Source organism: Petaurus breviceps, unplaced genomic scaffold (assembly GCF_028583685.1).
Source record: "Petaurus breviceps papuanus isolate PSGF00001 unplaced genomic scaffold, PetGlider_PUasm1.0 400, whole genome shotgun sequence".
In the NCBI taxonomy this organism is placed as follows: Eukaryota; Metazoa; Chordata; class Mammalia; order Diprotodontia; family Petauridae; genus Petaurus; species Petaurus breviceps.
In genome coordinates, this window is record NW_027186316.1 from 322078 (window position 1) to 383608 (window position 61531).

The window sequence follows — 61531 nt, forward strand, 5'->3', positions numbered from 1 at the left end:
CTGTTCTAGAAACAGAGCCATTTTGGAACGAAGGATGCTGTCCAAAGAGGTAGCACATGGACCCTGCCACTGACAGGAATGAGATTTCCCAAATGGCCATGTCTCTTCTCACTCTCCCAGCCCAGTGGTCCTTTTGTATCCCTTTCCCATTATCTGTTGTGATGGTAGAGTTTTTTTTTAAGCAGTTGGGGTTAAGTAACTTGCTCAAGGTTACATGGCCAGGTGTTTCTGGGTGGGTGCTAAGTGTCAGAGCCCGGATTCAATCCCAGGTCATCCTGACTCTGGGGCCGGTGCTCTTACTCAGAGCCACCTGGCCGCCCCAGTGGTAGAGTTTTGACTCAGCTCTTGGTTGTTCAAGAGAATAAAGCTAAGGAAGGAAACAATGAACTTGCAATGTTCTGGATACTGTGGTAAGCCCTGGGGACACAAATAGAAGCAAAAAGAAAGTCATTCCCTGCCCTCGAGGAGCTTATATTCTAATGGGGAACACATCAAAGGAAAGGATGCTGACTAAGGTAGGAGCAGGGGGATGAAGGTACCCGCGGCAGGTCATGGTGTTGAATTCTGGAAAGTTGGGAGCAGATCAGGTAAGGGAATGAAGGCTTGTCTGCCTGGGCCCCTACACAAAATGGAGGCCCAGGTGGAGCTCACAAATGTAAAAAGTAAAAAGGTGGATGTTCCAGGGTAAGGAGGCTGCAGGGCTAAGATAGATGTGCCATGGTGGGGAGATCCCCTGTACTGGGAGAAGTGCCAGGGTTAGACTGTAGCTGAAGCACAGCATTGGAGTCCAGAAAGTCTGGAGCAGACAGCAGTCTGACCCCAAACTCATTATTGTCCACCCACCTCCTCCAAACCAATTCCTCTTTCAAAGTTCCCTATTTCTCTTTACTACAGCCCACTTTCCATGCAGTTACCAAGTGTATCCTATTAAAGTGAAAGCCTGCTTATGTCACCCCACTACCCAATAAACTCCACTGGACTCCAGTGGTCCCTAGGATCAAATAGAAATGACTCCAACCTCCCTTCTCAGCCTTATTACACATTACTCCACTCACGGACTGGATAGTTCATCCAATTTGTCCTTCTTGTTGTTTTTCACACCTACCACTCCATCTCTCATCACTGTTCTTTTGCCTTGGCTGTCCCCTTGCCTGATATGCCCTCCTTCCTCTATGGCCCTTCAGCCCAGGCACCATCTTCTACATGAGAACTTCCCTGATCTCCTTTGCCACTAGGGCTTTCTCCCCCAAATCATCTTGCCTTTGTTTTGTTAATCTTGGCAGTGTCCATGTATTTTTCAAATCAGTGAGCCCCTTGGTCATTTATGCCTCTTGTATTTACCAACCAATTCTAGTCACCTCTTCCTATTTGGTGTCTGCACAAATTCAAGGCATTATTAATGCCTGGCTTGGTCACGAATAAAAAAGCCTCACATTGTCTCCAAGATGTAGATGTGGGGGTGCTATGCTTGCCATTCCCAGCCTTTGTCATGTAGCACCCCCTTTGTAATAGCTGCAGAGCCCCCGAGGATAGTGATTATGGCTCATTTGGTTATGGAATCATAAGGTAGCCTCCTCTGCTCCTACAGAGGGTAATTAGGCATCCAGCTGACTGGCTGCAAGTACCTATTTCCTTTACCGGAGTCCCATTAAGCTACAGCTCATTTCCCAATTCAGACTAGGAGATGGCCCCACCACTCCTCCCGTGGGGGATGCTAATTAAAAAGGCAAAGGCTGATGGGAGCTTGGATTTTTATAATTATAGCTGACTTGTCCATAGGCCCAATATTGTCACAGAGCCTTCCGAAGCCACAGACTCCTAAGCCAGCCTTTTGTCCACTACCTCAGTATACCGCCCCCAACCCCAACCTTCCCAACAGAAGGCCCAGAAGGAGAATAGTCTTTGCAAAGACATGGAGCTAGAAAGCTGCCAAGTGAGGCCTGGAATCCTCCTTTTCTGACTCCGGACCAGGTGTTCCTAGCACTGCACCCAGTCCCCTGTCTTGCATGTGGACTTGTGGGTGGGGGAGGAAGGAAAATGAGAGGAGCAAGAAGGGAACCTTTTTTGAGCTGGCAGGGCCTTCTACCTTTATGAATGCTCAGGTAGCTTCCTAAGAGCTGGGAACAGCCCAGAGCTACCCCAGTGGCGGGTACTAAGCCTGCCAACCCCCATGGCTGGGGTCTGCCACCCCTGAGGTCCTGTGGCCACTGCCCCTCTTCACATTCAGCTAGCCCTGGGGACACACTCCCTTCTTGGGATCGGTGGCAAAAGGGACGAAGGAGAAGTGTGCTGGCCACATGGGCAGCTGCCACCTCTCTGGCCCTTAGCATGACATTCCCATGGTAAACTCAGCTGTGGCCCTGCCCAGGCCCTAGCCTCGTCTATCTCCGTTCTCACTGTGCCCTCTGGACTCTTCCTCTATTGGGGTATAGCACAAACATCAGGATCACTCAAAGTTAGAGACCCAGAAGCTGGAATCCCAGCTCTGCCACTTACCAGTTCTGGGGCCTTTGGGCAGTCACCTCCCCTCGCTAGGCCTCAGTCTGCTTAGCTTTGTCTCTATAAAAGAAATGTTAGTAATTGCTAGCTGGCATTTAGATAGGACCATAAGGCTTGCAAAGTGCCTCACAGGCATTATCTCTGATCCTGACAGTCACCTTCGGAGGTAAGTGCCATCCTCATCCCCATCTGTCTTGCCCGTGGTCACACAGCTGGTAAGTGTCAGAGGCTGGATTTGAACTCAGGTCTTCCTGACTCCAGGCCAGTTGATTTCCTATGTGAGTGTAGCAGCAAGCACCCCAAGCGTATCCTCAGGGTTTGCTGCCCATACAGGTTCTTGGATCTGCTTTGATAAAGGAAAGCAACTCAGAATGGGTTAACAAGCTTACTTTAACCAGTCAGACCATATATCGTTTACCTTTACCTTGTTCAGGGCAAAAAGGTCAGCACCCTGAACTTCAAAGTATACAGGCAGAATTATCAAGACAGAAACAGATCAAGTAGACAGCTTTCCAAACTGTCCAGCCATTACATCCATACCCAATCAACATCTGGGTTTTTCAAAGCCGGGGGACTCTTAACAACGGCTTCCCAGAACTCAGATCAAATCACAGAACACTTCTCAAAGTGAGTCCCAAAACAAAGCTACACATCAGGGCTTATATAGCCTTCTCCTGGCTCAGAGAATGTAACAACCTTATTGACTCACTGGTCAATCAAGAAGTATCTACTGAAAAACAAGCCTCCCTCTCCAGGCTTCAGGTGCATTTTAGCCTAGGGGCAGGGAAGATCTTCCAAATTTGTATTCCCATTACAGTGAGCCAGCTGCTCCTGCCTAGTTCAACGGGCAGAGCCACCTGTTTCAGGAGGCCCACACATGTATATGCTATGATCTACCATATCTCTAGGGCCCAGGCCTGAGAATACTCCTCACCTCCCCCAGGCCACCTAGAAATGGCCAGTGAGAGGGAAAGTGGGGAGGGGAGGCAGCAAAGAACTGAGCTCTCAATGAAGGGAGAAGAATCTCCCCCCAACAATACTATTGCTTTGGCAGGGCGATCGTCAGGAGGAAAGGACAGAGCTTATGTTATTATTGTTGTGATTAGCACTCAACTCTCAGTCTGGGGCTAGTGCCAGGATCTGTTGTGTGACCAGGCTTGGGCTTCAGTGCACACTAACACTGGGGTCCATTCCATCTAGGGCTGGATTCAGGCATGAGCCTGGAGTGGATTTGGTCTCAGTCTGGGACTTAGGGATAACTGGGGCACAGATCAGGCTTTACTTTGTGGCCCGGATTCAATGTCAATTTGTAGCCAGAATTGGGCATACTCAGGAGCTGGGTTTATGGCAGTTTTATTTATGGGTTTATTAACCCTGGTTAGGGTTAGGCTCAGTTGGTGGGTAGAGTTAAGGTTCAATGCTCTGCTCTTTCTTGATTCTAATTAGAATGCAGCCTGGGTCCAGGTTTGTGGTTCAGTTTGGCTGGGTTTGGGGGTAGGGCTCACTTGGGGCAATTGACTTGGCCTCAGTATGGGGCCTGGATCTAGACTCAGTCTGGAGTTCAGATTGGGTTGTGGTTTGTGTTCTGGGCTTGAGCATTGGGCTGTATTCATAATCAGATCTTAAACCAGTCCCTGTAGAGGCTGCAGTGGGGGGTTATGATCAGGTTTCAAGCTGGCTTAAGGGCCTGGGGCTGCTAAGTCTGGAGCCCTGGCTCAGGACTTGGGCCAAGGATGGTTGTTTGGTTTTAGTTTGTGGTCAGGTGTCACTGTGGGGTCTGAGTTAAAGCAACATTGAGGGTCAGGATTATGTGGGGCCCAGTCAGAGTTCATTCTTAGGCCTTTTTCATGCCTTGTCCTCAGAATGGGGTTAGGAGTCTGTCTGCAGCTAGGATTTTAGTTTCTGGCCATTTTTAACACTCAGTCAGAGTTGCTTTAGGGCCCATCCTAGGGCCAGAAGGCAAACACCAGGAAGGGTATACTCAGTTGGCCACAGGTCCATCTTTTCCACCCTCTCTAGGCTCCTGCTGCCTTCCTCTCACATCAGGTGCTAGTTTCATGCCCTCAGCTCACCTTGGCGTCCTTGACCTTTCCTGAGACTGAGAGCCATGAGAGTTGATGGCTGTGGGGGCCAAGATGGGGAGAAGGAGAAGGCTGCTCATCAGTGTCCTCTCCTAGCTTCATTCCCTCCAGAACTAGAGTCACCCAAAGTTTCAATTTTCATAGAAGACGTGAAGCTGAGAAAGGCCAAGCAGCTGTACTCTGCATTGTTGAAGAATGAAATCTAGGAACTGAGATCAACAAAGTCTTCTATTTTTTCATTTGTTTGGATCTGTTTAATAGTATCTTGATTTCTCATAAAGTCACTAACTTCCATTTGCTCTAATCTAATTCTGAAGGAATGATTCTCTTCAGTGAGCTTTTGAGATTCTTTTTCCATCTGGCAAATTCGGCTTGTTAAGGCATTCTTCTCCTCATTGGCTTTTTGAGCCTCTTTTGCCATTTGAGTTAGTCTATTTTTTAAGGTGTAATTTTCTTCAGTCAGGCTGTTGACTCTCATTTCATAATTTTCTTGCATCATTTTCATTTCTCTTCCCAATTTTTCCTCTTCTCTTATTTGGTTTTCAAAATCCTTCTTAAGCTCCTCTATGGCCTGTAACCAGCTCATATTTTTCTTGGAAGCTTTTGGTGCAGGAGTTCTGACTTTGCTGTCTTCTTCCTTTTCCATGCTTTGAACCTTTTTGTCCCCAAAATAAGAGTATAAAGTTGGATTTTTCTGCATGCTTTGCTTCCTTTGCGTGCTCATGTTGCCACTCAATTACTTGACTTTTGAGCTTTTTGCCACAGTAGGACTCTGCTACCAGAGAAGAGAGCTTTGTCCCAAATTGCTGGGGTTTTCTCAGCTGCCAAAGGTATTAGTTGGGTGTCCTCTCTGAAGCCTCCACATGCTCTGGCAAGCTGGTTGCACACCCCAGGACCTCCACTCTAGACCCCAAATCCAGATCCAAGCAGGTTAAAGCACCCCTCAGACTGGTTCTTGGTCCCCCTACAATCCGCAGAAGTTGAAGCTGCCATGTGCTGGCAGTGGCGCCTCAGCGGCTTCTCCCTCTAGAGGATAAAGGCCGGACTGTACTGCCAAATTACTGTATTCCAAAGTCCACACTGCACTGACCTCTCTCTTTGTCCTTAGCATCTATGTGTTGATAATTCTGGAAATGGCCACAGCTGCTGGTGATGTGAAGTCCCTCCAGCCAGGGCTGGGCAGGCCACCCTGAGGTTAAAACCTTGGGCTCAAGCGGGGCTGGGCTCAGCTCCCAGAGCGCTGTGCTGGCTGCTGCCTGCCAGCCTGCTGGGCTGTCCTCAGTGGGAGGTTAGCTTCTCTTTGTCATTTTGTGGGTTCTGTAGCTCCAAAGTTTGTTCAGAATCACCTTTTACATGAATTGGAGGAGGTGGAAGCTGGAGCCCTGCAGGAATCCTGTTTCTACTCTGCCATCTTGACTCTGCCCCCCTTAACAAAGTCTAGAATCCCAAGCCAGGCACCCAAAATCACGTAGCCTTACTGGCCAGAGAAGGAATTTCCCAAAGTCCCCTAGTACTAAGCACTAGAGACTTGGTGAGGGCAGTAAAGTCTCCATTTTCTTCATCCACCATGAGCAACAAAATCTAAGCATTCCTAACATCTGTGTGGAAACCCACCAGAGAAATCTCCAGAAGCCCTTCCAAGTCCTTGATGCCCCTGAACTCCAGCATGACTTTTGCCTGAATCTACTAGGCTGGTCTTCCCATAAGGTCCTCACTATTAGCTTGGGTCCTTGTCATGAATCACTTGACCAGGCTCCATGACCTATCTGTAGAAAGATATTTACTGACCTCTTTGGGCTAATGCAAAAGGAAGAACTTGGTAGCAGTTGGTACACATGAAAGCTTGGTACAGATCTGAGGGATGTAGCTGTGGGGAAGAAACTGCCTATTCTGGCAGTTTCCCATCTTTTACAGGAAGCCCCTCTTAATTCTAGTGCCTTCCCTCTGTTAATTATTTCCTATTCATCCTTGTATATAGGTGTAAGTCAAATAAACACAGCACACAGGAGGGCTGCTGGCACAGGTTCACTCTTGATCTGGTTAGAAAGAAAAGATGCTAAGAAGGAGTTAATAATCTTACTTTATTCTAGTCTAGTTTTCTCAGAGTAGGATTGCTGATAATGGGAGGACAAACTCCTACAGCATTCCCTAGTCACCCTTCTTACAGGGACCAGCAAGAAAGGGGGGGGGGGGCAACTACCCCTTTGTCTCAGTGGGGTCAGTTGAGACAGGCACTTCTTGTGCATCCCCTAAATGCCCTCAAACCTCAGTGAGGGCCGGTTGAGGCAAACATGGATTTCCCCTAAGCCTTGATGGGGGCCGATCAAGGCATGAACAGCATTTGTGAATTCAACTCTAAGGTTCTCCATTCACTGACCAATGACCACCTGTTTTATAGGGCAACAGACAAAGGAAGCTTATTGCCAGCAATAGCCTCAGAAGTTTATATCACCCCATCCCTGTATCTCACTGTGCAGACATAGTAAATGTTTATATTGTTTATTATTATTATATAATGCTACACAAGTGTTGTGGAGATGTTTTGAACCATAACTGTGGGAACTCATATCTAATACCTGGGAAGAAGATATTGTTATGGCTATGGATCCTGGGGAACTGAGCTCTAAGAAACAATAACAAAAATTTACTTTACACACACTAAAATCCACCTTACACTAAAATTCACCTTACTTAAAATAAGCAAAAGACGGTTCTTGCCCTCAAGGAGCTTATAAGCTAATGGGGGAGACACATGCAAACAAATATATAACAAAGCAAGCTATACACAGGATAAGTAAGAAATAATAAACAGAGGGAATGTGCTGGAATGAAGAACCCTCCCTGCAAGACGGACTTTTAGACAGGCCCACCCTAATTCCATACAGCACTTCACATGTCACACACAGCTTGCAGCCATCCAGGCCATCTGGAACTTGGGGCAAAAGGCACCAGTGAGGTCCCATTTCCCCATAGGGTCTCATCCTTCACATTCAACCATTCTCTGTACCTTGACCTCTAAGGAGCCTAGCTCCATTCAGGTCCCTGGGGCATGGAGGGAGAGGATTGCCCTACCAGAGGACATGTCTAGAGAGCCCAGGAAGGGAGAAGCTAGGCAAACCTCTAGACCAGCCCCTGTACTTTATAGCAAGAACCCAGGAAGAGAACTTTACAGCAAGAGAACCTGAACCCTAAGGTCTCCGTGGTCAGTTTGTAGTGGAGCCAATACCCCACAAAGCAAAGTTTCTGCATGTTTGCACTTTTCTGTTGGTATTTGTTGTTGTTGTTTGTCCTTTGTTCTCAGTGAGAACCAAGGACATCAGGAGGGTGATGTCTTGACTTGCAAGTGAATTGGATTTAAGTGAGGCAGAGCTGATGTAGTTTTCACTCTCAGCCTCACTGTCTCCTCCAGGGTCATCACAGTTCAGTGGCAAGACATAGGTCAAGATGACCTGAGATGGCCCTGAATGCAGTGGGAGACCTTGACCTTTTTAAGCTAAGGTCTTTTCCAGGTCTCAGTTTGTCTGAGGCAACACCCATTTAGTGATTTAAGACTGGGTAAGAACTGAGGCAAAAGATTACTTCACAAAAGAATCCATCTGGGAGGGGAAGACCCTTGTGTTTCTGGCCACAACAGAAACAATGGCTATTTAGGACAACCCTGAAGGCTTTTTGTCAAGCAGCTTACACAGAGATGCCCCTAAGTGGAAAAAGCTATCTACCTTCTCCTAAAGTTTCCACTGGGAAACTTCTTCTCTGGGAAAATCCACAGTTGTGAGCTAGCAATTGCCCAGGTTCTTTCTTGGAAGAGGGGAGGCTTCAACTTTGCCTTGGGAACAAGGGAATCGAGAGATGGAAGAAAGAGGGTGGTAAAGGAATGTGAAGGGAGGGGAGAAAAACAAGGGATCACAAGGAGCCAGGTCTTTGGACTTAGGAGTCCTTGCTCTGACACTTAGGATCAGGAGGACCTTGGGACCACAGCAGCAACTAGCATAGAGTTCCCAGTTCTCTACCCCAGATGTCAACTGGGGGACAGGGCAAAGGGTACAATTCCTGTTCCCCATTCAGCCCATGGAGATCCATTCATATACCTTCCCCACCTTCACCTGGGAACCTGTCCTTTTCTGAGGACTGTTACCTATTGGGGTTGAGGTGGATAGGGAGTGAATAAATCAGGGGGAAAGAGGATGCCAGCTGCTGGAAACCCTCTCTCAATAGAAAACTTCTATCTTGGTCCCTACCTTCTCTCTTCTTTCTGCTGTGTCCTCTGGGCCTCTCCTCAACTATATTAGAGCAGAAATACCAGTAGATTTAGGAGGAGGACCCAATTTTGAAAGATTACTCCTACCCATTAGTTATATGACTTTAGATATGTTACTGGTCCTCTTTGGGCCTCCATTTCCTCATCTATAGAATGAAAGAGTTGGTTGTATAGCCACTGAGATTCCTTCTAGCTCAAATCTAAGATCCTAGATCTTCTCAAATATTGTCCACGTGTTGGTGCTCACTAAAACCTAGCTCTCTCCTGAAGATTATCCCCCTACCACTACCCCTCCCTCTCTACTTTCTGTACTTCTGGATTTCTAGCACCACTCTCGGGGCCTCCTTCTGATAGGGGAGGGGATCCCAATAGGTTCAGCAGATATTCTGATCTTATCCAAGACCAGAAAACCTGCAATATCATCTGGAAAGAATTCAAGGTCTCAGGCTTAATTGGAGTGAGAGTTGTAGAAGTTTGTTGTTCCGCTTCCATGAGAAGTGGGCAAGAGTCCTTTAGGGGACCTGCAAGTGAGAGGGGTACATGCTTTTACCTTTAAAGGGTAGGGCTGCCATTGTCAGGGCTGACCAGACTGGAGGGGCCTCAGTGCATAGACAAAGGTCAGAGCTGACCAAGAGGAGCATGTGAATAGATAGTTTAGATAAGATTTGGGCTAGGTCCTTAAGGAGATCAAAGGCAAGGATAAAGGAGGGTGTGGGCCAGGCCTGGGAAGAAATCAAGAGATTAAGTAAGAACAAAAGGGGTCGAAGGGTGTTCCCTAGGTGGAGTGTGGGATAGGGAGAAGGGGCAGAGCTCAAGGGTGGGAAAGGACAAATTACAACTTCACAGACTGGTTTTACAAGTTGGTTTCACAAATTGATCTAGACCCCAGGTACCCCATCACTTCTACCTCAATCACCCAGCAAACTCCTGTAAAGTTCTGTCCATCTCACCCATACCCTTGTTGCCTATGGAGCTCTGGGTCACTTTTACTCCTCCCCAATCAGTCATCCCCCTAGCTCAATCCCAACCCTGTTCCCCTGTCCCCTGGAGTCTGTATTAGTCAACCTCTCCCATGACTTCTGCCTCCACCACCTGTAAGAATGGCCACATCTTCGACAATCTACCCCACCTCTTCTCCCACCACCCCAACTTTGCCCCAGGTTTCTTAACTGTGTAACTGTTGGCTCCCTTCACTAGACTGCTAGTTCCCTGAGGGTAGGCACTTTTTTTTTATCACACTGTGCCTCATTTATCATTGGGGTTTAGAAAGTACAAATTGATTGAACAAAACTAGGTTTTCCTAGTCATATCCCCAGTGGTTCTATTCCTTTTTTCATCCTTCTCTTTCCCCTAATATTGCTTTCAAAAACATAAATAAAGAAGCCCCTTTTTGTGGGCCTCAGCTTACCTCACCAACCTCAGCTCATTCTGAGCTTTAGCCATCCTGGAATCATTCATTCAGAACCATGCCACATTCTTATATTTATCATCTGTTACCTGCCCTTACTTCAGTCTTCTCTACTTGCATGTGAAAAGCTTTTATGTGAAAAATATATGCTGGTGGTTGAGTTCTCAATGCATCCACATGGGTGTAGACATCTCCCATTGATGGGGTACCTGGGGTCTAGGTCAAACCAACTTGTAAAACCAGTCTGTTCAATTGTAACTGCAATTTGTCCTTTCCCACCCTTGAGATCTGCCCCTTCTCCCTATCTCACACTCTACCTAGGCAACACCCTGTGACCCCTTTGTTCTTACTTAATCTCTTCATTTCTTCTCAGACCTGGCTCACACCCTCCTTTGTCCTTGCCTTTGGTCTCCTTCAGCCTGGCCCAAATCTTATCTAAACTATCTATTCACATGCTCCTCTTGGTCAGCTCTGACCTTTGTCTATGCACTGAGGCCCCTCCAGTCTGGTCAGCCCTGACAATGGCAGCCCTACCCTTTAAAGGTAAAAGAATGTACCCCTCTCACTTGCAGGTCCCCTAAAGGACTCTTGCCCACTTCTCATGGAAGCGTAATAACAAACTTCTACAACTCTCACTCTAATTAAGCCTGAGACCTTGAATTCTTTCCAGAAGATATTGCAGGTTTTCTGGTCTTAGATAAGATCAGAATTCCTGCTGAACCTATTGGGATTCCGTCCCCCATCACCATCACTTGCTTCTCCTTGGAATTATTTCCCTGAGTGTCACCTCCAGTGTCCCCCATCACCCTTGGGTGGACTCCCCAGGTATTTTTTTAGTCCACGAGGTCCCACCTCTCGCTCCTTCCTCAGAACCCTTTGAAATGTGTTTTCCTCAAATCTAGGTTCATCGCATACTTGTTTTCCTTACTCTTCTCTACACACCCCCAGAGGGAGTGGTCACCTCTTCTCAGGTGGGAATCCTATCTAGCATAGAATTCTTTCCCAGTATTGTTTCCTTTGCAAAAGAAACTTCACCAAATGCAAAGGTCCCAATGAATCGTACAAACTAAAAACAATCAGTAGCCTATCACACTCATCAGGTTCCCATCAGAAGGCAAAGACAACTTTGTGGGAGTGCTGAACTGCTATTCACATCAGACCTGCAACGTCCAAACTACCGACTCCATGCTGATCTCCTGACTAGTTGGGTCATGGAATTCTTTGGTCTTTCAGCCACTGGATGATGGTCTTTTCTGAGAATAGGGAGAAACTTTGAGAGAAAGCAAGTGATTTAGCCAGGGGTGCACACTGAGACAGCAGCAGAGTAACAAATTGAATCCAGGTCCTCTGAGACCAAGGCTTTCCAGTTTGTTTGGACCCTAGAGGGGGCAGCTAGGTGCTACTGCAGTAGATAGAGGCCTGGAGTCAGGAAGACAGGCCTCAGACAAAAATGGCCTCTCTCCTCAGGTGCTTTGCCTGTAATTCTCTTTCAGAATTATATAAGAACCCTGGATTTGAAGTTGGAAGACATCCCAGCTCTACCACCTTTGTGACCTTGGGCAAGTCCCTCAAAAACCCCCAAATTTGTTTTGTTGTTGTTCAGTCATTTTCAGTCATGTCCGACTCTTCATGACCCCATTTGGGGTTTTCTTGGCAGAGATACTGGAGTTTTTTTTCCATTTCCTTCTCCAGCTCATTTTACAGATGAGGAAACTGAGGCAAACAGGGTGAAGTGACTTGCCCAGTAAGTGTCTGAGGCCAGATTTGAACTAAGGTTTCCTGACTCCAGAACCAGAGCTCTATTCACTGAAGCGCCACCTAGCTGCCTCCTAGGTTTTTTGCAAATCTGTAAAAATAAGAGGGCTGGATTAAATCTACCTCCAAGATTCCTCCCAGTTCTAGATTTAGGATCTTATGATCCCCTTTTCATTCTTACTGACCCTGTATCAATTTCATTTACACACACAGCTTTCTCCCTTCTCACCTTACTTCATCCCAAACCTAAACTCTTTTAGAGCATTCTGTCATATCCATTTTGTGTCTACCCAGTGACCAGAATAGGACATACATGTAGTCGAAAACTTCCTGGATCTGTGGTTTCATTGGTGTCTGTTCTTGCTGCATTGTCACAGGCCCCCAGTCCTCCTAACCTTGGTCAAAGAGTCTTGATGAGTTGCTCTGGCTCCACCCCTCCCCCTACCTGCCTCCTGCCCCTCTGTGGCTAACCTTCCTCTGGGCAGCCTCTCCCCTCTCAGCTAGGCTGGACCTATGCTCCAAGCTGGTCCAGACCAGCTTCTGGGACCAGCAGGGCAGCCCAGCACAGCCACCCTTGTTTGTACCAGCCTCAGGGAGGAGGCAGCAGGGGAAGGCTCCTTACTGATATTCATGCACTGAATTGAATAGATAGTGACTTACACATCCACCAAGCCCCAAACTCCCAGGCAGGAAAGCATCCTGGTAGATGATTGTATCCTGCACTTAGCAGCTCATATTCAAGGTGGCGACGGCTCTTCTTCAGTATCTGAAAGTTGGTTTGGGACCAAGCTAAGGAGACTGAGGTCATTGACTACACTGGACCTAATGTTCCAAACTATCCTCCCAAAGCACTGAAAACATGTCATCTCAGGCTCTTTCCTTCTCAGTAGGAAACTGCCTGTCTCACTGGCATTATTCAGCTGACATACTGGTACTTTTTTGGGCGATTGGACCTGTGATTTCAAGTCAGGATTTGAACCTAGATCTTCCTAAGGTGAGCTCTCTATCTACTAGGCTATACTTCCATGAATAACAAAATTAATTTGGCACTAAATGCCAAAGGACCCTTCTTTGCCCTTCCAACTGGGAAACCACAGGATTCTCTGCTCTTAGGTTCAGAGGAGCAAGAATGAGAGAGATCTTTCTATCTCATCCCATGTCTCTCTGCTGGCCCTGCCCTGTTCCCCCTTCCTTTGTCCCCCACCACAGAAGGAGATGGTAAACCTGTAAGACAATAACACTTAACACAGTGCCTGGCATTCCCCTCCCTTTGCTCTGGTGGAGTTAGCCTGGGTGTTACCCAGAATTCCTAAGGCTAGTAGCCAATGGTGGCTCAGAGGCTACTGCTTAATTGGGGAAGCTGAGGTCACAGGGTTGAAATGACTTGCCCAAGGCCACACAGCTAAGAAGTAGCAGAACTTTGGGGCTCAGTCCAACCTGATGGTACTGTGACTTGCAGGGACATGGCCAAGACTGGTAAAGTCACTTGTGTTGCACCAATGGAAACCTGCAGCCCAGAGGGGCCATTCCCCCTTGTCATCACTCTTTACCTAATAACAATTTCTCAGATTTACACAAGGCTTCAAGAGGTAGCCTGATACAGTAGAAAGAGAACTAGATTGGGAGTCAGAATTTGAACCCTGCCACTCCCATTTGCTAGACCATGCACATGACACTTAACTACTTTGGGTCTCAGTTTCCTCCTCTATAAAATGAGGGGGTTTGGACTACCTGGCTTCTGATAGTTCTAGACCTGTGATGGTCCAAGATTTGCCTACCTAAATCCCCGTTTTACTGATGAGGAAACAGCTCGAGAGAAGTGACTAGTCAGGGCTATACAACAAACATGTTAGAGCAAGTATTCAAAGCCAAGGCCTCAGATTCCAAGGACTTTGCTCTTTCTTCTGCCCTAAGGGTCAGAGGGACAGGATGTCTGACCTGCCATGGCCACTTCTTTCCTCCTTCTCCCTCCACCTTGGTTCTTTCTCCTCTTTCCTTTTCCCTTTTTACCTGCTATGCCTCCCAGGAGTATCCAGGGGCCTAGCTTAGCCCTATTTTCAGGCCCACAGTTGGCTGACCCTCCACCCAGAGAGCTTTGGGTTCAGCTAAGTTCATCACTGCCTTCCAGTGGGATAAGGTCAAGACTTGGTACTTGGATCCAGGAAATCCTGAAGTGAGTGTCAGGTCAAAGAGCAAGGATTGTGAATCATCTGGAGGGCAACAACCACCTCCGTTCTGTGAGTCTATTTCCTCATCTGTAAAATGGAACTGATTATTCACCAACTACCATAAGGCTATTAGGAGGAAAAAGAACTTCTTAGTTACAAGTATATTCACCTGTAGGAATGTAAATGGTTTCACCTTATTGAGTCCCTAATGATTTCCCTTTCCTGTTTCCCTTTTTATGCTTCTCTTGAGTCTTGTATTTCAAAGTCAAATTTCATTGAATGAAATAGAGGACTTGGGTTGAGAAAGAGGAAAGGGGAAGGAAGAGGTGGAATGGGGCAAATTATCTATACACAAAAAGGACACACGAAAGCTTTTACTGTGGAGGGGAAGATGGGGAAGGTGGTGGGGAACACTTAATCCTTACTCTCATTGGAATTGGCTTAGAGGGAATAACACACACATTGAGCTAGGTGCAGAAATACATCTTACTGGGGCACCTGGTGGCGCAGTGAATAGAGCATTGGCCCTGGAGTCAGGAGGACCTGAGTTGAAATCCTGCCTCAGACACTTTGACACACTTACTAGTTGTTTGACCTTGGGCAAGTCACTTAACCCCAATTGCCCTGCCTTCCCCCCTCCAAAAAAGTAAAAAAAAAACAACCACAAAAAACCCAAACAAAAATAAATACATCTTTCCTTACAGGAAAGTAGGAGGGGAAGGGGATAAGAGAAGAGGGTGGTGGTGATAGAAGGGATGACAGATTGGGGGAGGCAGTAGTCAGAAGCTACTGAGGAGGGACAGGGTGAAAGGAGAGAGAAAACAGAATAAATGGCGGGGGGATAGAATGGAGGGAAATATAGTTAGCAATAGTAACCATGAAAAAATTTTGAGGCAAGTTTCTCTGACAAAGGCCTCATTTCTCAGATATATAGAGAAATGAGTCAAATTTATAAAAAATAAGAACCATTCACCAATTGATAAATGATCAAAAGATATGAACAGTTTTGAGAGGAAGTAATCAAAGCTATCTATAGTCATATGAAAAAATGCTCTGAATCACTCTTGATTGGAGAAATGCACATTGAAACAATTCTGAGGTATTACCTCATCCGTATTAGATTGGCTAATTGAACAGAAAAGGAAAGTAACACATGTTGGACTGAGGGTAGAGCTGTGAACTGATTTAGCCCTTAGGTAGAGTAAATTGGCATTAAGCCAAAAGGCCAATAAAATCACACATATCCTTTGACCCAGCAATAACACTACCAGGTCTGTATCCCCAAAGAGACAAAAAATAAAAAAGGACCTATATGTACAAAAGTATTTATAGCATCTCTTTTCTGGTGGCAAAGTATTGAAAATTGAGGGGATGAGCATCAGTTGGGGAATGGCTGACCAAGTTGTGGTATGTGATTATGATGGGATACTACTGTGCTAAAGAAGTAATGAGCAGGATGCTCTCAGAGAAACCCATATGAAAAGATGCAAAGTTAAATGAGCAGAACCAGGAGAACACTGTACACAGTAACAGCAACATTGTAGGATAATCAGCTGTGAAGGACTTAGCTCTTCTCAGCAATACAATGATCCAAGACAATTCCAAAGGACTTGTGATGAAAAATGCTCTCCATCCTCAGAGAAGGAACTGATGGAGTCTGAATAGAGATTGAAACATGCTTTTTTTTTTACTTGCTTGCTTTTTCTTGGGGTTTGGGGTTTTTTTTGGTCTGTTTTCTTTTACAATATGACCAATATAGAAATATGTTTTACATGAATACACATGTATAACCTATATTAAACTGTTTGCCTTCTCAATTTGGGGGGGGGGTAAGGAAGGAGGGAAAGAATTTGGAACTCAAAAATTTTAAAACAAATGTTAAAAATTGTTTTTACATGGAATTGGGGAAAATAAAATACTAAATAATTTAAATAAAAGAAAAGAAAATTCTCTGTTTCCTCAGTTTCCATAAAGATGAGAGTGTTCTTCACCTCCTAAGGGAAAGCTCTTGATAAACCTCAGAATTCTAGAGAAATGGATGGCAGATGGAAGGAGGCAGAAACAGTGGAGCTCCTTCCCTCTTACCTCCAAAGTAGGTGAATGAAGCCAATGCTGGTCAAGTTGAAGACTAGCAGCTGCCTGGTACCAGAGACAGCTATGGCCATTCTTTGAACTGGTGATCTTCTAGCTAGGAAGTTAAGGGACTCCCTCTCCCACCTCCATCTCTCTCCATTTCATCCTATCCTATACCCCCATTTAATCTGCCAGCTTTGTTTTCCTGCAGAACAGTGGGCCATGGAGCCAAGCCTTCCTCTGGCTCATTAAGGGCTTCTGATATTGCTTCTTAGGTGAAAGATACTGTACTCCAAGCCTGATGGGATATTCTGGGCCAGGAAGCAGAGAAAGAAGGGCCTGCTAATCTCAGGCTTGAAAGCAACCCCTTGGCCTCAAGGCAATGTCCCGAGACTCCCTGGGCAAGGAAGAGCTGAAACATGATTCTGTGGAGGCCAGTCCCCTTCGCACAAGAGCAGGGCAGGCCTGGCTGAGCTATCCTTTTCAGATGAAGCCCTTCCAGGTAACTTGGGGGGCATGAAAAAGAGGGGCCCCTATGGTGAGTATGCCCTAGTCTAGTCTTGGACAGAAGATGGTAAGCCTAATGACATTTCTGAGGGGACCAAAGCCCATAGCATGAATAATAAGATTTCAAGCTTGAAGACCTATCTGGATTTTACAGATGAAGAAACTGAGGCCTAGAGAGGGAAAGTGATTTACCCAAGCTCATATAGCTAGGAAGTAGTAGAAGCCAGATTAGAATCCAAGTACATTGACTCCATATCCAGTAGTCAGTCTACTATCCCACACTATATTTTGCATATAGTAAGTGCTTAATAAATGCTTACCGGCAGTCATATGACCAGTTTTACATAGCCACATATATGAACACTGCTACACGTATAAGACATAGAGAGAAATAGTTGGACACAGTCACATACACACACTCACACAATGCAGACATCCTCACAAGATAGATCCCATTCACCTGCTGTGGGGAGTTGTTGTTTAGTCATTTTCAGCCATGTCTAACTCTCTGTGACCCCATTTGGGGTTTTCTTGGCAGAGATACTAGACTGGTTTGCCATTTACTTCTCCAGCTCATTTGGCAAATTAGGAAATTGAGGCAAACAGGGTGAAGTGACTTGCCCAGGGTCACACAGCTAGTAAGTGTCTGAAACTAGATTTGAATTCAGGTCTTTCTGACTCCAGACCCAGAGCTCTGTCTACTATAGCACCACCTAGCTGTGGGGAATGGCTTTCCTTTATGTGACTTGTTTGTGCAATAAGCTATTGAATTGTTGTGAAGAAGGCAAGGTCTGTGCAGCAATCTCTGTTTTTCTGCCAATCTTGCCCAGAGCTGAAGCCAAGGTGCTGCCACTTATTTTTTTTTTCCATTGTGGAGCCACCATCTCAGTCTGAGGTGCCTCTTTCCTCTTAGGTACTTTGCCTTTGATAGCTTGGAGAGAGGATTCAAAACTCATTAGGATTCAGCATTTTGGTTTCCCTTCTATAAAATGAGGGCCCTTCCAGCTCTATTAAGTCTAATATCTTAAAGATGTTCCTTCTTTTCTGAACTCAAAGACTACTGCTATCTTCTCCATCTCTCTTTGTTGGAGGCCTTTTCTAGGCCTTTCAGAGATACCAAGCAAACCTTACCTCCTTAGCATCCTTCTTTGACCCTCAGTTACCTGTCTGGGCCTCCCATCTGCCTTATTGTTAAGAGGAATTTCCCAGTTATCACTGAAGAATCACCATCATAGTGTTCCTGAATAGCAAGAAGAAAGGGAGATTGTTCTATTTGCCAATAAAAAGCAAAAGCCCAGAGAGCCAGATTGACTTGTTGAAGGTCCCATAGCACCCAGTTCTGTTCAAAACAGAACCTACACCCATGGCAGGCATCTATGCTCAAATACCTCCAATGATGGGAAGACCACTACCACTGGAGATAGCCCATTTCCCCTTCAGATATCTCTAATTAAGAGTGTTTCTTTATATCAAATAGAAATCTGCCTCTCTGCAATGTTTACCTCCTGCCCCGAGTTCTGTCCTCTGGGGACTTATCCTATATCACAGCCCTCCAAACACTTAAAGACAACTGTCATATCCATCCCAAAGTCTTACCTTTTCCAAATTAAACACCCCCAGTCCCTTTAACTCATCCTTCTATGATAAGATCCCTAGTCTTCTCACCATCCCAGATACCCTCTTCTGAATACCCTCTCCTTTTCAGTGTCCTGAAAGCATGGTGCCGAGAACTGAACACAACTGCCTAGCTGGGTGTCTAACCAGGGCACAGTATTGGGGAAGAATCAGCTCTCTCATTCTAGATGTCAGGTCTCTTTTCATTGCAACCTGAGATTTTATCAGCTTTTTTTGGTGGCCATATCACTGTTGACTCAGAAGGAAATTCATGGGCCATTAAACTCCCAGATTGTCTATCCAGTTGTCTAGCTAATACCTCCTCTCATTCTTTACTTTTACAATTGATTTTTTGAACCTAAATTTACGACTTTACATTTATCCCTTTTAAACTCCATCTCATTCCACTGGGTCTCTCAAGTTCTTTTTGGAACTTCTGTTATTCAGTATTTTAACCATCCCTCCCAGCTTCCTGGTGTCTTCAAATCCCAGGTAGCCTTCCCCAAATGCAAGCCCAGTAGGAAGAAGGAAATGAAAAGGAATGGTCACAGGAACCTGGAATGATATTTATTTAATAGGATTTGTATAGACAAGTGGTATAACACACAAGTCCAAGAGGCAGAGGTTATGAACACATAGGCCCTGGGGGCAACCCACTAAAACTACTGGTAAACAAGGAAGGAAAAAAATGCCCCCTGCCAGGGACATGAGGTTGAAGCTTTTTCAAAGTTGGCCAAGGCCTACCCCCTTAACACCAGGAAAGGTCTCCACAAGAGTGACCTGGATGGCAGTGAGGAGACTGGAAAGGAGGGGATGGTAAGTCAGGGTAGAGGTGTGCTCAGAAGCTGTGATCATGGTCCCCAGGGAAGGAGGCCTTAAGGACAGGGGGGCTCTATGTGGCTAATGGGATGGGGTTTCCTTGATGGAAAAGGACCATCCCGGAGGGTCCCTTCACCTCCATCTATCCTACTGACCCAAGTGTATGGAGGGGAGGGGCTGGAGGCCTAACAGAGGGGTTGACTGACTCACATCAATAACAACACATCCACAGCACAGCTCTAAAATGAAGATGAGGGCTGGGACCATAGAAATATGGAACAGGGCCTTATCCATAATGAACTATCCAATGGCTCCCATGCCCTCAGCCCCCCAGAAAAGCACCATTGATCAAATGTAAGGGAATTAGCTCTTCAAAGTTAACAGGCTGACAAATGTTAGTGGCCCTTCCCAGGGAGTGCAGAGCTGCAAACAGCCACTTGGCCAGGATGAGCAGTGGTCAACGAGGTACCTGGGAATATGGGGTTTTACATTAGTTTCATTGCAAGGGTTTAGGGGGCTGGGTAAGTGGATAGGACTTAATGGTCCCATTAGGGGGAAAGAGAGGGAAAGGAAGAATGGGCCAGCCACATTCTTCTGTGTCAGCATCTAGGCCCCTGGGAAATACAGAAACGAGAGGGAGGACCACCCAACTGGACGGGTTCTGAAAGCAAAATAGGTGGGTTATACAAGTTGCTTCCACAGCCTTAAAGACAGCAGCACCTTTAAGACTGGCTCCCAAAGGAGACTGGAAGGCATGGGGCAGGACTAGAGTTAGAATGAAAAGAAGGCAGCTGTTCTGAGTGGTTGAGAAACCAAATGGTGGGACCTGTCTGCTGGAGGCAACTGCTCCCTACCAAGCTGGAGAAGCAATGACTTTGACAGAGGGAGGGAGGAAATAGGCTGACAGATGTCCAAATTCTAAAGGGACCATCGCCAATAATGACCTTCAAAGGTCCCTCTGCTATAGCCGCTATTGATGAGTGGCATCCCTCCTCCCCAGCCTCAATCTGGAACAATGGGCCTCCTTGATCCCACAATTCCTTGAGTGCCTATCCCATTTGGGACATGGAGCCCCAGTGAGTAACCAGCAACTTACGCCTCTATTATCCACCATTGGCAGGGATGTTAGGCCTTCGGGCCCCTGGACGCCTTCTGCCACCACCTGATATCCTCAAGTTGGGAGGGGGAAGGGAGGGGCAGCAATCAGGGGTTAAGGAACTGTTAGACACACAGGCCTTAGTACCTGAAACCTATGTTTTCCTAACCCCAAATCCCAAGGGCTAGAAGAAATAAGAACATTAGGGAAGAGTTGTGCTTCCGTCCCACTAAATACAAGATGAGGGAGGGCAGAGGGAAGAAGGGAAGAATGGAAGGAGAAGGGGAGGAAGGCTCACGCCTGGACTTCAATCACTCTGGCCCAGGGTAGGGGGCTACTCTTCTTCTCATTCATCCTGTTTCCTCTTTGGCTTCTTGGGATTCCGGGAGCGGCTCTTGGCTTTGCACAGGGGGCAGATGGGGGCGTTCCGGTGGATTTGCTGGTGACAGGACAGGCAGGCCTAGGAGAACACAGCCAACAAAGGAAGTATGCAGCCTTGCTCCACAGAGGGTACCTGGAGCCCTCTGTCTCCCTTCTGCCTGAACCAATGGATAGGACTTGGGAGTTCCAAGGGGGAAAGGATATGCCAACCCTAATCTACTGGGCCAACCTCAGGATCAAAATTTGGACCAGAAGATGTCAATGGTCTTGAAAAAAAATGGACAGATCAGCTAAGCTGTGTTCTGGACACAAAGGCAGTAACCCACTGAAGGCTGGGACCTAGAAATAATGGCAGTACTCCACAAGGAAACTGTGGAGGACCAGAGAGGGCCAATGGTGTCATAACCTTGCTTTGCCTTGGAACTCCCTTAGATGGTGGCAGCAGGCTATTGGGGGTAGATTGTAATCAACTGAGTTAGCTTATAATTCAGGCCAGGACACTGCCTAGGTGTCCTGTGGGACAAGTCAATAGTGGGATGAGACCTGGACAGCATATCTAAGGATAAATGCTCATTTCTAGAGCAACCCTAACATGGGGCAGAATGAGTAGAAAGTCCTTGCCAGGAGAGACTGGAGCATTTTTCTCTTTCTATGGTGTCTAGAGCACAGCAGGGGCTTAATAGATGTTTGCCAAATTGAATAGGAGCCCTAACAGGCTGGCTCTGCCATTAACTTCCTGTATGACCTTAGAGAGGTCACTTAATCTCTCTAGGCAAACCAGAAAAGTGCCCTGGAAAGCTACCATTCAGACTTCCCAGGGTTCCATCTAACACCCAGTCTGGGTTTACTCTCTGGGGAGGCAGAATAAAGGACCCGAGGGGGACAGCCAGGGGGCTTCTGCAGGCCCAGGATTATATAGAGATGAGGGGGCTGAGCCCCTATGCTTTCACAGGCTCCTTCCAACTCATCATCCATGTGTCTATGAATCTAAGAAGCCTAGTTTACTGCCTCAGTATCCTCATCTATAAAATAGGGGATTAGATTTAGAGCATCTAAATCCTAATGGCTCTTCCCAGCTCTGACATTCCTTGTTCTAAGGCCCTTCCCAGCTCTGACACTCACTGTTCTAAGGCCCCTCCCAGCTCTGACATTCCCTGTTCTAAGGCCCCTCCCAGCTCTGACATTCCCTGTTCTAAGTGCCTTCCCTGCTCTGACATCCCCTGTTCTAGGGGCCCTCCCAGCTCAGACACTCCCTGTTCTAGGGGTACTTGCTAAGCTCTGACACTTACTGTTCTATAGGCCCTCCCACCTCTACATGCTATTATCCTATGAAGTCCATGCTCTGAGGCCATCTGGACTTTCCCAAGCCCACCCCCCACCGATCTCACCTTCATGGGTGGGGGCTGCTGTCTGAATGTGGCCGTCTGCCGGGTATCTTGCTTCCTAGCCACCTGTAGCTGTTGGGCTGCAGCAGCGGCAGCAGCGAGGGACTCAGGGATGGGTGGCTCCTGAGGCTCTGTCTGCCACTCAGCCTTCTGCTTCTCGAAGTAACTTGGAAGGGATGGGATGGGGGGTGGGGGGAGAGAAGTTGGCTGGGCTGTTCCATGGTCAGGAAGAACCACCTTGACTTTTACCTTCTTCCCAAGGGTACAATTTTCTGGAAACTCAGAAGCTAGGGCCCCTAACACTTACCATTTTCCAGGGTCAAAAGGAATCACTTTAATCTTTAACCTAACCACTAGGCAAGGCAGCAACCAGGGCCTCAGCCATTGCCACTCCTCCCCCTGCCCCAGTCATATCCACAGGAAAGGGTCATTGTGGTGGTGGGGCCCCCACCCACCAATGCCACAGGAATACACACTCTGGAAGGGTTCCGGGTAGGACTGCCCTTCCTGAGGGGGCCATAACTGAGACATCAGAAAGATGAGGCCCTAGTCTTCCACAAAGCTCAGCCTTCTGCATCCCACCTCCCAAGTTCTGTGTCAGCGGGCTAGCCTATGGGGTGGGAAGAAGCTAGGCTAGGGGGACTTACTCCAGGGACAGCTTCTCCTCCTCTTCACACAGGTCTGGAAGCCTCTGTAGGCCCAAGGTCATGCGGAGAGCATCCACATGCTCCTTTAGGGGCTTATACTCATCATGCAGCCGCCGTGTGGACTCCAACAACTTGTTGAGGTCATTCTCTGACTGCTTGATGGTGTTCTCCATCTAGCCCAGGGGAGGTAGGGATGGGGAAAGGAGAGCAGCTGACCAGCAAGAACCTGGGCTTCCACTCCCAGCGTCCCTCCAGCTAACTGCTACCAGCCCTCCCCCAAGGTGGTTTCCTACCCATCAAATTAAATGCTGAGACAATACCCAGGCCCACAGCTCAAAAATAAATGTGACCACAAAACAGAGAAGGTTGCTTGGCAAACCCAAGGTAGGCCGTGAAGAAAGGATGGGTTTCAAAAAGGGGAGATGGGCAGGTGGAAGGAAAGGCATAATCTGTGGCAGTGATATGGGGATACATGAGCAACATGAAGACACAAGGGGGAGAATGTGAATAAGGTCAATTCTGAACTAACAGCAGTTCCTTAATTTCATAAACTGACATGCTTTTGGAGTTAGAAGGGACCTTTGAGGTTTTCTAAACCAACTCTCCTCATTTTTCAATGAAGAAACTAAGTCCCAGAGGTAGAAAGTGATGTGTTCAAGGCCATCTAGATAATAAATAGCAAAGCTAAGATCCAAATCCAAGTTTTCTGAATCTGATTCTATCCTAAGACTGGGGACTCAGATTGAGATTGTGGGACCCTCAGAAATCTTTCATAATAAGATAAATGGAAATCAAAAGAACTCTAAAGTTGTATCCCACACATAGTAAATTGGCAAAAATGGCAAAAGATAGGAACAGTTGATATTGGAGAAGTCATGGAAAGATGTGCATACTAACGCACTGCTGGTGATGCTGTTGGCTGATCCAAATATTCTGGAAAGGAATTTGGAATTATGCAAATAAAGTGGTTTCAGTGTCTATACCTTTTGACCCAGAGAGTCTACTGCTAGACATATACCTCAAGAAGACCAATGAAAAAAAGAAAGGTCCCATATACACCAAAATATTTATATCAACACTCTTTGTAGTAGCAAAGAGCTGGAGATAGAAGTCCCTCAATTGGAGAATGGCAAATGAATGTATGGAATACAAATTTACTATAAGAAATGATGGCTATGAAGACTGCAGAGAAGCATCAGAAGACTTATACAAACTAATGCAGAGAGAAGTCAGCAAACCTCAAAAAACAATATATAGGATTGCAACAATGTAAACGGAAAGAACAAATAAAAGAACAAACTGAATGTGACAAAGTTCTAATAGCCAAGAAACTCAGCCCTGAAGAAAAGCTATGCAAAAGGTAAGGGGTTGGGGTGGCCAGGTAGCACAGCGAGTAAGAGCACCGGCTCCAGTGTTAGGATGACCTGGGGATCAAATCCGGGCTCAGACACTTAGCACCACACCCAGAAATAACTGGCCGTGTAACCTTGAGCAAGTTACTTAAACCCAATTGCTTAAAAAAAAAAAGGTAAGGGGTTACAGGTAGTAAATACTGCATAGAACATCAGGCACAACTGATGTGCAACTGGTTGGTTTGGAACTGCTTTTTACCCCTCCTTTTTTTATTCTTTATAACAAGGGGACAGATCTCTAGCTAGGAGAAGGATATATTTGGAAATGAAGTTGATGTAAGGGGCAGCTAGGTGGCGCTGCAGTGAATAGAGCACCAGCCCTGTAGTCAGGAGGACCTGAGTTCAAATCCGGCCTCAGACACTAAACACTTACTAGTTGTGTGACCCTGAGCAGGTCACTTAACCCTAATTGCCTCACCCCCCCCGCCAAAAAAAAATGAAGGTATCAATTAAAATGTTTTTGAAGATGCCCAGTAGTTCACATGAACTACTGCTCTCTGGCTCCATTATTACCATTCTTAAAATCTCTGAAGGACTTTCTGGTCAAGTCTTCCCAGCCAAGAAAAGCCCTTGAGCCCAGGGAAGAAGCTAATCTGTCCTATACTACCTGCCCATCACACACCACGTTGATGTCTGCATGGATCAGACGCAGTTCCTCCACGTGGGCCATCTTTTCCTGTAGCAAGAGATCCATCTCTTGCTTATACTCCTTCAGATGCCGCTCCTCTGACTCTAGGGCTTCAAACTCTGCCTTCAGCCGTGCCTTGATCTTCTCCATCTGCATGGTCTTGTTCCTGCAGTATCAGAACATGGCAACAGGCTAAAATCACAATCCTGGACCAAGAATCACAGACTTGGAAGGGTTCTCCAGAGGTAAGCAGGGGCCGGAGATATAGTGGAGATAAAGGGAGCTAGATTTGGATTCCAAGTACAAACCCTGGCACATATTGTTGTTCACTCATGTCTTCCTCTCTGCAACCCCGTTTCGGGGTTTTCTTGGCAAAGAAATTAAATACAGTGTGTATTTAAATTCTATGTGTATATATTGTTGGGTTGTTTTTTTAAATCTTTTATCCCCAGCCTATTAAAAATGTTTTAGGGGCGGCTAGGTGGCACAGTAAGAGCACTGGCCCTGGAGTCGGGAGGACCCAGGATTGGTTCCAGCCTCAGATACTTAACACACACACACACACACACACACAAACTGGCCATGTAACCTTGGGCAAGTTACTTAACCCCAATTGCTTTAAAAAAAAAAAAGAAAGAAAAAAATGTTTCAGGGGCAGCTAGGTGGTGTAGTGAATAGAGTACTGGCCCTAGAGTCAGGAGGACCTGAGTTCAAATCCAGCCTCCAACACTTGACACATTTACTAGCTGTGAGACCTTGGGCAAGTCACTTAACCCCAATTGCCTTGCCTTCTTCTCTCCAAACCAACAACCAAAATAAAAACAAAACCAAAAATATTTAAGGGGGGGGGGTGGCTAGGTGGCGCAGTGAATAGAGCACCGGCCCTGGAATCAGAAGGACCTGAGTTCAAATGTGGCCTCAGACATTTGACACAATTACTAGCCGTGTGACCTTGGGCAAGTCATTTAACCCCAATTGCCCTGCCCTCCCCCCCTCCAAAAAGCAAAAGACAAAAAACAAAAAAAAAGTTTCAAACCTATGATTTTATTGGTATAGGCCACAGTGGTGGCCTTCTAGCTCTCAATCTATGAACCCACGATCCTGAGAAATAAAGGTAGATTGCAGGGGATGGCACTGCTTCTGAAATTCAGGGAATAAAATCACAGGATTTCAGAGCTGGAAGGATCTTCAGGGGGCTGGTTGCTCATCAAACCTGGATCTCAGATTCAGTCTACACCATACCCAACAACTGGTCCAAAGACCTCTGGTGATAGGGAACTCACTACTTTCCCTTTCTGCTTTTGACCCAATGGGAAATTTTTCCTTTCACTGGGTTTAGGTATGGGGTGGGGAACCTGCGGCCTTCTAGGTCCTTAGGTGTAGCCTTTTGACTGAGTCCAAGTTTGACAGAACAAATCCTTTTTTTTTTTGCTTTTTGGAGGGTAGTTGGGGTTATGACTTGCCCAAAGTCACACAGCTAGTAATTGTGTCAAATGTCTGAGGCCAGATTTGAACTCAGGTCCTCCAGGGCCAGTGCTCTATTCACTGTGCCACCTAGCCACCCCAAAGAACTCCTTTTTTGGGGGGAGGGGGTAAGGTAGGGCACTTGGGGTTAAGTGACTTGCCCAAGGTTACAAGGCTAGTTTTTGTGTTAAGTGTCTGAGACCAGATTTGAACTCAGGTCCTCCTGACTCCAGGGCCTGTGGTCTATTCCCTAGCTGCCCCACAAATCCTTTTCTTAAGGGTATTTGTTATGTGAAGTTTGGATTTAGTCAAAGGACCACCCTTGAAGACCTAGAGGGGATTTGTTCTGTGAAGTTTGGGTTCAATCAAAGGGCTGCACTTGAGGACCTAGAGGGCCATATGTGGCCTTGAAGCCACAGGTTCCCCACTCCTGGTTTATGGGAGTCCTTTGTGGGAACCACATAAATAAGACAGTCTCCATCCTTAGGGGGTTTACATTTTAGTTGGCGGAAGGGCCTAAGTTTTTTTCTCTGTAAAATAAGGGAGTTGGACTAGATGGTCTGTAAGCCCTGTCCAGCTCTGACATTCTATGATCCCAAGACCCTTCTCCTTACTTTCTACCTCTGTAAAATGAGGGGATTGAACTGAAACCAATCAACTATCATTTATTAAGTAGCTACTATTTTACAGAGCTCTGTAAAATAGTAGCTACTTAATAAATGAGGCTAAGAGAGGAGGAGGAATTCAAACTCAGATCTCCCCACTGAGTCCTAGACTCTCCCCTACCCAAGAACCATGAGAAAAAGGATTATTAAATCCTGGTTGTTACTATGGGGGAAACACAGGATTTATCCCCTTCTGAAACCTCATTAGACCAAGCCAATCTGAAGGACATTGCTCCTCAATCCTGTTCCCAATCCTGTTCCCAATCCCATCCAGGTGGGGAGGCCCACTGTGTTCTACTCTGCTTTGGGTGGAGATAATGCTGGGAGTGGTTGGGAAGTATCTGACCTGTCCCCAACCCTTCATTAGAATAGGTCCACCTCTCATTATAATATTCATTCTCTCTCATTACTTGTTAACCAATCTGAGTTGATTGCCCCCCACTCAGGAATACCCACTCTTCCAAGGACACATAAGCATTGAGTGGGTTCCATGAGGGGTCTTTGGTATTCAAGAGTGTCACTGTTCCCTTTTATTAATAATATGCTAGCATTATTAATAAAATAATTAATTACCCAGAAATGATGTCTCTTGAACTTTTTAAAAGTCACAGCCATCAACTAGTGATTCCAGCATCTGGGGCCAAGTTCAAAGGGGCGGGGGGGAGATAGAGGCCACGAGACAGCCAGGGAAAGGCTTCCTTTCCACAATGGATGCCCTGTAGGAAGTGTACTCCACCCTCGCCCCTTGGGAGGAGAGGACCACAGAGCATGATCACAGCCCTCCCCTTACAGCATGGAGCTGGTTTATCCCATCTGACTGCAGAGCTGAAACTTTGTGACTACATAGGGATAATAAATGCTCAGAGAATCCTAGGTCGAAAGCTGGAAAGGACCTGAGAGGCCATTTGGTCCAACTGCCTTATCTTAAAGATATAAGGGGAAGGAGTTGGCTAGGGTCACACAGCTCTTAAGGTCTGAAGGAAGATTTGAACCCAGCACTTCATGACCCTTCTTTGCCAAGTCTCAGGCCCTATCCACTACCAGTGGTGTCAAACTCAAATAAAAAGGATGGCTCCTAAACTGTACATAAGGATCCTTGAGGGGCGGCTAGGTTTGGCAGTGAATAGAGCACCAGCCCTGGAGTCAGGAGGACCTGAGTTCAAATCCGGCCTCAGACACTCAACACTTACTAGCCATGTGACCTTGGGCAAGTCAACCCCAATTGCCCTACCTTCCCCCCTCCAAAAAGCAAAAATAATAACAATAAGGATCCCTGAGGGCAGCATATTGACTTAGAAAACCACAAAGTAACATTGTCTATGTTGTACTGTATTTTTATTTATTTTTATTAAATATTCCCCAATGACATTTGAATCTGGATCAGGCTGCACTCAAAAATGTTTTTGGCAATGTGTTTGATACCTCCCCACTTGCCATGCTGTTTTTTACGTGTTAAGAACTTCTCAGAGATGTGTGTGCTACACCCAGGCAGGCCCTGGGAAGGTGAACCTCATGATCACAGTCACAGGGAAAGGACTTAAGTGGCCATCCAGTATACCCTATATGTGAAGGAATCCCATCTGGAATGTGTCTCACAAAGGGCCTTTGTGGGTCATCTGCGGCTTTTGCAAAATATCCCCCAAATTCCCATTTAATTTCTTATGCCAACCTGTGATACGTTGAAACTGCAATGGAGAAAGTTGCCATGTGGAAAGGATAACTGTTTTTCATCACTAGATTAAATACACGTGTGTATTTAAATTCTATGTGTATATATTGTTGGGTTGTTTTTTTAAATCTTTTATCCCCAGCCTATTAAAAATGTTTTAGGGGTGGCTAGGTGGCACAGTAAGAGCACTGGCCCTGGAGTCGGCTGGATGGCTGTTTTGCTGGTACTTTGTCTGTCTGTTTTGATGTTGTTTTGCCAGATTTGCCCACTGGTGAAAGACAGTCCTTTTGTTGAAGAAGTCCTGGAACCTGGCTTTTGGTTAAGAGATCCTGAGACTGTCCTGCAGACAGAGTGAATACTGTCCACTGGTGAAGGACAGTGCTGTTGTTGCAGGGGTCTGGGAACCTTTCTGTTGGTTCAGAAGCCCTGAAGAAGGATTTTCTTGTTGTATGTTTACACAAATCCTGGGAGAAGGTTTTGCTAATGTTTTCAGGGGTTCTAGGACTGTTCTACAGACAGAGGATGAATTAATGAAGAGACTGGCAATGTACCTTGTGGCCTTGCTAAGCCTTGTCTCCCCAGGAACTAAGATGCTGAGAACTTGCCTGTGTCAAGATGAAGAAAAGACCTCCATTTGGGTATTAAGTGCTGTGCTTAAACTTGATGTAACTCTGGGGTTGATTCAATTGTGATCCAGGGGTGGGGAACTTTTGACCTTTTTGTGTGCTATGGTTGAACAAATGAATGTACTTTACTTAGATTGGAAACTAATCTCCATTTGAGAAGAGGGACTTTGTGGTCGAAGGTACAGCCTAGGGGTGGAGTAGTATTTAGAACAGGGACTTTGTAATTGATTGAATGAGTGGAAGGTCCTGGGGTGGGGTAGTCCTTGGAGATTATTTAATCACACTTAGTAAATGCTGTATTTTGAATGATGTCATGTTTTGACCTTCTCTGTTCTTACTTTGTCACTGAATAAAATGGAGAGCACCTATGCTAGTATTCTGAACCTTGGGAAGTTGCCTTTCCTTGGCATTACATTACAGCTTACCTTAGGAAGTACTGTGGGATTGGAAGAATTTGTAAGACAAATAGCTAGAGGGAATTGAAATTTAGATCACAAGAAAACTTTTTTGGCACTTCCTGCTGATGCCTCCTTGGATCAATTAATTAGAAAATCTATGGAGGTAAAGTCTATGGTCTTTCAAGCACAATTTATAGCAGAAGTGCAAGCTGCCACAAATAGACAAAACAAGAATTGTTATAAATGTGGTAAAGTGGGCCATTTCAAAAGGGAATGTCAAGTGGGTGGCAGTAATAGTGAATTATGAACAAAATCAAAATGCCCCAAATGTCACAAGGGCTTTCATTGGGCTTCAGAATGTAGATTTAGAAATTTGGGAAAAGGCCTCAAGGGCCAAGTCCCGGGTCCACAAAAAACAAGCAGGGACTTATGTTCAGTTTAGCACTCCAGAAGTTCAGGAGGGGAAGCTGATTTGGATCCCTCCACCTCTGAAGTAACTGTTGTTATCTTACAGCCTGAGGTTAAATTTTTAAACATTTACCCAGGCCAGGAGAGAGAAGTGCTTTTTAGGATTTCTTCTCCTGCTTCTGCCATGGGGGTACTTTCTTTAATGCCAGAAGGAGAATACACGGATATACAATTCACTCCAACCTATGTGGAACAAAAGGACTGGGAAGATTATAATAAAATTAAAATTATTAATCCCAGCAGTCCATGATCCAATTAAAACAGGAACAACAGATATTTCAAATACAGAATCCAGAGGTCATGTGGTCTCAAATCATTACAACCTCAAGACCCACCCTTCATATATATGTGGAGGGCAGGAGAATTCAGGGTCTTAGATACAGGAGCAGGCTGACCATTATCAATCAGGAACCATGGGACCCGAAGTGGACTGTTCAAAAATCAGATATAAATATGAAAGGCATAGGAGAAGTTAGTCAACCTTTAAAAGGCGTGAGGAAACTTACTTGGGAATTTGAGGGCATGTCAGGAAAATTCCACCCATATTGTTTGGCTTCCTTGCCAGTGGCTTTATGGGGCAGAGATATTTTATCACAACTTAAGGTCACCATCGTGACAAATTTTCAGGAGGGGCCCTGATTGATGGGCAGCCAACAGCCGATCCTATTGAATGGCTTACCACAAAACCAGCATGGGTGGATCAGTGGCCCCCAAGTGCAGAAAAAATCCTTGTGGGATCATTAGAATTAGCAAAGGAATCCCATCATAGATTTCATCAATCTGCTAGAATGCTTGCTAGGACCTTTGATATCACTAGAGAACAAGATAGGCAAATAGTTACAAGCTGTCCATCATGTGTTATTTGCAGTCCCTCTATACCCAAGGGTGTAAATCCCTGTGGACTGTTACCCAGTGAAATTTGGCAATCTGATATTACTCATTATTCTGTTTTTGGGAGACTGAACTATATACATGTAACTGTGGACACATATTCTGGGTTTACATGGGCAAATGCTATGTCTGGGGAAAAATCCTCTCATGTTCAAGAACATCTTATTACATGCTTTGCTGCTGTGGGTGTGCCAAGACAATTAAAGACTGACAATGGCCTCGCTTACACCTCAAAAAGTTTTGCTGAATTCTGTCTTCAATGGGGTATTCTCCATATTACAGGACTTCCTTACAACCCCACAGGTCAGGCAAGTGTTGAAAGAAAAAAACGCACACTTATAGCCGCACTCCAAAAATTAAAAGGAATTTGGAGTACGGGTACCCCAAGACGAATGTTGGGGTTGTCACCATATGTACTAAATTATTTGACATTAGATCATGAAAATAAAACACCAGCAGAAAAATTCTGGGGTATTACTGACCACACATGAGTAATTCTAAAAGATCACAGTCCAGGCAACTGCAGTTACTGAATGGGTGATGTGGAAAAAAGATAAGGGACAACTGTGTGGGTGAGAACAGGGTAATAGTTCGAGGCTAAGGCTATTTGTGTGTCTCCACAGATGAAAACGAGGAAGTCTGGATACCAGAAAGGAGAACAAGGACTGTGTCAGCAAATGCAGAGATTGGACATTCGGACCTCCCAAACCAGAACCAGGCGAGGTTGGCGGCAGAGGAGGAGTCAGAGTCTAAATGAGGGCAAGTGGATGGTGATCCTGCTTATTACTATCATTGATCACCTTCCAATAGTTGCCTCTACAAGATACTGGGCAGTCCTCCATCATCTACCTTGGGTGGAGACGGTTGGGTGGGGGATGTTTCTTCCAGAAATCACTTTAGAAGGAAATGGGTCAGACCTTATTGCCAAAGATTTTGGTATACATAAGGCAAAGGTAACCTGTCCTGTGCTTGATTTTAATTTTACTGGGTAAGTTGATGAACCGCCTTTGTGCTTTTCTACTTTTAATACGTCCTCATGTAGCTTAGTACAAATTATCAAGTAACATTATGAGTATCATCCTTGGGGCAGACTCAAAAAGGCCCTTGTGGACATTCTTGTTAATCTATCTTCTATATCTATGCAAAAGTGGAGAGTTAAAGGAAAGCTGAATGGGAACCACTATGCTAAAAGAATTTTCAGTTAAGGACCTAGTAGCCTTGGAGAACATCACAACATATACATGGGGATTCTGGGGACTTTTTCAAATTGTTCAGGATTGTGGGGTAAACATCAGATGCTGTGTCCAGACTGAGAGAAGTGGGACTCATCTTCGGGTCAAGCAGACCCCCCATTTTTAAACTGTAGGACTGACATACCTGTTTGCCATCAGGTGTTTCTGGGCTTTGTTTAAATTTCTCAAGCCAAGTAATTAACCAGGTTGATTAGCAATATAAAGAATAATTGCCTTTGTGCCTCACTAACACAGAAAGAATCCAGTTGAATGTAAGTTCCTTTAATCAATCAACAAGCATTAATGCAGCACCTACTATATACACTTGGCTGGGTGCTGGAGATACAAAGACAAAAGTGAAAATGGTTCCTGCCCTCAAGAAGCTTCCATTCTCCAAGGTGGAGATTATGTCATTTTTAACAGTCATATCCCCAGAAATGAGCACAAGACTTTGCACATAGTAGGTTCTTTATTTTTGGTTGTTTTTTTTTAGGGGGGCAGGCAGTGTAATTGGGGTTAAGTGACTTGCCCAAGGTAATACAGCTAGTTTTTGTGTTGTGTCTGAGTCCAGATTTGAACTCAGATCCTCCTGACTCCAGGGCCGGTGCTCTATTCACTGCAGTGCCACCTAGTTGCCCCTACATAGTAGGTACTTAAGAAATATTAGTTGAATATATTGAATGCCTCATGAAAATGAGGCCCAGAGATACAGAGTATCTTATATGGCCTTATAATTCATGATTCCCTTTTATGTACTCTATACTCCATCCACCCTGAACTTCTTACTGTTCCTCATGCAAGTCACTCCATCTCCCATCTCCATGCCTTTGCACAGGCTGTCCCCCATGCCTGGAATGCCCTCCCTCACCTCAGCATTTTCAGATATCTGGTTTCCTTCAAAGCTCAACTCAAGAGTCACCTTCTACACAAGGCTTATCATGATCTTCCCAGGTGTGCTAGTGACTCCCATTCTACTCCTCCCCCATTAGCATATACACACACATACACACATACATGCATTCATACATACATATACACATACATAGTCCATATACACAGAGAGGACATAAGGTCATAGTTTCAGAGATAAGCTCTTAAGCTTACGACCTTAGAGGCCAGTTAGTACAACCCCTTATTTCATAGATGGGGAACTGAGGCCCAGTTTGCTAACAATGACTTGTCCAAAGTCACACAAGTAGTAACAGAAAAAGGATTTGAATTTAGGTTCCTGTACTTCAAAGTCAGGGCTCCTGCCTCTGTGCGCTCTGATTTCCCCAGATAGGCTATAAGCTCTTTGAAGGAGAGAAGCATTTGGGTTTTTGGTTTTCTGTATATCCTCATCCCCAGGGCCTGGCCCAGTATGGGAGCTAAATAAAAGCTTGGTGATTGACTGCCTGTGCCTAGCAGAGCAGGGACACAAAGTCAGGTGGTCTGCTTAAAGTTAAGGGCTCCCTTCCCACTACCCACCATGGCCTCCCCTCCTACATGACTTTTAGAACATGAAGTTGATCAATCAACAAGCTTTTGTTTAGCATCTTCTATGTTTGGGCACTGTACTAAGCATTGGAATATTAAAAAAAAAAAAAAGATCCCAAAAGACAGTGCCTGCCCTCAAGGAGTCCCCTGTCTACTAGGGGAGACAACATGCAAACAACTGTAAAATAAACTGTGTATGGCATAAATTGGGGATAATCAAGGGAGGGAAGGTTCTAGCATTAATCTGTGCGGGCATCTAATTTCCTGCAGAACTGCAGTTTGAGAGAGTTGAAAGGTAGAAGGGGTTTTTGAGATCATCTCGTCCACTCCTAGCATCTTAGAGAGGAAGGAACTGCAACTTGGAGGAGGGAAATGACTGTGCCAAGATCATGGGAGGGGGCGGGGTGCAGTTAAAGGTGAAGGAAAGATTTGAACTCAGGTCTCCTAATTCCATCCACTCCACCCAGTCAGTGAGAGCAATCCGCTAGCCTTCCAGGGATTTTCATGCTCTCTTAAGGCCAGCAAGGTAGGGGTTTGTGGGATGGGTTTCCTCTCTCCTGGGACCGGAGGGGCGGGAAAAGGTTCAAGTGGCCCAGACAAGAGAGCATCTTTAAGAAACCAGCCCTGCCTCGACAGATGCTCCAGAGGACCACAGCTGGACAGATGTGTGCAAGCCCAGCCATCAATGGGTGTCCTCCCCTCCCACTCCTCAAGCTCACACCTTCTTTCTCTTGGGGGCAGGGGCGGGGACCGGAGGGGGCAGTTGCAGCCAGGGGTGCTGGGCCGGGGGTCCCTCCCCCCCCCGCCATGCCCCCGCTGCTCACCTGATCTCTTTGATGCTCTCCAGCTTGCACATGATTTCCTGCTCATCAGCCATGCTTTTCAGGCCCGATTTCACCGTTCCGAGAAGGTCTCCCGAATAGGCGGCCAAAAGCTACAATAGACACAATGTAGCCCCCTCCTCCGGGCAGGGGGCTTGGAGACTGTGCGATGGCGGCCGCGGGGGCGTCTGGGACTTGTAGTCCCTTGCCTGAAGCCGACCATGCCACTCCCCAGCCCGCAGACTACAACTCCCAGAGGACAGCGCGTGGCCTTCCCGTTCCTCTTCCTGCCACCGCACTTGAAATCAATTTGTCACAGTTAATTATGTCAAAGGTTGTGAAGAGTCCAGAGGAATGGGGATTTTCCTTTCTCGCTCGTGCGGAAAAAGGAAAGCCTCCCCCCTCACTGCCAACCCCAACTTCTGCCCATATAGGCAGGGGAAGGAGGAGATAGAGGGACTAAGTCACCAGCCCTACCACCCTACAACTGGGTGGAGAGGTGAGGGGGTTGTAATGCAGCTGAACTGCACAGTGTCTGTCTCTGAGGGAGGCTAGAGACCAACTGGGAGCTGCCCAGCTGGGCAAGGAGCCCAGGGACGGACCACCCATCAGCCCTGGCTGGGAGGCCTTGAAATCAGAAAGGAGTGCACCTTTTTTTCTGACTTTGTCAGGACAGTATCCAACTTTGATCCCCAAGGGGACAGACAGGTGCACTGACCTGGGAAAAGAATCACTGGAAGTCACAGTGCAGAGGGACATCTGAACGGAGAATGTCACAGCTGGGAGAGACCTGAGAACATAAATTGTCAGAGCTGGGAGGGGCCTTAGAACACAGAATGTAAAAAAGGAAAGGGTCTTTATTTAAAAAAAAAAATTTTGTCTTTTTTTTTTAATTAACAAGCATTTATTTTTTCTTCTTCCTTCCTCTCTCCCTATTGAAAAAAAGGGAAAACAAAACCTTTGTCCCAATTGCCCTCCAAAAGGGGAAAAAAAAACAAAAACAAACCTTTGTAAATAAATACGCATGGTCTAGCAAAGTAATTTCCAACATTGGCCACTTCCAAAAAATGTATTTCTCATTTAAATACATCTCCTCTCTTTCAGGAATTGGATAGCATGTTTTGCCATTGGTCCTCTGGAACCATGGTTGGTCATTGCAATGATCAGATTTTTTTTTTGGAAGGGGGAAGGTAAGGCAATTGGGGTTAAGTGACTTGCCCAAGGTCACACGGCTAGTAAGTGTTAAGTATCTGAGGCCAGATTTGAACTCAGGTCCTCCTGACTCCAGGGCTGGTGCTCTATTCCCTGTGCCATCTAGCTGCCCCAATGATCAGAGTTCTTAAATGTTTCATAATTTTTTTTATAATGTTATTGTTAAAATTTTCTTCTGGTTCTGCTCACTTCACTCTAAATCAGTTCATACAAGTCTTCCCAGGTTTCTCTGATACCATCTCTTTCATCCTTTCTTTTAGTCCAATATCCCGTGAAGCATTTAGAGTTTGGTCAGATATGGAAGACACCAAAGTTGTTCACTGTATCCCGGGCCATTGCCAATCATTCTGACTTTTGTCCTGCTACTGGACTTTGATGACTCTGAAAGAGAGAGTAAGACTGACCTTTGTGCAAGTCTGCCTCACTTAAATCCAATTCACAAGCAAGTTAAAATACAACCCCGTGACTATCATTGGTCCTCTTTAAAAAGGAAGATTAAACAACAACAAAAGCAAAAACCCGCATTTTGTGAGTCTTTAATTTCTGAGTCTTAGGACAAAAAAAGGAGTTGCTATAAATATTTTGGTACATATATGTCCTTTTTTCTCTAAAAAGGACTTCAGAACATGGAATTTAAGAACTGAGAGGAACCAGAAAGAACTAAATGTCAGAACTGAGAAGGACCCAAGAACACAGAATGTCAGTCAAAGCTGGAAGAGATTTTGGAGGGGAGAGGATTCTGGGAAGATGGTAGACTATGTTAGAAAACTTTGGCTCTCTAAATTTCCTCCACAAAAAAAGGCAAAACATTGCCTCAGAGCAGCAGAAATAAACACAGGGTAAAGCAATTGTCCTTCTAAGATAATTTGAGAAGACCCCAGGAAAGACCTCACCTCAGGGGGCAGAGATTCAGACTGAGTGAAGTGCAAACACCTCTAGGCCTACTCTAGAATCAACAAACAAGCCCTGGAGGTGGCTAGGTTGAGAGGCAGCCTCAGCCTTGGAAACTTTCATTTTGCAGACAGTTTGGGGTGGTTGACAGCTGAGCATGAGAAGACTGAAGGACCTTCCACTGTCAGGATGCCAAGCACAGCTGTGCTGACCAGACTCATCCTGGGCTGTGGCTGCAGGGAGAAGGAGCTAATACACACCTGGTGAGTACAGTAGCAAGGGGTGGGGACCCGATCATTTGCAGAACAGTGTGACTGGGGGCCCTAGCCATGACTTAGGAATGGAGAAAAGAGCCCAAGGTTGGGCCTCAAGACAGATCTCAGAAAATAACAGTAAGAAGCACCTGAGACTTGGGGCATCATTCCCCTATACCTCAGGATTACAACTTTATCACCCTAATAGCTGCTAGAAACAAAATAAAACAAAAAATAAATTTTAAAAAATGAGTAAGCGCAGGAAGAACCCAACCATAGGTAGCTAATACAGGGATAGAGAAGATCTGGGTTCATAGTCAGAGGAAGATAATAGAGCCATTCCTTTTTCAGTGAGAAATGTCAAATGGTCCAGAGCACAAAAAAAAGAGTTCTTAGAAGAACTTAAAAATGACTTTAAAAATCAAACAGGAGAGATTGAGGAAAAAATAGAGGAAAAAAAAGCAACCCCCCAAAATCAAGACAGTTATGAAAAGAAAGTCAGCCAACTTGAAATAGAGAATCAAAAGCTTAAGGAAGAAAATAATTCCTTGCAAACTAGAATTGGGCAAGGAGAAGCTAATGATATTCTAAGAACACCAAGAAATCATGAAACAAAATCAAAAGAATGAAAAAAAATAGAAGAGAAAGTGAAACATCTCATCAGAAAAACAACTGATATGGAGAAAGGATCTAGGAGAGATGGTATAAGAATAGTCAGACTACCTGAAAGTTATGATTTTTAAAAGGAATCTTGATACAATATTACAAGAAATTATCAAAGAAAACTGCTCTGAAATTCTAGAATAAGAAGGCAAAGCAGAAAGGGGCGGGGGGGGGGGGGGAGCCACCCCCCACCCCCCCAAAAAAGAAACCCGGGGAGGAAAGCTTAAAGGGGAAAACAACGCCAATTTCAAATCCCCCAGGCAAAAGAAAAAAAAAAAAAAGAAAAAAAAAGAAAAGGTGAAGGTAGAGGAGAAAGGGGGGTGGAGGTGGGGGGGGGGGGGGAGGGGGAAGCCACCACCAATCACCACAAGAAAGAGATCTCAGGAGGAAAGCTTACAGGAGTATCACAGCCAAGTTTCAAAGCTCCCAGGTTAAAGAGAAAATATTGGAAGCAACAAGAAAAAAAATTTAATATCATGGAGCTACAATATGGATTTCATGAGACCTAGCAGCTACATTGAAGGACTACAGGTCTTAGAATACTACATTCTGTAGTACAAAAGAGCTGGGGTTATGACCAAGGGTAACTTACCCAGCAAAGTTAAGTATAATCCTGAATGGGGAAAAAAATGGATATTTAATGAACTGAAAGACTTTCAGCACAAAAACCCCAGAACTTAATGGAAATTCGACATATAAGATCCCGGAGAAATATAAGGTAAACATTAAAGGCCAATTATAAGGGACTCCATAAAGTCAAATTGTTTACTTAGTATATGTAAAAATATTAGCAGTACTCTTATGATTGTCTTCATTATTTGGGTAGTTCGAAACAAAGGCTTGGATCGAGCTGAGCATAATGGGGTGATTCTAAAAAAACTGTGTAGGGAGAGATAAAAAGGAGTTTATGCCTCATACAAATGAGGCATAAAAGGAAAAATTGATACAGAAGAAGCTAGGTAGTGGGGAGGGTGGGTAGTACTGAAACCTTACTCTCATTGGGATTGATATCATTGGATATTAATAATAAAAATATATAATAATTCTATCCAGCATAAAAAATAATAAAAATAATCATTGGATTAAAGAGGGAAATACATATATATGTACATAAATATATATGTATATGTGTGTATACATGTATCTATAAAAGTCTTCTAAATTCAGAAAGAAATAGGGCAAGGGGATAGGGTGGGAGGGGAGGATAAGGGAAGGACTTTTAGAGGGGTGGGTAGGGTAAGGAATAGGAGGGCAAGGTAGCAAAGCAGAGGAGTGAGGAGGGGTGGGGTAAATAGGGTAAGAGGGATAGTGAGGAAAAATAGGAAGGAGGAAAATACACAAGTAATTGTAGCTTAGAATGTGAATGGGATGAATTTAACCATAAAACAGAAATGGATAGCAGATTAAAAATTTGAATTCAATAATATGTTGCTTTCAGGAAACATTATAAAAATGAGAGATACACAAAGATAAAATATAGGGTGGGAGTAGAATTTATTATGTAAAAAAAGCAGGAATAATAATAATGATCTCAAAGTTAAAATTAAAATAGATTTAATCAAAAAGTGAAAAATAGAGAAACTACACTGTCAGCAATATTATTTAATATTGTTTTAGACCATTTAAAATACCTAGACAGTATAATATACCTGAGCATATACCTACCAAAAAAGACACAGGAACTATATGAACATAAGCATAAAGCACTTTTTATACAAATAAACTCAGATCTAAATAATTGAAGTAATATTTATTATTCATGGTAGGTAAATCCAATATAATTTTTAAAATGACAATTTTACCTAACTAGTCTATTTATTCAATGTCATCCCAATTAAATTACTAAAAAATTATTTTACTAAGTTAGAAAAAAATAATAACAAAGTTCATTTGGCAGAGCAAAAGGTTAGGAACTTCAAAGAAACCAGGAAAAAAGATCTAAAGGGAGTAGATTCAGCAGTATTATACATTAAACTATATTATAAGGGAGAACATTGTTGAAGTATAAAAAGGATAATTTCAATTATTTTAAATTAAAGTTTTCTTTTATAAATAAAACTTATGTAGCCAAAAATAGAAGGAATGTAGAAAATTTTGGGGGAAATCTTTCATAGACTTCCTCAGATGGGATATGATTGAGTTGGAATATTGCTGTGGTGTAAGAAGTGATGAAGTGGTTAATTTAGAAAAACATGGAAAGACTTGGACCTATGAAGGAAGATACTCTCCACCTTCAGAGAAACAGATGACAAGTAGAAATAAGCATACTACAGTCTTACGTATATGTGTACAAGTATATATGTGTATGTTTATAGATATCTGTGTATGTGTGTATCCATGCTTAATTGTAACCTTTTTTTAGGGTGGGAGGGAGGGGAGAAAGGAAGAATAATAAACTAAAAAGGGCACAGTAGAGAGCAAAAGAAAACCAACAAGGAAGCAAAGAAAAATTGGGCAGCTTTGAAAGCAATGTATAGTATTTATTATATAGGCTTTCTTGAAATGAAAATTTATTGTTTTATATTGAATCCTCTTACATGGTCTACTGTGTACATGGAAGTGTTTTTTTTCTCATTTTGTATTTAAGTTTAAAATTTAAAACATTTACGAGAGAGAGAAAGAGAGAGAGAGAGAGAGAGAGAGAGAGAGAGAGAGAGAGAGAGAGAGAGAGAGAGAGAGAGAGTTTGGAACAGAAATGTCACAATGCAGTTGAATTTAGAAGGGAAACAGTTAACTAGGGGAAAAATCTTTGTAGCAAGTTTCTCTGATAAAGGTCTCATTTCCAAGATTCATAAATAACTGATTCAAATTTATAAGAATTAACCATTCCTGATTGAAAAATGGTCAAACAGTTTTCAGAAGTATAAGAAAAATGCACCAAATCATAAGTGATTAGAGAAATGCAAATTAAAGCAACTCTGAGGTTCCACTCCATATGTGTCAAAATGACAAAGATTGACAAAGATGACAAAAAAGAAAATGGTAGATGGTGAAAGGGCTGCAGGGAAACAGATGTATTAATGCATGGTTCTGTGAATTGGTCCAGTCATTCAGGAAAGTAATTTGGAACTATGCCCCAAAAGTCACAGCTATGCCACTTCTAGGCTTCTAACCCCAGAGAGATCAAAGAAAATGGGAAAAGGTCCATATGTGGGAAAAATGTTCATAGCAGCTTTCTAGTGGTGGCCAAGAACTGGAAATCAAGGGTTTGCCCATCAACTAGAGAATGGCTCCACAAATTATGGTATATGAACATGATGGAATACTATTGTGCTGTAAGAAATGATGAAAGCTAGGAAAATTTATATGAACTGATGCAGAATGAAGTAAGGAGACCTAGGAGAACAATTTATGTAATAATAATAGCAATGCAAAGAAAAGCAACTTTGAATAACAATAACTTTTGTTCAACCATGAAATCAGAGAACTGATGATGAAGCATGCCATCCTCCTCCTCCTGATAGTGAAATGATGGGGTCAAGATGCAGAATGAGATATATATTTTTGCAGTTAACCAATGTGGTAATTTATCTTACTTGACTATGCATATCTGTTACAAGGATTTAGTATTTCTTTCTCTTTTTTTCCTTTATAACGGGTGGAGAGAGGGGTGCTGATGAGACGTTTCCCCTCCTCCCCCAAATGAGAAGAGAATAGAATAAAGGCCAGAAGGAATCACAGTCAAGCAGGACAGTTTTGAAAGTTACTTGTTAAATTTATTAAATACTTACAAAGAAAATCAAGCTGTACATAATGGAGATTCACAGTTTCATGTACAATCCTTTCCATCTGTTCTACAATGTATATGGAAATGCTCATTTAATTTGGTGTTTGCTAAATTCAAAATTTTCAAAATGAAAAATTTCTCTAAAAATAATCACCTCACTAAAAAAACCCCCAGCAAAAACAGAATGTTAGCAATGGGAGGGAATTTAGAGCCATCAGGAACCTTAGAACAGAAAATATAAAAGGTGGAAGGGACCTTAGAACAGAAAGCATCAGAGCTGGGAGAGTCCTCAAAACACAGAAAAGTCAGAGGCTGGGAAGGCCCTCAGAATACAGAATATCAGCTACCAAGATGAGTGCCTGAAGAGAAGCATACTGCTCAGCTCCCACATGCCTACTCTAGCAAAAAACTGAAATTCACAATGATCAAGAAATCTAGTGAATGATTTCTTCTGTCCCAGAACTTCATGAAGAGCCACCCAGAAACCAGAAGCAACTCGAGCAAACAAACTCCCAGCCTCCTATGGGATCCTATAGGCCAGGCTCTGTGTCAGGAAGTATCATGACTGGAGGACTAACCAAATTAAGCAGCAGGATGTTCACAAAGCCCTCTGTCAGGGATATTGGAAACCCCAGGAGTGGCAAAGCTAAGATGGGACAATCCAGGCTCTAAGAAGGAAGCACAGAAAAACAGCATAGTTTTAAAAGTAACATAGAATTTATTGCATACTTTTTTTTAAAGGAAGCAGTATGAGGGGTGGCTAGGTGGTGCAGTGAATAGAGCATTAGCCCTGGAGTCAGGAGTATCTGAGTTCAAATCCGGCCTCAAAAACTTAACACAAAAACTTAGCCATGTGACCTTGGGGAAATCACTTCACCCCAATTGCCCTCCAAAAAAAAGTATGAAATGGAAAGTCAGAATTTCATAGACAATCATTTTGTATTTTGCTCTTTATATTGAAATGTTTTGAGGGGGAGTTTAAGCTCAGAATAAAAAATAAAATAGACAAAATAAAATTATGAAAAAAGTAACAGGAACAATGTAGCAGCAAGCACCCCAGCATCCCCAGGGTGGCTGCCAACACAGGTTCTTAGATCTGCTTTTCTAAAGGAAAGCAACTCAAAATGGGTTAGCAATCTTGCTTTAATCAAACATATGTCATTTACCTAGTTCAGGGGAAAAAGTTCAGCACCCCGAACTTCAGAGAATACAAACAAGTTACAAGCAGAAGTTACTAGCAGACAAAGAAATAGATCAGCAGGCAGGTTTCCAACTGTCCAACCATTACATCCATACCTAGTCAGTTACCAGAGAGGGAAACATCAACATCTGGGTTTTCAAAGCTGGAGGGGCTCAATGGCTGCCCAGAGTCTCGTCTGGTCAAATCACATATCTCTTCTCAAAGTGAGCCCCAAAGCAAAATCTCACATCAGGTTCTGAATCAGAGAATGTCACAGCCCTCTAGACCCACTGTCCAATCAAAAAGTGACCAGGTGTGGGAATTCCTGAAAAACAAGTCTCCCACCACAGGTTCCATGTGACCACATTCAGCCTTTTCATGGGCAGAGTATATTTTCAAATCAAGGAAGGTTCTCAGAGTCACTTAAGCCTATCAAAGGGCCTAGGGGCAGGGAGGATCTTAAATTCCCATTCCTATAACAAGTAGATAGGAGCTGTATTGGTTTGAGAAACTTATATTGTTTTTATGTTTGCAGTACCTTGAAGTGAGATAATGGAAAAGATTTTTTTTAAAGAAAATATAATGTCAGAACTGGGACCTTAGGACACAGAATATTATAGCTTAGAGGGACCTCAGGACATAAAATATCAGAACTAAGAGGGATGTTGCAACATACAATGTCAGAGCTTAAGGGAACTTAAATCAAAAGAATATCAGAGCTTAGAAGGACCTTCAAACAGAGAAGGTTAGAGCTGAGAGGGAGAGCTAGAAAGTACTTTAGGATCTTAAGATCATAAATTTATCATATCATATCATATCAATCATAAATTTACAGTTGAAAGGGACCTTAGAGATCATCTAATCTAAATCCCTCATTTAATAGATGAGGAAACTGAGGAATAGTGACTTACCCAGAGTTTCACAGCTAGAAAGTGTCAGAGGGAAGAAGTCTTGACTCTAAGATCTATTCACTATGCTCCCCCAGGGGAGTCGAGGAACCTTAAAACACAGAATGTTAGAGCTGAAAGGGACTTTAGAATATAGTATATCAGAGCTGAGAGGGACCACGGGACATATATTATCCCAACTGGCAGGCATCACAGAATATAGAATGTTAGAGCTGGAATGTCATGATTGGGAGGGACCTGAGAACCTAGAACATCAAATCTAGGAGAAACCTTAGAATATACAATGTCAGAACTGGGAGACCTCATAGAACAGAGAATATCATAGCGGGGAGGAGCCTTACAACATCTAATGCTTCAACTGAGAGGGCCCTCAGAATGCAAAATGTAAATGGTTGAAGGGAAATTAGAATAGAGAATGTCAGAACTGGGGGGTACCTTGGAGCACAGAATGGCAGATATGCAAGGAATCTTAGAAAACAGAATGTAAGATTTGCAAGGGAACCTATAAACTTCTCTGTTTGGCATTTACTATATCCTTTGCCATAACCTTCCTACCTTTCCCTAACCCTCTCTTTCCCCTTCCCCCCACCGCACGTCAACTCTCCACTTTTCAACTCTGAAATCATAATCAAATCAATACTGCCCTTGCTACTATAAAGAATATGCCAATATCCTTTGGTGTTACCATTCCAGTAACTTTCCAAATCAAAATACTCCTTCCTGGGCTACAGTCCCTTTTAGGTGCTGTCAATTTCTACTAGAATGTAGGCTTCTTGAGGTCAGCTATTCTCTTCGCTTTTGTATTTGTACCTCCAGCACTTAAACAGGGGTGAGGAGCCTACAGCCTCAAGGCCACAAGTTGCCCTCTAGGTCCTCAAGTGTGACCCTTTGAATTTATACTCCATGGAACAAGTTTGAATTCAGTCAAAGGGTCTCACTTGAGGACCTAGAGGGCCACATGTGGCCTCAAGACCACAGAGTCCCCACCCCTGAATCTTAACCCATTGATTTGTAAATCATAAGGTGTTAAATGCTCCTTTCTTCATTCCTTCACTCTGTGACCCTCAGTTTTCTTCTCTGTAAAGTGGAGATAATAATCCTGACACTACCTACCTTCCCAGAGATGTTTTGGAGAAGATGTCATGTATGCTATAAAAATGTGAGCTATCATTATTAAAGCACTAATTTATCCAGAAGAGACCCTGTATGCATGCCCTGTTTTCATTTCAGCTAACAGTCACTGAACACCTACTGTGAGCAAAGCACTATACTAGGTGTGAAGGAACTACAAAATATGGATTAGACAAGATCCCTGCCCTTATGGAGTAACATGGTGATGACGCTAAGATAATTGTAATGTACCTGTGGGCACAGCAGAAAATAGCTACCTGTGGTTCAAAGTACTCTGTAAGCCCCCAGCCTTGAAACTGTAGCTCCTGCATCCCCATCAATGATTTTACCTTTAATAGTCAGTGAGGGGACACAATTAGTTGGCAACAAAGGTATTTAGTAAAATAGCATAGTAAGAAAAATAGTAATGAAGCATTTCTCTCTAGACCTTGGGCCCATTATCCTACATACATACACACCATCAGTGGGACATTCCAGTGAACACATGTGGAGAGGGAATACATGTATGGAACACCTGCGGTCAGGGGCAACAGAGGAACCACTGCTTTTTTTCCCCTAGCAGTGGTGTTGCAATGTTCCCACTGGGCCTGTAGCATCTCCACTGGAAATGATTCTTCCAGACACATAATCTGCATCAAATGTTGCTTCAGTTGTAGTCTCCACTGCTCAGCTGCCAATTTCACCAGCCTGGCATTTAGCTTAAAGCTCAAAGGCTTCTTATTGGTATTGGTAATTTAGAAAAGGCAGAAACTCTTGGCTGGGAGCAACCAAAAAGCCTCCACTCCAGTGATTCTGTCTTATTCCCTCAGAATCTTAGCTCTTAAGCCTCTTACCTTCCCAAGAAAGAAGGGGAAGGGAATAAGCATTTATTTAGCACCTACTATGTGCCAGGCACTATACTAAGCATTTTTTTGCAAATATCTCTTTTGATCCTCACAACAACCCTGGGAGGTAAATGCTATTATTATCTCCATTTTTCAGTTGTGGGAACCGAGGCAAACAGTGATTAAGTGACTTGCCCATTATCACACAGCTAGTATGTGGCTGGGGCAGGATTTGGACTCATCTCTTCTGGAATCTTGGCCTGGCACTCTATCCACTGCATCACCAGCTGAGGAGATTATTTTTCTCAGGCACCAAACTCTCTAGGAAAAAAACACCAGGATATTCACAGTTAGCTAATGTGCTCATACTCAGTCTTTTCTTCACACTTTTCTTCATAGTTCAGAGCTTTGATTTTTCTGTCACAGACTTCAGTTTCTGGTGAGCATTCCGTATGTATCCCAGTATTAATCTCTGAAGGTAAGACTATAAGCCAGGCAATGGTTATTTGTCCTAAAGCACTTGCAAACATCTCTGAGGCCCAAGACTCCCTGATTTTTAAACCCTATCCTTCCATGTAGATGAGTAGGCAGGGGAAAGGCACAGAACAACAACAGCAATAACAACAAAAAAATCCCCAAGAAATACTTTCTAGAGACAGACACAGAATTGGAGGCAGGAAGCAGCATCAAGGAGCATGACCTCTGGCAGCAGAGAAGAGTACCAACTACAACTTCAGGAGAGAACTAGCACTGGCAGTTGAGAGTAGAGCTTCAGAGAAGAGTTGATCCAATGAGTTCCAGGAGTAGAGATTCTGTATGGGAGAGTGGAGAAGGGAGAGATAGGAGCAGCATGAAGATACTATGAAAAACAAAAGGACATCAGGGCCCTGCAATATCAGAGGCATGGGTTGCTTTGACCACATGTTCCTTATGTGTGTACCTCACTACTTGTGTACTCTGTGCCCATTCCTCTCAATCAGCATTTATGAAGTGCCTATGATATAGTTGTAAAAGAATTAGCCTCAGGTTTATGGGGAGAATGTCATTTATAGTAAATGCCTTTGCTTTCAGCTAATCATTTCTACTAGCTGATTATCAAAGGGAAGCTCACCTGTAAAGGCTCATGAGCTATAGCTTTAGGGGCCTGGCTCCACAGGGAACTCTTCAAGCCCTAAAGGTCATAGTTTTCCCTCCCACCTGCACCCTGGGGACCCAAATCACAACCTGTGAGTGCCAAGTCAGGGAAATAACTAGCTCCTAGAAGGGGTGCTATATAAATGGATTATTCTTATAAGAGGACTGACTATGCAGGCCCAATCCTTGGTGAATGACCAGATTCGCCTTTTCTGATGGGTTATATAGAGCATATGCACATATCCTCTGCTTGGTTGTAGTCCAACTTGTGAAACCTGGGATTTATAGACATCCATGACTAAGTGGTGACAAAAAAATCCACTAATTGGCTGAGGAGTCAGAACGACAGATGACTCAAGAAGACTTTTGATTCAGAACTGAATTTACACACAAAAGGGATGAAGCCCATTTCTTGGTCTTTTTTGTTTTTTTTTTCTTCCTGGCAGACTATCTGTAGAAGTGATAACAAGTATAGCATGAGAGAGAGGGCAACCTCCCTTCTCCACTCCTGTCTTTATGTGTCCCTGAGAACATTACTCTATATTCTTTCCTGCTGTTGGGTGAATTAATATTGTGAGACAGGGGTCAGGAGATCCATCCGAGCCATCTGAGGTCCCATTAGCAGCCAAGTGGTAGCAAGAGGTAGGGGCTAATGACTGAGGAAATGTTTGGAGATGATAATGGGGAAACAGTCCCCTCAAAGATAGCAGTAGATTTTGGGATTGAGATCCTTTCTGATGGAGAGAAGTATGTTGGTTATGGACTCTAGACAGGTAACAAACATTGGAGCCCAGCAAAGAACTATGCCTATGGGAAAAATCCTGAGTAGTACATAAAGAGAAAAAAGCATTTCCAGGGCCCCACATCTGAGTTGACCCTTTTGGCCACATACTTTACACAAGGGAATGCTGTCCCCTGTATTTGGTTGTAAGCAGGTAACCATGCCATGTGAATCCAACTCTGTATGCCCAAACAAATTTTTCTTGGGGGGATCTCATTAGTCTTAGCTAGACTTACACAAGAATGCTGGATCCCTCAGAATTCTGAGTATTAGTAGTCAGCTGAGCTCTGGAGACCTCAACCTGTGATTGCCAGCTAAAGTTGTGGAAGTACCTAAGAAAGTATGCTATATAAGATGTAAACTTTCAGTGGAAGTGGGATACTTGTAGCACAGAACCTGAACCGGGGTAATATGTGTTGTCTGTAACATAGCAGTGAGTAGTACAAGCTAAAGCTGGAAAGGGTCAATGATGGCAGATCATGGAGAGCCTTGAATGCCAGGTAGAAATGGACCCAGATCACTGAACCACTCCTAGTTCTATTCCTCATTTACCCTGAAGATGCCTTTGCCCTACAACTGTTTCTGCTGATTGTTGAGTTCCTGGGTGGACCATCATTTTCTGAGTCTCCCAAGCCATGGTTGCTTCACTCCTGGCTCCATTCTTCACTCTCCAGATTATCTCTACCTCCTCCAGAAGCCTTTCCATGACCTCCTTTCCCCTCCCCCAGCTTTCTAGCATCCCTCTATGTGTTGTCTCCCCCATTAGAACATAAGCTCGAAGTTAGGGACTGGGTTGTTTGTTTGTTGTTGTTTTTTTGGCTTGTGTTTGTATTGTCAACACTTAGTATAGCACCTGGCATATAGTAAAGTCTTATTTATTTATTTATTTATTTCATCTCTAATGGTGATAGGGAGTCACTGAAGATTTTAAGCAAAGGGGTTATCCAGATCTATGCATGAGGAAGATTAGTAGCCATGATCAATGTAATTAAAAATAACCATTAAAAGTTCTTCTCAAAGTGTCTATGTATCTATTATCTGTCCATCTGTCCTATCTCCTTGTTTAGGCTGTAATATCTGTGAGAACAAGGATCTCCTGTCTTTGAACAAAAGAAAATGATGCTGATGAGAGAAAGGGGAAGAAAGAATGTCCCTTCTTACCTCCTTCATCATCAGTGCCCGGCCTAGGGCCTCAGGGCCTCACATGAAGGTGAAGTTTAGTAAATAGTTCTCAATTGATTGGTTCATCAGGGGGCTCTTAATCAAGCCAATCTGTGCCAGAGCTGGAGGTGACTGATATCTGAAGCATGGTTTCTTAGGTGAGCTGATAGATTTGAGAGGTGGGGGGGGGGTAGGAATAAAGTTAGCTCTGGCTGGGCCAACATTGTTCTCTGTGTTGCTAAGAAACTGAGATGGGGGGAATAGGGAGGAGAGAATAGGAGGGGTGGATTCCATAAAAAATATGAGAAATTAGCAAAGGGGAAAACCAACCAGTTTTGTGTTGACATGATTAAACCTATACTTTTTGGTAACATATCTCAAAATGGAAGGCCGGAACATTGTAATTCAGAGATCCTCTGTATCTCAATGGTGAATAAAAATAGGATGCAATTGACTTTCATACCCATTATGCCTACATATGCCAGAGTACAGGCAAGAAAACCAGTAGGAAATCTTATATTTCAAGTTTCCTTTAATAATTAGATGCCACTTGTGGATAAAAGAGCTACAAATGGAGTGACAGCTTTCCTTTTGAATGACTTCATGAAAAATACTGTTGAGGAAGTCAAGGCACTAATTTAGATATAGACAGAAATCATTTACCAAATGAATTCATGTAGTACTTTTAAAGTATTGTTACCACACCTGCTCCTTAACAGTAGCCCTATGAGCTAAGTTGGATGGGATTATTATTATAATTTCTATCCTATAGATAAGGATATGGAAGCTCAGAGTGGGTAAGTGACTTGACAAAAATCACACAGCTATCAGTAATGGGATCTCTGGGTCAAAATGGAACAAACAATTTATTCCTTTTTCTTTCTAATTGCGAATTGCCAGTCTGAATCAGTCAACAGTATTCACCAAGTGCCTCCTATGTGCCAGGAATTGCACTTTACAATTGCCAAGGAAATCACAGATGGAGATGGAGGTTCAACATATTCATAGCAGAAATCTTTGGGTAAGGAAAGAACTAGAAGTAGGTACTCATTGATAGGGGAATGGTTGCAAAAAGTCATGAGATATAGATATAGTGTTATATGAGTTTGCAATAAGAAATGATGAGTATGAGGATCTCAGAGAAACATGGGAAAATTTGTATGAACAGATACAGAGTAAAATAAGAAGAGCTAAGGGAATAATATACACACTAATTGTTGTTGAGTTGTTTCGGTCATGTCTGACTCTTTATAACCCATTTGGGATTTTCTTGGAAGACTGGAATGGTTTGCAATTTCCTTCTCCAGCTAATTTGACAGATGAGGAAACTGAGGCAAACAGGATTAAGTTTAGGGTCAAATTAAGCCCAGGGTCACCCAACTAATAAGTGTCTGAGCCTGGATTTGAATTTATGAGGATGAGTCTTCCTAATTCCAAGCCTAGTGCTCTATCAACACAATAATTACAACAATGTAAATGAAAAATCACTAAGAGGAAGCTAAACTCAGAGTAATGGAAAAACCTATGAAGAGTCTGCAAAATAAATTTTGAAATATAGGTCCTCTTTCATAGAATAGTGCTGGGGGGGACTACTAGAGCAGAATACTGTATACATCATCACACAAAGTTTTTGTATTGGATATTTTTTGCTCTATTGTTTTTCATTTTGCAGTGGAGAGGTTTATTTTATTTTTTAAATTTAATTTTATGTTCATTTTTAGTTTACATCATTAATTTCCACAAGATTTTGAATTACAAATTTTCTCCCCGTCTTTCCTCTACCCACCACCCCAAAACACTGATCCTACTGTATACCCCCTCCCCCAATCTGCTCTCTCCTATATCCTCCCCCATCTCCCCTCCGACTTTCTGGTAGGGCAAGATGGATCTCTATACCCCAGTGCCTGTATATCTTATTTACAGTTGCATGTAAAAAAATTTCACCCACCCTTACTGGGAAGATAAGCAATTCAATATAGGTTGTACATGTGTAGCTACACAAAACATTTCCATAGTGGATATATTGTGAAAGATTCACTATATATTTCCCTCCATCCTATCCCACCCCCACTTGTTCTATTCTCTACTTTGACCCTGTCCCTTTTCAAAAGTGTGTGCTTCTAACTTCCCTCCACCCCAACCTGCCCTCCTGTCCATCATCCCCCCTTTTATCCCCCTCCCCACTACTGTAGGGTGAGATACCCTATTTAGTGTGTATGTCATTCCCTTCCTAAGCCAAATTCAATGAGAGTAAGGTTGACTCATTCCCTTTTGCCTTCCTCTTCTTCCCCTTCATTGTGACAGTTTTTGCTTGCCTCTATATGAGATAATTTACCCCATTCTGAATCTCCCCATCTCCTCTCATTATATTCCTCTCTCAGCTCTCAATTTCACCTTTTTTAAAAAAAAATTTTAAAGTTTTTTTTTTTTCATGAAGCAAATTACCTGCTTTCTTTCTTTTTCTTGTTTGGTCTTGTTTCCTCTTTCCCATTGTTCATTCCATCCGATACAATCCTTCTTTATAACCTGACTAATGTCTAATGTGAAAGTATTGGCAGATCCTATACTTGATTGTATGCTGCCATGGTGGGGGGAGAGGGTGTGATAGTAATGGCAATTAAAGATTCCCCTGTATTGGCTTGGTTTTCAAATTGATTGTGTTAAAACCCAGAGCTTGTTAATCCCACCTGTGGGATGGACTTGTTGATGTGAAAAGAAAGTCCTGAACTGGGAGGAGCTGGTGATGTAGATTTGGAGAGACACTAGAGAGAGGCGGAAGATCTTTTTGGAAGCAGCACCTCGTGGAGAGAGAGAGACTAAGAGAATTGCTGGTGGACGCTTTGAATTGCCCTGGACTTTTGAGACCTGCCCCCTGAGCTGCCAAGGACTGAGGAGACATGGCTGTTTTGCTGGTACTTTGTCTTTTTTGATGTTGTTTTGCCAGATTTGTCCACTGGTGAAAGACAGTCCTTTTGTTGAAGAAGTCCTGGAACCTGGCTGTTCGCTAAGAAGCCCTGAGACTGTCCTGCAGACAGAGAGTGAATACTGTCCACTGGTGAGGGACAGTGCTGTTGTTGCAGGGGTCTGGAGACTGTCCTGCAGACAGAATGAATACTGTCCACTGGTGAAGGACAGTGCTGTTGTTGCAGGGGTCTGGAGACTGTCCTGCAGACAGAGTGAATACTGTCCACTGGTGAAGGACAATGCTGTTGTTGCAGGGGTCTGGGAGCCTTTCTGTTGGTTCAGAAGCCCTGAAGAAGGATTTTCTTGTTGTATGTTTACAGAAATCCTGGGAGAGGGCTTTGCTAATGTGTTCAGGGGTTCTAGGACTGTTCTAGAGACAGAGGATAAATTCATGAAGGGACTGGCAATGTATCTTATGGCCTTGCTAAGCCTTGTCTCCCCAGGAACTAAGATTGCTGAGAACTTGCCTCGTGTCAAGATGAAGAAAAGACCTCCATTTGGGTATTAAGTGCTGTGTTTAAACTTGATGTAACTCTGGGGTAGATTCAATTGTGATCCAGGGGTGGGGAACTTTTGACCTTATTGTGCTCTGTGATTGACAAATGAAGGTACTTTACCTATGTTTGGAAACTAATCTCCATTTGAGAAGAGGGGTTTTGTGGTGGACCAAATGAAGGTATAGCCTAGGGGTGGAGAAGTATTTAGAACAGGGACTTTGTAATTGATTGAATGATTGGAAGGTCCTGGGGTGGGGTAGTACTTGGAGATTATTTAATCACACTTAGTAAATGCTGTATTTTGAATGATGTCATGTTTTAATCTTCTCTGTTCTTGGTTGGTCACTGAATAAAATGGAGAGCACCTATGATGGTATTCTGAACCTTGGGAAGTTGCCTTTCCTTGGCATTACATTACAGAGGGGGAGGGAGGGGGAGAAAATTTGAAACTCAAGGAATTGTGGAACTGAATCTTGTAAACTAAAAGTAAACAAACAAATTAATAAAGACCAAAAAAATTAAAATTTTTTTCAATTTCACCTTTTAAGTATCGTGCCTTCCTATTTAATTGATCCTGTGCCCTCTGTCTATGTATACCTGTACACATATATATACACACACACTCACATATGTATTCATATGCCCATATACCCTCCTATATAGACATATATATGTGTATGTATATATATACATTTATATTCCCTTCAACTATCCTGATACTGAGAAAAGTTTCATAAGTTACAATTCTTGTTTTTCCATGTAGGAATATAAATAGTTCAACTTTGATAAGTTCCTTATGATTTCTTTCCCCTATTTACCTTCTCATGCTTCTCTTGCTTCTTGTATCTGAATGTCAAATTTTCTATTCAACTCTGGTTTTTTTTTCATCAAGAATGCTTGAAAGTGGGGTGGCTTAGGTGGCACAGTGAATAGAGCATTGGCCCTGGATTCAGGAGAACCCAAGTTCAAATCCGACCTCAGACACTTAACACACACACAAAATAAACTAGCTATGTGACCTTGGGCAAGTCACTTAACCCCAATTGCCCTCAAAAAAAAGCAAAAAAAAAGAATGCTTGAAAGTCCTTTATTTCATTGAATGACCATATTTTCCCCTGAAACATTATACTCAGTTTTTTGAGTAGGCGATTCTTGATTTTAATCCTAGCTCCTTTGACCTCTGGAATATCATATTCCAAGCCCTTCAATCCCTTAATGTAGAAGCTGCTAGATCTTGTGTTATCCTGATTGTGTTTCTACAATATTCAAATTGTTTTTTCTTGGCTGCTTGTAATATTTTCTCCTTGACCTAGGAACTCCAGAACCTGGCTATAATATTCCTAAGAGTTTTCTTTCTGGGATCTTTATCAAGAGGTGATTGGTGAATTCTTTCAATTTCTATTTTGCCCTCTGATTCTAAAGTATCAGAGCAATTTTCCTTGAGAATTTCTTGAAGGATGATTTCTAGGTTCTTTTTTGATCATTGCTTTCAGGTAGTCCAATAATTTTTAAATGACCTCTCCTGCATATATTTTCCAGGTCAGTGGTTTTTCCAATGAGATATTTCACATTGCCTTATATTTTTCCATTTGTTTGGATCTGTTTAATAGTATCTTGATTTCTCATAAAGTCACTAGCTTCCATTTGCTCCAATCTAATTCTGAAGGAATTATTCTCTTCAGTGAGCTTTTGAAATTCTTTTTCCATCTGGCAAATTTGTTTTTTAAGGAATTCTTCTCCTCACTGGCTTTTTGGGCCTCTTTTGCCATTTGAGTTAATGTATTTTTAAGGTGTTATTTTCTTCAGTCAGGTTGTTGACTCTCTTTTCATGATTTCTTGCATCATTCTCATTTCTCTTTCAAATTTTTCCTCCACTTTTCTTAGTTGCTTTTCAAAACCCTTACTGAGCTCCTCTGTGGCCTGTAACCAGTTCATATTTTTCTTGGAAGCTTCTGGTTCAGAAGATCTGACTTCGTTGTCTTCCTCCTGTTCCATGCTTTGATCCTTTTAGTCCCCCAAAAAGTAATCTAAGGTTTGACTGCTCTGCTTGCTTTGCTTGCTCATGTTGCCACTCAATTACTTGACTTTTGAGCTTTTTGCCACAGTAGAACTCTGCTTTCAGAGAGGAGAGCTTTGTCCCAAATTGCTGGGGTTTTCACAGCTGCTAGAGCTATTAGTTGAGTGTCCTCTCAGAAGCCTCCACAAGCTCTGACACCTGGTCACACACCCCAGGACCTCCACCCAACACAGTGATCCAGATCCAAGCAGGTTAAAGAAAGAGTGATTACTCCTCGGAGTGGTCACTTGGTCTCCCTACAATCTGCAGGCCAGGAGCCCTAAAGCAGCCATACTGCAGCAGCTGAGCGGGTGCCATACCTCAGCCACTTCTCCCTCCAGGGGCAGAGGCCAGACCACACTCTCGGTCCTCCTGTTCCCAAAGTCCACACTGACATTTTACTTTGCCTTTGGCATTTATGGGTTGATAATTCTGGCAACTGCCCCAGCTGCTGGTGATCCACTCTCCCAAAGTCCCAGTAGTGGCTGGTCGCGGCACCCTGAGGCGAAAACCACTGGCTCAGGCTAGGCTGGAATCTGCTCCCAGTGTGCTGCAATGGACCCTTCCTGCTGGCCTGCCAGGCTGCTGTCAGCGGGAGATTTGTTTCTCTCTGTCACTTTGTGGGTTCTGTAGCTCTAAAGTTTGTTTAGAGTCATATTTTATAGGTATTTAAGGTGGTTATGGGGGGGTGCTCAGGGAGTTTTCCTGCTTCTACACCACCATCTTGGCTCCACCCACCGAGGGGAGAGGTTTAATATGAAGGTGAGATAGAAAATGACTAGTGTAAGACAAAAGGCATCAATAAAATGCATTTTTTTAAAATCACAACTAATTAAAGGGGTAGTGAACTCAGGCTTAGCTCAAAGGATTTGGAACTTGAAGAGATTTTAGAAATGACTTGATAGTCCAATCTCCTTATTTTATGGTTAAGGAAAGATCAACCCAGAAAGCTAAAGAGATTACCCCAGGCCAAACAGTGGAAAAAAGCTGAGACTTTGGATCCTCTGACTTTGAATAAGATGTTCTTTTCTCTATGTCATGCATACTCAATGCCTTACAAAGAAGTTCTATTTGAGAGCTTCAAACAAGTTTAGGGATGGCAGCTGTTGAGTATCTGGGGTGGGGGTGTACCAGAGCTCACTGAGGAATGTTGGAAAATGAACTGAGTCAAGCCAGGTCATAGGCTTCAAAGGACAGAAGCTAGCAAGGCCACAAAGGGTAGGTGAGTTGGGATAATACCAGTTGTTGAGATGGTCCATAGGCTAAATGTGAGTCAACATATTTTTGCCAACAGGTCAGATGGTTGATGTGAACTTAGGTTACATTCATAAGAACACAGGGTCAAGAGCAAAGAAAGTGGCCATTTTTCTATAGTCTTCTCTGTCAGGCTGCCACTTGGAGTATCAGCTCCACATAGGGGAAACACCCTTTAGGAAAGGCATTGGTAGGCTAAAGAGGGTCTTCAGGAAAACAACCAGGATAGTGGCAGCCCCAAATTTATGCCATGTGAGGACTGGTTCTGAATACTGAGGATACTTAGACAGTATAGGTTGTACATGTGTAGCTAATGCAAAACATTAACCTAGTAGATATATTGTAAAGGACTGACTGTATTGCCCTCCCTCTTATCCCACCTCCCACTTGTTCTATTCTCTACTTTGATCCCATCCCTTTTCAACAGTGGGTGCTTCCAACTTCCCTCCCCCCCAGCCTGCCCTCCCTTCCATCATCCCTCCTCTCATCCCCTTCCCCCTACTCTCCTGTAGGGTGAGATACCCTATTTAATGTGTATGTCATTCCCTCCCCAAGCCAAATTCAATGAGAATAAGGTTGACCCATTCCCTTTTGCCTTCCTATTCTTCCCCTCCATTGTAAATATTTTCCCTTGCTTCTCCTATAAGAGATAGTTTACCCCATTCTGTCTCTCTCCATCTCCTCTCATTATATTCCTCTCTCACCTCTTAATTTCACCTTTTAAATATCATCTCTTCCTATTATATTGTTCCTGTGCCCTCTGTCTATGTATACCTGTAAACATATATACACACATTCACATATGTATTCATATGCCCATATACCCTCCGATATAGACATATATATATATATATATATATATATTTCTATTCCCTTCAACTATTTACATACTGAGAAAAGTTTCATCAGTTACAATTATTGTTTTTCCATGTAGGAATGTTAATAGTTCAACTTTGATAAGTTCCTTATGATTTCTTTTCCCTGTTTACCTTCTCATGCTTCTCTTGCTTCTTGTATCTGAATGTTAAATTTTCTATTCAACTCTTATTTTTTTTCAGCAAGCATGCTTGAAAGTCCTCTATTCCACTGAATGCCCATATTTTCCCCTGAAACATGATACTCAGTTTTGCTGGGTAAGTGATTCTTGGTTTTAATTCCAGCTCCTCTGCCCTCTGTAATATCATATTCCAGGCCCTTCAATCCCTTAGTGTAGAAGCTGCCAGATCCTGGGTAATCCTGATTGTGTTTCCACAGTATTAAAATTGTTTCTTCCTGGCTGCTCACAATATTCTCTCCTTGATCTGGGAATTCCAAGAACCTGGCTATAATATTCCTAGGAGTTTTCTTTTTGGGATCTTTTTCAGGAGGTGATCGGTGGATTCTTTCAACCTCTATTTTTCCTTCTGGTTCTAAAACATGAGGGCAATTTTCCTTGAGAATTTCTTGGAAGATGATTTCTAGGTTCTTTCTTTGATCATGGCTTTCAGGTAGTCCAATAACTTTTAAATTATCTCTCCTGGATCTATTTTCCAGGTCAGTGGTTTTTCCCATGAGATATTTCACATTGCCTTCTATTCTTTCATTTGTTTGGATCTGTTTAACATCATCTTGATTTCTCATAAAGTCACTAGCTTCCCTTTGCTCCATTCTAAATCTAAGGGAATAATTCTCCTCATTGAGCTTTTGAGATTCTTTTTCCATCTGACAAATTAGGCTTTTTAAGGCATTCCTCTCCTCATTGCCTTTTTGAGCCTCTTTGGTCAATTGAGTTAGTCTTTTTTTTAAATTTGTGATTTTCCTCAGTCAGGCTGTTGACTCTCATTTCATAATTTTCTTGCATTGTTCTCATTTCTCTTCCCAGTTTTTCCTCCACTTATCTTATCTGCTTCTTAAGGTCCTCTATGGCCTGTAACCAGCTTGTATTTTCCTTTGAAGCTTTTGGTGCAGGAGTTCTGACTTCACTGTCTTCCTCCTGTTCCATGCTTTGCTCCTTTTTTGCCCCCCAAATAGGAGGCTAATGTTGGAATCTTCTATTTGCTTTATTTCCTTTGCCTGGTCATGTCGGCCCTCAGTCACTTGAACGCTGGGCTTTTTGCCACAGTAGAACTCTGCTACCAGACAGGGGAGCTTTCTTCCCAAACTCTGGGGTTTTCTCAGCTGCTGGAGGTATTAGATGGGTGCCCTCTCTGAGGCCTGCACATGCTCTGGCAAGCTGGACACACACCCCAGGAACTCCACCCTAGACTGCAATCCAGATCCAAGCAGGTTAAAGCAAGAGCGATTACCCCTCAGACTTGTCGCTTGGTCCCCCTACACTCTGCAGGCCAGGAGCTGAAGCTGCCATGTGGTGCTGGCTGTCTGTGCCAGGTGTCTCAGCGGCTTCTCGCTCTGGGGGCAAAAGCCAAGCACTCCCACTTACTGGGTCCCAAAGTCCACACTGCACTGACCTCTCACTTTGTCCTTCGCATCTGTGTGTTGATAATTCTGGAAACAGCCACAGCTGCTGGTGATCTGGAGTCCCTCCACCCACTGGCTGGTCAGGCCTACCCTGGTGCTAAAAACCTCCAGCTCATGCCAGCCTGGGTTGGGCTCCCAGAACACTGTGCTGGTCGATTCCTGCAGGCCTGCCGAGCTGTCCTCAGTGGGAGGTTAGCTTCTCTGTGTCATTTTGCATGTTCTGTAGCTCTGAAGTTTGTTCAGAGTCTGCTTTTACATGGACTGGGGAAGGTGGAAGCTGGAGCTGCACAGAGGTCCTGCTTCTACTCCGCCATCTTGACTCCATCCTCCATTTTTTCTCTTTGAGAACAAAAGATGAATAAAAACAGCAACAATGACTGTGGGCAAGTCACTTAACCTCTCTGTGCCTTAGTTTCCTCATTTGTAAAATAAGTGCATTGGACTAAAGGCCTTTAAGGTCTGTTCTAACTCTAACCCTATCATAAGTATGTAATGGTATTTCACATGGAAAAGGGATTATACTCATTCCTGGTCCCAAAAGACAGAACTAGTATTAATGAGTGGAAGTTACAAAGACATAGATATGAAGAACAACTTCCTAATAACTCGAGCTGTCTCAAAAGAGACAGAATAGCAGATTCAGGAAAGAGCTAGTAGTTCAGTCCAGGGGGAACATTGAGTAAAAGAAGGGAGTAACTTAAAATAAGCTTGGAAAGGTAGTTTGAGGGGCCAGTAGGTGGCGCTGCAGTGGATAGAGCACTTGCCCTGAAGTCAGGAGTTCTTTAGTTCCAATCTGGCCTCAGACACTTATTAGCTGCATGAAGTTGGACAAGTCACTTGCCTTAAAAAAAAAAAAAAAGAAAAGTAGCTTGAAGATGAAGGATCTCATATACTAAGCTGAGGAACTTTTGTTTTACACAGGAGGCAATAGAGCTGCATTCATTGATGGTTCTGAGATAGGGGAGTAACATTCTGACACCTGTGTAATAGAGAAGGTTATTTTGGCAATGGGGTGAAGGATGACCTCCACAAAGTCCTGCTCCACCAAGGGCTTCATTGTGACATGGAGATAGATGCCCCTTTCTGAAAGGCTGTGCCTTAATCATAATGGATAGAGCACAGGCTCTGGAGTCAGAAAGACCTGAGTTCAAATCTGGCTTCAGACACTTCCTAGCTGTGTGACCTTGAGCAAGTCACTTAACCTCTATTTGCCTAGGAGGCAGCTAGGTGACTCAGTTGATAGAGCACTGGGTCTGAAATCAGGAAGATCTGAATTAAAATCTTACCTCAGGCACTTACTATCTGGGTGACCTTGGGCAAGTCCCTTATCCCTGTTTACTTCAGTTTTCTCATCTGTAAAATGAGCTGGAGAAGGAAATAGCAAAGTACCCCAGTAGCTCTGTCAAGAAAACCCCAAATGGTGTCACAAAGAGTTGGATAAGACATTAATGACTAAAAAACAACAAGTTTTGAGTTACCCAAGTTGGGAAGGCAGAGGTGGACTGTGGGCTGTATTATAAAGAGGAGGATCCATGTTCCTGAGACCCCAGATTCATTGGAGTATTTGAATGACTATTGGAAAGGGTAGAAACTAGCATGAGGAGACTATTACAGTAAATCCAGTCACAAGGTAACAAGGGTTTCAGTCAAGATGTTGGCTGTGTGGCTAGAGAAGATATGAGAGAGATGTTGAGATTGAAATGGCATGACTTGGAAACCAATTAGATCTGGGAAGTGAGGGACAAGGAAGCATTCAAGATGGCTCCAAATGAGGTAACTAGAAGGATGGGGTTCCCCTCAACAGAAACAGGGTTTGGGGAGGGAGGTTTAGAGGGCAAAGGTAGCATTTTATGCTTTATATTCTAAGTTCCCTTTTAGCACTAACAGTATGATTCTATTCATCACTCATCCCAGCTAGAGCTTCCTAGAAACTCTTACAAAAGGCTTTTCTTCACCTTTTTCTTATTACCTTGAAGGTTATTTTTAACTTCAATCTCTCAGACTGGAAAATGGAACAATTGAGGCAGAACCAATATGCTTTGCTCAAGGTTTTCCTAGTTTTGAGAGCTGGGAGTTGTACTGTGTTGGCATATCATTTTCATGTGCCCACATGGATTATGCTAAGTATTCTCAGTCAATTTTAAAGTTAAAATTTTCTTACTGTTAAATTGTTAAAAAAAACAAAACTGTTATGGTTTTTCTAGCTGTAAAGAGAGCTGGACTATAAGGAAAGCTGAGTGCCGCAGAATTGCTGCTTTCCAATTATGGTGCTGGAGAAGACTTTTGAGAGTCCCTTGGACAGTAAGGAGATCAAATCATTCAATACTTAAAAGAAATTAATTCAGGCTACTCACTGGAAGGTCAAATACTGAAGCTAAAGCTTAAATACTTTGGCCACATAATGAGAAGCCAGAATTCACTGGAAAAGTCCCTGATGTTGGGAAAGATTGAAGGCAAAAGGAAAAGGGGGTGGCAGAGGATGAGATGGATAGATTGGGTCATGGAAGCAATGAACATGAGTTAGAACAGACTTCGGGAGATAGTGGAGGATAGAAGGGCTTAGTGTGCTATGGTCCATGGAGTCATGTAGACTTGAACACAATTGAACAACAACTCCTAAACCTATAGTCATCGATTCTTGGCTTGTCTCTCCTCTACTCCTTATTCATTTAGTATCAGTGACCCAGATCTCCCATGAGAGCTGTGTGGTAGAGTGAAAAGAACCCTGGGCTCTGAGTTAAAGGAAGTGGCTTTGCATCCCAGCTCTGATATTAACTTACTGTGCGATCTTGGAGAAGTAACTTTCTCTCTCTGGGCCTCAATTTCCTCATCTATGAAATGAAGGGATTGGACTACATGATCACTAAGATTCCTTCCAGCTCTAGATCTAGATCCCTACGGGTGACCTTGGGAAAGCCCTTCTCCTTCTGAGTCCTCAGTTTCCTTCTCTGTAAAATGAAGGAATTTAACTAGATAATCTCTAAGGTTCCCTCGAGCTCTAACTCCTAAGTGTATGACAAAAGAAGTGGAGGTAAACAAAGGCAGGGGAAAGGTTCAGAATGATTTGATCCCCATCTTTCCCACTCATACTGGGAGATCCGATCAAATTTGTGGAACTCTGACGTCATATTCATAATAGTTCTCATTTGTACAACACTTTATCATTCTAAAACACTTGGTATCATTTGATACTCATACCAAGCCTTGGAGGTAAGCAAAATAAAAAGCAGTTCTACCTCAGATACTTACCAGCAGTAAAACCTTTGACAAGTCACTTAACCTCTGTCTGCCTCGGTTTTCTCAACTGTAAAAGGGAGACAATATAACAACTACCTCTCAGAGTTGTTGTCTAGGCAGATGGGCTAAATGAGGTTGAGGGTAACTGACAACCAATGAGCCTCAAACCCATCAGTGAGCAGGTGAAGACTTTCTCTAGTGGAATGGGTAGCTGAGAATAATTTGTTCCAATGTCCATGAAGATGACTGAAGCAGGAGTTGTAGAGTGCTTAGAGCTTTATTAGACATCAAAGATGCCAAGGTTATCCACTGCATCCTGAGCTGGTGAGCCTCTTGACTTTTGTCTTTTGACTTTGATGATTCTGGAAGAGAGAGTAAGGCTGATGGCTTTGTGCAACTCTGCCTCTCTCTCTTTTTTTGGAGGGCAATTGGGGTTAAGTGACTTGCCCAAGGTCACACAGCTAGTAAGTGTTAAGTGTCTGAGGCCGGATTTGAACTCAGGTCTTCCTGACTCCAGGGCTGGTGCTCTATTCACTGCAGCGCCACCTAGCTGCCCAACTCTGCCTCTCAAATCCAATTCATGCACAAGTCAATAAATCACTCATGATGTCACTAGTCCTCTTCAAAAATGAAGGACAAACAATGAACAACAATGAGATAATATTTGTAAAGTACTTAGGACAGTGCCTGGCACATAATAGATACTTAAACACTTTCTTTCTTTCTTTCTTTCTTTCTTTCTTTCTTTCTTTCTTTCTT

At 43.6% G+C, this 61531-nt stretch overlaps 1 protein-coding gene across 3 annotated transcripts; it reads right to left on the reverse strand.

Moving 5' to 3' along the window:
- Positions 1-18908: 18908 nt before the first annotated feature.
- On the reverse strand, positions 18909-34656 carry ZC4H2 (zinc finger C4H2-type containing). 3 transcript variants are annotated; one of them, XM_069100383.1, is made up of 5 exons: positions 34445-34655; positions 24711-24897; positions 22692-22864; positions 22048-22210; positions 18909-20738 (listed from the first exon to the last, which is right to left on the reverse strand). In XM_069100383.1, exons 1-5 carry the CDS (start codon positions 34495-34497, stop codon positions 20625-20627), a joined length of 690 nt encoding a protein of 229 aa, XP_068956484.1. In that variant the 5' UTR covers positions 34498-34655; the 3' UTR covers positions 18909-20624. The 3 variants fall into 3 exon arrangements, with proteins under 3 accessions (XP_068956484.1, XP_068956485.1, XP_068956486.1); XM_069100384.1 differs by having other exon boundaries at positions 24726-24897; positions 34445-34653; XM_069100385.1 differs by lacking the exon at positions 22048-22210 and having other exon boundaries at positions 24726-24897; positions 34445-34656.
- Positions 34657-61531: the final 26875 nt, after the last annotated feature.

Bases quoted from the DNA above. Each gene is read 5' to 3' on its own strand.
- ZC4H2 (XM_069100383.1), bottom strand. From the start codon at position 34,497: ATGGCTGATGAGCAGGAAATCATGTGCAAGCTGGAGAGCATCAAAGAG. The intron at 24,898-34,444 runs GTGAGCAGCGGG...CTGATACTGCAG, and splicing joins GAGAGCATCAAAGAGATCAG to GAACAAGACCATGCAGATGG. The intron at 22,211-22,691 runs GTAAGTCCCCCT...ATCCCTTCCAAG, and splicing joins GAGGAGAAGCTGTCCCTGGA to TTACTTCGAGAAGCAGAAGG.